A 72,089-nucleotide genomic window follows, 5' to 3' on the forward strand; every position below is an offset into this window, starting at 1 on the left:
TTTTGGCGAACTTTTATTTTTTATTATTCAAATTCTTAACGTTCTTTCTGGATTTTTCAATCTGTTCTGCGATAAATATTTTCAAGAAAATTTATTTGCATACTTTCTATTTCAGTAGGATACTGTAGTAACAAAGGTTATTTAAATCATTTATGTGGAATTAGGTTAAGGAAAAGTGTCCAGTCAATGTTGTTAAGTTCGTTTTTTTTTTCTTCATCGAATTGAAAAACTGATATTTATTCAAATTCACTCAGAACAAAATAAATAAAATGTGTACTCGCAGTTTATATATGGTGGTAGTTTTCTTTTCAGTTGATTGACCATTATTTCTTTTTACTTATCGAATTCTGTAATCTTACTATCATTTTATTCCACTCATGATAAAAATTAAAAATGGTTTAACTAAAAACGCGAAATCTCGCCAAGGCTACTTTGCTCGCACATATCCAAAACTATAACCCTAAACAAATTTGGCGAAACCTTTCAGCTGAGAATAAAAGGAATAAAGTAAATTCTTTCTCGGTTAAACATTTTTCATTTTGTTCTACGATAATAAATTCAAGAAAATATTTTGCATACTGTCCATTCCAACTAAATGCTGCTGTAAAATATGATTAGTTAAATTAATTTAAGATTAAAAAAAACTCATATTCTTACAAATTCATACAAAACAATAAAAAAATTTACCTGGTATAACGTTATCCAATTTTGTTAATCCAGAGTTTTCTTGTTTACGCTTCCACCATTTAATACTTTTTTGAAAGAAATAAGGAAAACTAACATTATTTAGAGAAGCTCGAGAATACTACTAAGGGACGAATTAATTTCTGTTGTTGAAGGCGTTCTTAGACATGTTGAATGCGTTACTCAGAACAAACTGACCGCATTTACGTCAACAGATACACGTGGAGCGCAACGTGGCAATGTTTTAGTTGCATTCGCAGTTTTATAAATCACCGCAAGGTAGCGTATTCGAGCGCTGGAGTTCCGAATTTTCGCTCTTTGTTTTGTTTTTACAATAATTCAGACATTGGGATGGTCGTCAAGTTTTTGCATGTGTAATTTTGTTTTTGTTAGGAATATTGCTTCCTCGTCAAGCATGGGGAGGGATCAGAAAAAGGAAAAATATAGAAGAAAGTTTCGTGATGGCCACAACATACTAGTTTATGCTGAAGTTGGCATTTGTTTTAAATTTCTAAGTTTAATAAGAAGCGAGGTATAAGCTTTTTAGTTAAATGTTCGAAGACTTTCATCAATTCAATTCAGTTTTTTGGGTATCATCTCAACTTCCTGTCGATAACTTGAACTGCGTACATCATTTTTTTTTTTTTTCGTCTGACGGTTCAAGGCTCTTCTCCAGTCAAATCTTAAAATAACATTTTTTTTCTACGAGACTGGCAAATAATAAACGGATTTAGTTGATTATTTTCCATTTTAATTTAACTTTTATGCAATTTAATGGCTTTTTTGCTTATTTGGGCTAATTGGACACTTACTCATTATCCAATCTACAAGGAAAATCGCCAAACTTTTTACAGAACGCTTTCAATAGCAGACGCAGTTTGCAATTTTCTCACGGTTTTTCAAACCAAAGAGTATTTATGTTGAAATTATTTTTTGGCTTTCACGATGTAACAAAATATAGCCATTAAAAGATTCTTTAAAACATATTGTTAACATGTAAAATAATCTGCCAACTAAATGAGGCAAATCCTTAACCAAGAACAGCCCAAGAACTTCCAATAATTTGTCTTTTTGCACGTTTTTAAACAATTGGGTTGCTTCCCAAATTTGAAAAGTAGAGTAGAACCTCTCAATAAGGGACACTAAGGGGACCAGAGATTTTGTCCCTTAAATTGAGGTGTCCCTTATTCGGAGGCGGATGAATTGATGCTTTCCGTGTACATAGTAGTATAATATCACAATAAACATTAACTATTAGCACTTACGATTAAATACTGAAAATAATTCATACATGCTAAATAAAACTCACAATAATTTAAATTTATAAATTTATTTTATTTTATTAATTAAAATTTAATGAAAAATTTTGTAATGGCAAAGTTTTGTAGCATACAGAAATAATTTTGAAATAATTCGTTACATACCCCTCCCCCCCCCACGTTACATATACATTCGTTGAAGTAATTCGTTACATATACTTTCGTTGCATATACATACGCTTTATGTTATGTAAATTACAATGTAATATTATGTGAATTAAAATTAATGTTCAAATTTTGAGTTTTATATCCAAAGTTAATTAGTTGCTGTGAACTCTCCGTCGGCCCTGAACCTACTTAAATAAGTTGTTGAGCTGGCAAAGCATGCATGTTAATTTCAGCAATTTTTTTTTTTTTACAATACATTACTTATTTTCTTTACATACCTATGTTTAAGTCAAACTTAACTCAAATATATTTTTGGAGGAAAAGTGAAACTTGAATTCTAGTAAATTCATTATTTCTTATGCGCTTATACATTATTTTTTGCATTTTTTTTGGCTTTGTGACTGTCCCTTAAATAGCGTGTCCCTTAATTAGAGATAAATACATGGAAGTCCCTATTCAAAGGGACTGGGACCAGGAAAAATGTCCCTTAAATAGAGGTGTCCCTTATTCGGAGGTGTCCCTTAATGGAGGTTCTACTGTATTTTCTTCCGAAAGAGCATGCTTAAAAGCTTAGAATTTAACTATAAAAAAATATTTTGACATTGTTTTATGTTCTAACGTTATGTTATTTTATTCTATGCGCTGAAATAAATTCCTTTTTTACGCTTCAGCACATGACATCACAAGTGATGAAACGCCATTCATTGATGCCATTAGTACACAGCACAAATTATCATGTCCTGGCAACACGGTTGACTGCAAATCATGGATATTTACAAAGTTAATTGTTAAGCGTGCCAAAGTACATAACTTTTGACGTCATAAAGATCATGACTTATTTCCAAAATCAGATATTTAAAAAAAAAATACTTGTTGGAAAAAATACCTGTTTTCTTCTGACACCTCCCCCCCCCCCCTTTTTTTTTGCTCATTCTATCAATTTCAGTGAATAAAAGTAATAGGTTCTTTTAACAGAACCCCATTGCCAAGATTTACTATTTAGTTTGGGAATATTTCGGATGAGTATTTTTAGCTTCATTTTTTGGTCACTAAAAGTATCCGAATATGTTTTGAAAGAAGTGATTTAAATTCGTTAATATAAGTGGTTACTTTAGGAATATCCGCGGAATAATTCTACGCTCCGCATGTAAACAGCATGTATATTCAAGTTCTTCTTTATTTATTTTTTTTACATTCTTATCTTATTTTACTTTAGCTTTATAGTTTCCACTTGCTTATTTGGTTTTTGTGAAGAATAAAGCACATAAAGAACGTCGTATTCCAACATTTTATTAGGATGTTGGGGGAATCAAAACACGTTCTCAAAAATTTATTTTTGATGGTTCTGCGGTTCATCTGTCTACTGCAAAATTTTACGTAGCAAGTATACTTATTTGTAAATCTGCAGATTTTACCTATAATCCTGTCAAAAAAAACTTTTTATCCTCAATCTGTAATCTTTACATAGTATAAAAGGAAGTTCCCCAAATAGCGTCTGTGTGTTTGAACTCGCAAAATTCGAGAAATTTCCGGCCGATTTCAATGAAATTTTCACAGTTTGTTCCTTTAAGTCCTGAAAAGGTTTGCAGACCAGTTCGAAAAAAATTCGATGAATTGTTTTTTTTTTATTCCAATTTAGGCCCAATTTTCTCATACATTTCCAAATTTGGGGATGAAAAATTACTTGCATATATTAATATTATATATCAATGGAAAGAATAGAACTTTCCGCGTTCTACGCAATTTGTTTTAATGATCTAACTTATGTACGATGGGAGTTATTTGCATTTTTAGCTCGAATTTGTTTAGGCACTACTTTCTTCATTAAATCTATCAATAAAAAGTGAAGGGATTGTCCCACAGTTTTCTTTTTCACAAAACTGAAAAGAGCGGCTTTTTTTATCCAGATCTAACTCGACCTAGGGTCGAAAGTTTAACCCTCTACTCCATTAGAAAAAAAAATACAAGCGAATGAAATGAAGTTCAAAAATCCGTTCTCCATACAAGTTTTTAACCATTTTATTTTCCATTTCCACGGTAACGCTTTTTGAATCGATTGTTTATTTCCATCTTCCTCATTTTCAATTCTTAAACTTATTTTACTTTGTGTTTTCATGTTTACGCTTTTTAAATCCATCTTCCTCATTTAAATGTCTTAAAAGTATTTTAATATCTCTCATCATTGTTTGGAGGGGAAATTCTGCATGATTTTTTTTTCTTTTATTCAAGCCTGATTGTTAAATATATGTCGCTTGAAATATGTTTTTTTTTCAAAGTAGACCGAGCAAAGTCGGGCAACGCAGCTAGTTAGTCTCATAAATGCTTGTGTTGTTGAGTTTTTACTGGGGAATATAAGCTAACTGCTAATCTATTCCATCATGGATGATTGATGTGCTATTTCTCGTGATTTTAAGAAAAAAAACATGTTTGATTTTTTTTTAAACTTTAATTAAATTTATTATGATTTAGATAAACAACCATACTTGAAACTATTCTTAACCTTCTTCATCTGCAGAACTTATATTAAAAAAAAAAACAAACAAACTAGTGTGTTAAAGTTATGAAAGTTTTTTTCAAACTATTATTAATCTACTCAAGCTAAAGATTTTCTTAAATATTATGTAAAATATTCATCTTGTCCATTTGAAAATGTATTCATCTTAGGATTTTAGATTTTAACTTGAATAGAAAAAGGTTTTTTAAAACTCGAACCGAGTGCAATCAAAAAGCAATCATGTGTAAATTTTCTTAGAAATGCGAAAAAAGCCTGGAAAACGAAAATATTCTTCTGAATCCACTCGTTGCTAATTACAAGCATCTTTATTCTAATTTTAATTACGAAGAACTCATCCCATTCTTTTATTCAAAATTAAAGTCTGAACAATGCTGGAATAGCTTATTTAAGGAAAAGGATTTGCAGCATTACAGAGCACTTTCTAAAACCCTCTAAACTTGAAGTGTGAGAAATATTTAATCTCATTTCTACTTTGCTTAAACTCAGAAATAATTCCGTGACATTGGGAAGTCCTGTAATAGGCTCTGCAGTGAATTTTATAATTTGATGGGAAAGTGTTTTGTAATTACTGATGAAAATTCTCATTTTAACCTATCTCAAATAAATATGATTCCCTCTGGGAGCTTGAATTCTATTTTTCTCAGTATATTTTTCCGTGTTATGGTATAAAAATGCAGATCAGTCATATTTTAGCATTATTTGTTAACACTGAAAGGGATAACATATTTATAATTAAATTAATCTTTATAAATGCAACAAAGAATATACGTGTATGTAGGTATATATGTATGGTATACATATACAGGGTGTTCCGTTTTAACCTGCAAGACTTTTATTTTCGCAGCCGTTAGTCCTAGATGTACACTTCCATTTGCAAAAATCTTCAAAATCAGATGCTGGGTTAAGATATTGAAAGTTTGAAGTAAAAATTTAAAAAAAAAATAATTTGAATTTTGACATCTTGAATTCAAATTATATTTTTCCCAATAACGTGTATTTTTTGCGTGTGTGCAGGCATGTGTCTGTGTGTGTTGGTCTGTGTGTGTTTGTGTGGATATGTGTGTGAGCGTGTGTGTGTGTAGGTGTGTGTTTGTGTCTGTGTGCAGGCGTGTGTGTATGTGTGTGTGTAGGCGTGTGTGTAGGCGTGTGTTTGTGTCTGTGGTCAGGCATGAGTGTGTGGGTCTGTGTGTGAGTGGGTATGTGTGTATGTGTGTGTGTGTGCAAGCATGCATGTGTGTATATATGCGTGTAGGATATGGGCGCAACCTGGAGGTGGTTTTCGCTAGAGGAGCAGCATCATGAGACCGGTCGACGGCGGTGCTGGCAGAGGGTGCTGGCGGGAAAATAAAATCATAGCACGAAAAAAACAGTCAAGCGAGAACAATAAGCAATCGTGATTGCTCAATAAGTCAAATAGTACAATATTTAACTTTTTATACGGGCCCCAGGTCCCCTAACTGATATTAAATGAAATAATATCCATTGAAAAATAATTCCAACACAAAAAGTTTGATATTAGTACGACCAATATTCACCGAGATATGAAACGCAGAGTTTTGTGATTTAGACCACTTTTCTCTCGCCGTCAATAGCACCTTTCGGGGGGGGGGGGGGGAAATATAGCAGTTAACAAGTGTTTAAAATGATATGTGTAAATAGAGTGTATTTTTGCAAATTGTTCGAGGTTTTGTTGTGTGCTTTTACGTATCACGGCATAACTTGTGCATTTATTTTTATTTTTAATAGCAACGAAAAATATAAATACCTTGTTTTTTTTTTTTTTTTTTTTTACTTAGACGACCTGTCATTCTTCTGAAAGGGCGATAAGTTCCAAACTCATCTTCTGTATAGTCCCTTAAAACTTTGAAATGGAATATCTCCTTGAGTTTTGGTCGCACAAATGTCAAGTTTTTTTTTTTTTTTTTGTCAGTAATAGTTTTCAATGGAAAATATTTCTGTGAATATTAGTAAGAGGACCTAAGGCCCGCAAAAAAAGTTTTTTTTTTCATTTATGGACTCATTGTTATTTTTGCTTCCAACTTTCAATATCTTAACTGTGCATCTGATTTTGAACATTTTTTCAATTGGTAGTATACGTCAGACTAACGGTCGGAAAATAAAGGTCTTGCAGGTTAAAACGGAATATCCGTATATTATACAGGGCATATCAGTACAGCTTTTACAGACTTTTAGGGCAGATACCAATGCATGGTCGGAAACGCTTTCCTGAAGCAATAGTGATAACACCAAGCACAAGAAAGACAAGACACGAATAAGAGGAGAAAACATGTTTATTATTTTTAATACAGCAAAAATACTGGTTAGTGTTTGTCTGGTGTACACGATAGATGTTGCTACGTAAACCGAAGCATTAGATGACAGTGCATGCGCACACGCGGTTTTTGTTACATCGGAAAGTCCTGGACACACACGCCCCGTATTTTCGCTAACGTTCCGTCTTCAATGCGGCGGAGATGTGTGGCATGGTAGTTATTTCAAACTCTTACTTTGATGACGATCATTGGCTCCTTAATGTTCTTTTTTCTTAGTTTTTGCTGTACTTAGGATAAACACAGGTTTTCTTCTAGTATTCGGTTGTCTTTTTGATGATTTGTGTCGCCAGGAAAGCGTTTCCGACAATGCATTGCTATGTGGTTTACCATCGTCTAAGTGTACTCTATCTGCCCTGAAAATATGTAAACGCTGTACTGATACACCCTGTATTTATGCGTGTTTATGTTCCATATACAAATCCACAGTTTATGTCGGATCTCTACTAAATTTGGCAGGGATGTGCTTGGGCACCCGAAAAGGAACGCAGGAGGGTTTTCAAACGCCAAAAAAGTACCGAACCGTTCGAATTTTAATGTTAGGATCCGAAAGTGGCATTAAATGGCTCTTTCTCAGTTCAAAATTAGCACCATTCGAATTCCCGCGAAAAATGCCATGAAATTAAACTAATTTCTTCTTAATTTCAAAAAAAAAAAAAAAACAAGGCTATAAAATTTAAAGTATTTTTAATCCTAATGGAACAGAATTTCATATCAGAAAATAATCGTTTGCGCGATCTCATTTTAAATCAGCGTGAAAAAAACCATTCAGAAGGTTGCCATTTTTTTCCTCGACTGTGACTAAATAAAACTTCGTTTTTGCTTCGAGGTAAAATTTCCCGTTTTGATTATTATTTGGCAAACTATCTCTTTTTATTATTTGTGAATTTTTGATTTGCAGTTTTCTTTCTTTGAGATTGATTATTTTGACCGTAAATTTTACAGTATTTTTTTTCTCTATTTAAAGTCTGATTGTTGAACACGCGTCACTTAACATAACTTTTTTTTTTCGAGGTAGACCGCGCAAAGTCGGGCAATGCAGCTAGTTTATTTAATAAAATATTCGTTTTTTTAATAAACCTTAAGCAAACATGTGTTTATAATAACAAGAAAAGAGATAAAAATTAAATTTAATTATGTGTGTAAAGGCTTACACATTTAGGATTTGTTTCTTTTTATTTTGTACTAGCTGTTCCCGCACGGTTTTGCCCGTAGTAGAAAATTAAAAGGTCATTTGGTTCGCCTGTATATTTACAAATAATGGATGATAAATTTCTCGCCAATTTACGATGTTCATTTGCTCGCCCATGTTATAGTTCAAGGTTATGATAATTTGATAATTAACTCGTCCACGTTATGATAATTTGCTGGGTAAAATATTCTTAATAATGGAATAGAATAGGAACAAAATCCAATTTTTTAAAAATCGCTTTGAGGTGCTCCCCCCTGTTCTAAGAACTCATTTTGTGAAAAATTTCATAAAAATTGGCCAAACGATCTAGGCGGTATGCATGTAACAGATATCCAGACATAAAGACTCTCAGCTTTATTATTAGTAAAGATTATTCAACTAAAAATTAGCGCATGATTGGGAGTAATCACTTGAATTAATGATTGAAATAAAGTGGTTAATTTTTATCAACAAGTTATTTCTAAATCAGAAAGTATTTTATGACACTTTGTTATGACGCTATTTTGTTGATTTTCTATCAAGTTTAAAGCACATATTCAATGTTTTTCAAAATAATTCTCATTGTGAACTTCTCTTTTGAGATAATAGAAAAGGTAAATGAACCGACCCTAGAGTGAATCACTTCGCAATTTATCAGTGCACTTAATCTTGTTGCATAACATATCCGTTAATTAGCACTGAATCTTACATGGGATTACCTCCGTAGTACAGAGTTACTGTTAAGTGCATAGAATTGTTCTTGAACAGTACCCCGGATTTTGCAGCTTATTAATCTAGAAATGAGTCATTATAATTAATTTCAACTTCAATATTGGTATTAAATGAAGCACATTATGTGATGTAACAATCACATCCCCACAATGCATAATCAACGTAAGAACCCTTGACAGCGTCGCAATGAGAGTGTATGTTAACCCTAAGGCCCCTATAGTTGAGGAGTCGACGCATCCGCCATTTTCGAGCAAACTTGATCCAGTGCTTTGTAGCGATAGCATTGCTGCTGATGTTTACATTTCTGTAGCATGTGTTAAATTGAGTCGAATGGGTGGTTGTTCGGCTGTTAATTGTGTAAACAGCTCCAAAAAAGGATTTCAGCCCTTCAGATTTCCAGTAGATGCAGAAAGAAAAAATAAATGGATAAATTATAGCCCGCGAAGTGACTGACAGCCTGGAAACCACGCCAACTGTTTCCAAAATTTCGCCAATGTTTACCTTCACTCTCCGACTCTCTCGTTCCCTATTTGGCGAAGGATTGCCAATAAAGGTAGCTTTCCCTGTTGTACGCTTGCTCCAAAATGGCGGATGCGTCGGCCTCTCCAGTTATAGGGGTTCTAGTTAACTCATGTGAATTTTATGGCAACCCTTGAGAATATTTGGTTTTAAGTGACATTACTTATCCTTGTGTAGTAATATTTATGCATGCAATTAGTTTTGTGAAGTAAAACCCTCCACATCAGAACATTGTGGCAATCCTTATGAATATCGTTAGAATCAAAACAATTTCAAAATTTGAATTATTTTGGGCTCTTTATTTAGATCATCGTTTTTCAAACTTTTGGGAACCACGGATTGGCAAATGCTGCTGAAAAAAATTCGCGGACCGGTAAGATTTTTTTTTCTTTTCTGTTTTCCTTTTTGTTTTTGCAACAAAAGAAACCTTTCATTTGCTGACAGTTAAAAAACATGAAAAAATTTGTTCGGTGAATTTGTTTCTCATTAAAAAATTCGACATGGGGTCAACAAATAAACTTGTAAAAAATGCGGGATGCTGAAGGTTTTTTTTTCTTTTTTACAAAGCAATAATAATAAAAAATGAAATATTAACAGCAGAAAGAAACTATTACTCAATATTGAACACATGTCAAGAAAATAATTAAAAGTTAACATGAGTTGAAATCTTACTATTCATTCCTGAGTAGTTAATATTTGTGAAAAAGCAAAGAATACGATGAAAACTAATCACAAACTTCGCGTAAAAAATGTCGTAAATTATATTATTATTACTGGTTTTCTTTATCTTACTTTTTTTCCCTTTAGAGTAATGACATATTTTTAACATGGGCGAGCCAAAAATGTGAGGACCCGTTAGGGCTCGACCGATGGCATTTTTTGGCCGATGGGCCGATGCCGATTGTTGGCCGATTGTTCAAAGATGGCCGATGGCCGATGGCCGATTGTTTTCCTCCAAATGGCCGATTGCCGATGGCCGATGGCCGATGCCGTTGGCCGATGGCAAAAAAAAAAAATCTAACAGAAATAAATTCATAAGATTGTCAGGGATTTAAAGGATCATTGATTCATTTCACTTTACTTCCTTTCTACGAATAAGGAATTGAAATCACAAAAAAAAAAAAAAAAAAAATCAGATTTCGACATAAATTTTAGTTTTACGATCACCCAATTTAAACTTCACAAGTTTTTTTCGGCACACCTGTACATGCATATGTACCTAAGAACATATAGATGACCGAAATATCTATTTTGAACGCCTCCTTAGTTAATTATCGCAAATTCTCTTGTGATGGCTTCATGAGCGTAAACTTGCGTCACTCAAAAACGTTATGAAATGGTAAGTTGAAAATTCATACGTACGTAGTATCATCTAAAAGTTCGAGGACAAGTTGTTTAAAACCTTACCCTGAATAGTTCACATTGCCGAAGTACATCTATCTACAAAATACTCACTTTGAACGACTATGCACTTCTGCCAATGTTGATGTGACAAACAAATAATATAACGTTTCGTCGGACTTAGCTCCGTGTGACTTTTACCTGTTCCCAGCAAAAAAAAAAAAAAAAAACATTTGCATGGACGCCGCTTTCTTCCGTCAGGAGAAGATGAAGCTGCACCACAGAAGGTAGCGAAAAATGGCTTCCAGGAGTGTTTCCAAGAGTTATATGAAAACTGGCAGAAGTACATAGTCTCTCAAGGTGCCCTTTTGAAGGTGGATGTGCTTAGGTAATGTGAACTATTTTGGGTAAGGTTTTATACAGCTTGCCCCCCGAACTTTTGGATCGTACTACGTACAATCTGTATAGGGTGTAGTTATGCTTCTCCTTTTTTGACTGCTGTATGATTTAAGAGAAAGAACAACAGCAAAAAAAAAAAAAAAAAATGAAATAAAATAAAAATAAAGGAAGAAAAACAAAGAGACTGTTTAATAACCAATTGACTTTATTTTTAATTGAACATATAACTAAGATTTCAGTATTATTGTAATAATGTATGGATTTAGGTACACTAAACATCGTTAAAAAACATTAAATTATGTTGTTTAATCATTTAAAAAAAATTAAGAATTAAACTATAAAACCGTCAACAAATTACGCAATTGAAGTGGAAAGATTGCACGTAGATATTTTTTAGTCATCAAATTAAACAAAAAAGGGAACAGATAAATTACAATATTAAATCATAATAGGAATATTTTTATACTTATTTAAAATTTATGAAAGGAAAAGTTTGCATTTTTCATAAAAGTTATAACCGTGACATAAATTTTGCGAAAAAAAAGAAATAGCCATGAAAAAAGCGAGTTTCTTAAAACGCAGCCACAAAAAACAAATTCAATATTTACATCAAGTTAATAACTGAATACATATACTACTTGATCTGATGTTTTCACACGTAATATTGGACAATTTGATTGTTTAATCTTTTATGAAGCATTACAAACAAGTTCAAATTAAATTTTGAAATTTAACAATAATTTTCCGAAATTTAAAAAATTGCATAACAGAAAATCCTTGAAACTTTTCTATAACATATTATTAAAAATATGATGAAAACGAAAATAACTTATTCATTTATTTATATATATATATATATATATATATATATATATATATATATATATATATATATATATATATATATATATATATATATATATATATATATATATATATATATATATATATATATATATATATATATATATATATATATATATATATATATATATATATATATATATATATATATATATATATATATATATATATATATATATATATATATATATATATATATATATATAAATATATAAAATAGTTACTTACAACAGGGTCATTCCATGCGAAATGAGCAAATCAGCTGTGGCTGACATGTCACAGATTTCAATGAAAATTTTTATTTAGGTAAACTATGCATATCTATGAGGAAATGCAAAGTATGAAAGTTTAAAAACTGTAGGTTGCTTTGTTATTGAAATTAGAAGTTGATTCTTACGCTAAGCCTGAATTTTCAGAGTTCATTGCTGCCAGTTTGTGACTCAATAACTCCATAAGTTATAAACGTACACTTAAAAAATAAATATTTCCGTATTCTATAAAAAAAATTCTATTGAGAAAGAACAAAGTAAAATTTCTTCGGGTCTTTTTTTGAATTTGAGATATTGACAAAGATTGAAATTTTGCGAATTTACTTCAGATTTTAAATCACTCTTCTAGCTCTTTTAATGAAAAAATAACAGTAAAAATGATTCAGATTGAAAAACTATCTATAACAAACTATCTGCTCTAATTTAGTAACTGATTATGAATTTCTTGATGACGAAATTGTACTTAAAAAAATCGAAAATTTCCAAAAATTTCATTTTTTCCTCTATTTTAGATGTTTTTTTGAAAATGAGTGAATGCTCTAAATTTACTCAATTTTTTTTACATAATATATTGAAGTGTCTTTTAGATGCTACTAAATTTTAATCTTTGTATCAGCGCATTTTTGTTACTAGAGTAACTTGAACTGAGATAAAATTTCATTAGTTACTTCTTTTTATTTTGTAAGTTTAGCAAAACTAACCATTTCTTTCATGTTTCTTTTTCTCAAAAGCATGTTTATGAAGGACATGCTGAAATGTACATTTTTTCAAATTGAAATAAATGTCAATTTTACTTGCTTTTGTATCATTTAGTCGTTTATCTAGTTCTTTGAATTCTCATAATTTCACATAAGGGTCAATCCATGCAGGTTCCACACAGTATAAACTATTCATTCACGTCCAAATATTTCTAAGTTATCAAATTAAAATAATTATTTTGAAAATTACAATATGTTTTTTCAGTATAATGTATTATATAGGGCACAATATACGTAATTTAAGAAGGTGCCATGAAGTTTTTACACTTTTTATTTCTGTTTTGTGTGTGAATTGACTAGCGAAATTGATTAATTTCAAAGACCTGTATCTTTTTTACAAACCAAATACAAAAAGCAATATGTATAACATGTATAGTACTTGAGTGGAATATTCAATTGGCCAGGAAATTTTATTTTTAATTCAATCCCCTTTTGGTTTATAGGGGTCTAAAAATGTCATTTTTGTCATTTTTCCGAATTTTGAGGGGCTGTAATCTATAAAGGCTACACAAACACACAGCAACAGTTACATATTCTTTTTAGCATGGTTCCAGTGATTAGTTTTTGCCGTATTTCATTTTGTGTTTCCGTCCCCTACGTGAGTAATCCCCCCTTTGAAATGAGTAAAATTTTTACATTTGGTCTTGAACTTTAACCTGTTGCCATTATTTTAATTATTAATGTACAGCTACGTAACTCAGCATGTAAGACTATCAACTTATGCACTTTAACATCAAAACGTTAAATTAACTGTCATAAATGCAATTTAAATACATTTTGGCCAAAATGCAAAGGTCTCATTTTTGACTACGAAAATCACTTTTGATGACCTCTAAAAAATCAAAAGTTCAGTTGAAAGAAAAAATAAAAGTGGTTTTAAACATCTTTTATGTGCAGCTTTTAGGAATAGGAATTTCAAAAAATAATTAAAAATGGTCGAGCGCACCCATCCGTCGAACCTGGATGGAATGACCCATTAAAAAAAAAAAAAAAAAAATACTATTTTTCTGAATTTTATTTTACGTTTGGAAATCAAAAACCAATTTCGAGTTTCTTCAAGCAAATAGTAGAAACACAGCTCTATATTCTTGTAAAATTTTAAAGTTGTCCGAATTTTCCTTCATTTGAATTTTTGTGTGTATGTGAAGGGGAAAATCATCATTTTACAAAATGTCACTAAGTTTAAAACTGATTTTGAAGACAAAGGAGTTAAAATACAACTTCAAAAGTAAGATATTTCTTTTATGATACTTAGCACATTATTGATAATAATTTCCTCAAAGCTAATGCATTCTTTAAAGTTTGAGATTAAAAAATAAAATGCTTAATTATGAAAAAATTGAAATATTTTCAGTTTTTGAAACTCGGTTAAAAGTTAACTATAATAACTTTGAAAAATTTACTGATATCAGATTAATTACCCTACTCCATAGACTGCAACAACATATAACTTTTATGTTTTCATTAAATAGTTAATAAGATACAAGCCTTCAAAAGTGCAACATTTAGCATTTATGAGAATGCTGTTCAATTTGACAAATTTTCAATCGCATGTTACTATTCAAATAAAAAATTTTAAACAAAAAAATTTTAGATATTTTTATATAGACATAAAAGGATCCTGTATACCAAATTTCATAAAAATCTGTTACCATGCGGCCACCACTTTTTTGCGAATTTTGCTCATTTCGCATGGAATGACCCAACAGAAAAAAAAATCGATCGCTATTAATGATGCAAAAAAGATGGCGCATTACGAAATATAGGTGAAACAAGTATAAGAAAAGCGCAAAATGATATTTCTTGACCAAAATAAATAATCGCTAAATATTTAAGAAGTGCTTGAAACGACGAGGGTGAGTTAGGGGGGTCACCCACTGATTTTGGAGTGACTCACAACATTAAACTTCGGCCTCATTTTTTTAGTACAGAACCGCTACCACCAACGCCTCGGAAGAGTTTCTGAATCTACTTCAGCACTTTCGAAGAAAAAATTCAAAAGTCCCTTTGGTTTCCGAATTATGTTCCCATTCAAAACGTCTTAAATCAATTTCTGACAACAATAGATTAAGCTTGAAAAAAAAACCTCTAATTTTATGAATGGTGTTAGTTTTAAACAACTCAGAAGTACAACTAGAGTTTAATTTCAGAAATTGTTCGATTTGGAGGAGGGGCACGCAAGTGTTCTCGGAAATACAAAAAATAATCGTAAAAAAATATAGTTCAAAATAATAATAAACATTGATCAGAAAAACCCTTTTAAAACTTGCACCCGAGTTTGTTTTTATGTGCAATGGTAGATTTAAAATATAGCAAATGTTGCAATTGTGCGAGAGGCCCCATAACCATAGGGGAACCGTAGGAGTTACGAAAGTGCTTATGATAAATGTTTTGCAACTTCTGTGCTACAGAAATAGGGCCCCAAAATGTATTTCGACAGGCCTCAAACGTATAGCTCCGCCGAAGCAACACAGAAAAAACTGCATTACTGTGATTCATATTACAAATAAAGAAAAATTAAAAATTACCGACGTTTCAACTGGAATCTAACAAAATGAAACAAAACCGGTTTCGCCATCTCATATTTGTTTCCATGGTCTCCAATTCGGCAATATATCACGGAATGATCGTCAGTCTGAGACGCTATATTAGTTTTGCATTGAAATAAGTCTATAATAGTCACAAAAAATGAGTTAATAGGCTTTTTAGAACACCCGATCGAAAACAAAAAGTGAAGTGCACAACTGGAACTTACGCACACCCCACATGCGAAAATTTAGCCTTCTACAGTTTACCATTTTTGAGTTATGAATTATGAGAGATACATACGTACATCCAGCCGCAAGAAACAACGCAACAATTAACTTAATTGGTACCTGAGTGCTGTATAAAAAACTCTTTCAGGGGTGACTAAAATAGAAATTCATACTGAATTTAAGTAAACAATTTTATATGAAAACAATAACTCCCTTTACTTTGTATTAAAAAGTAAAACAACAAAAGTCCCTTTTTTTTTCAAAAACATCGGCCAATTCCATCGGCTTTTCGATGTTTTTTAAGGCCGATGGGCCGATGTTTCCTGCAAGTTAGCATCGGCCGCCGATGCCGATGCCGATGGCTAAATTTTTGAACCATCGGCCTGGCCGATGCATCGGTCGAGTCCTAGGACCCGTCAACTATTTTTGCGATCATTTATGGTACCAGTTTAATGACTCAAGTTTAGTACCCGTAAACAGTTTAATAAAGCATTGAAAAAAAAGCTGCAGACAAAATTATTTTACAAAAATTTTATTTTGAAAATCTGTGAGACTGAAAGTTTAGATTTTTAAGGTACGTCTAGATAGAGAACGTCAATGCAATATTAAATTAGCTGAATTGTTTAAATGTCATTTGGGGCACATCATATTGTTTCAAATTCTGTAAATAATAATTATTTTTATAATTAATTTGTTTTAAGCTAGTTAAATTTGGCGTTTATTCCATTATCTTTCATCTAAAATTGTCTTAGTAACGTAACCTGTAAATAGTTTCTTGCAATGAATGTAAAACCCCCTTACATTTGAATGAAGTATATGGTTCCTCCATTTCTGAATGATAAGATTTGTGAATGAAAAAAAAAGAAAATGAAATAAATTTTTGGGGATCACCTGGAATATTTGAGAGCTTTCTTTCGAGGTTTATAAATAGCCATGCCGTGTGTTCAAAATCAGACTGGTCTGAGTCGTGGGCTGGAAAGTATTGATTTGCCTTTGCGATGTGTTTTTGCGTGTTTCGATGTAAATACGTGTGTGACCGTTGAGTTTACGGTGTTAAAAGATGTTTGCCTAATTGCTATGGTTAATTTAGCAGTTGCTAACGATATTTCTTGTACATAGTTGTAAATAAATCTCAATAGTTGTAAATAAATCTCATAGTTGTAAATAATTTTTCAAAAACTCTGTAGTCATTTAAAGCATTTTTTGAAGTGGTTGGACTCGTAACAAATTTGCGCCCCGCGTGGGGCGCCATTATTATTTTATTATATTGAATAGCTTAATAAATTTTTTCGGTATTATATTTATTAGTTTGATACATTATTTTAAAGTTTATGGCTTTTATTGCTTTCAAAATGATTATTGCAATGTGATTATCAGAGGTATAAATATCGCAAAAAAAGAAAAAAAGCCATCAATAAACAAAATGTACGTTTTGATTTTTTGCAGCAAAATCCTGCTTTGCTATACAGTAAAATCACATAGGGGAAAAATTTACTATATTGAACACCTGCAATTTTATGAAGTGTTTTGTAATTGAGTGCTAATGGAAATAAGAGGTTTTTTTTTTTTCAACTAAGACACAAATTTTCGGATGGAAATATGTGTTTTTTTTTTTTTTTTTTCAACTTTTCCACACTCATAACTTTTAATGAGTATTAGTTATGATACTCGAAATAAACTACATATTTTAACCAGCTTAATCAGACATAGAAAAAAACCCACTCAACTTGATTTGAATTATTTAATTCTGAAGTGGAAAAACGTCTGCTGAGCCCATTACAAGATCTTTCCTTGTCTGGAATCATTTCAACAACTAACGGGGAAAGTGGATTAAGCATTTCTCAAGCTTAAATATTAAAAGGCTTACGAACATTTCTGTAGCATTTACTTTCCCGTAAATGAGAGTTTTCACATTTGCTTAAAATTTAAGTGAAGAGGGTAAAGAGAGACGTTCTCTCTGCAATTTAAATTATGACTAGGACGCTGTTCTTTCGCGCAGACTGAATTTAATGAACTGATTACAGTCAGGGACGAAAAAAAATCTTATGTTGTAACATCTATTTCGGTTTCTTTACATTTTTTATAGCAGCCTTTGTCGTAAACAAAAAGAAATATTAATAAAAAAAGAGTAAAAGGCACAAAGTCATTAAAGTAAGAACGTAGAACATAACGAGCATAAATGCATAAATATTTAATAAAAAATAATATAACATAAAAACTTGAAAATCGGGTGTTAAGGTGGGAACATTCATGACTGCCGTTCTGTGCCTTCCAATTAACTTTTGAGAAAAACATCTGTTGGTAATCGAAAAAGAGATAGTGAAGGAAGAGCTGCTGACAGAAAATCAATGTTGAAAGTGGGTTCGTCAACCTAAAGACGAACATATTTTAGTAACTATAAAGTATATTATTTACAAAATAAAAAGCTGTATGTCTATCGCTATTAGTGAAAATGAATTTCTATAGATATTTATCACACATTTTACGTGCTTGAATTTTGAATTTTGCTGCAAAACAATCGTAAATTTACAAATATGATTATAAAAAATTTGCTTCTTAAGCCAATTTTAAGTGACAATGAAAAACGCATGGTGGAGCAAATGTACCATTGCGAGTTTTTTTTTTTTTTTCTTTTGACTTTTGTTTCTTATTTTAGAAAATTAACTAAAAATCTTAATATTATTTGGACAATCAGACGTAACTTTTTCTGTTGATTCGCTCGAAGCTTCCCATTTTATTTCGTAGAAAGAGAAGAAAAAGTAAAGAAAACTGAGTTTGAAGCATTTCGGAGTCACTTTTAAACATAACGCATATGTTTTCCGTTGTGCATCAAGTTCAATGTCCACTGTGTTACATATTGTTGCCAGTTCCGTGCTACTTCAAACTTTCTTTAAATGACGACACAGTACTTGAGAAAACACAGGAGATTTATTTACAATTATGTACAAGAAATATCGTTAACAACTGCTAAATTAACCATAGCAATTATGAAAATATCAACTAACACCGTAAACTCAACGGTAAAACACGTATTTACATAAAATTACTCAATAACACAGCGCGAAGCGCAAAGAGAAACGAAACTCAACTGTTAGAAAGTAAACCAACTCCCCCATTCACAAGACGCTAGGCGTTTTATACCGAGCAAAGAAATATTTAGAAAATATCCTACAACGTTCTACAAATTTCTCATATCTTTTTTTTATTCCATTCGCAAATCTTAGCGTGCAGAAATAGAGGGACCATATACTTCATTCGAATGTTAGGGGGTTGCATGTACATAACAAGAAACTATTTACAGGTTACGTTAGTAAGATAGTTTTAGATGAAAGATAATGGAATAAACGCTAAATTTAGCTAGATTACAATAAATTAATCATAACAATAATTACTATTTACAGAACTTGTAACAATATTTTTTTAAGTACAATTATAAAGCATGGTAAGGGACCCAAATGTGTCTTGTTTAAACTTTGATGTGTTTTCATAATTTTCTGGTATGTGTATATTTGGCTGAAAGTTTTTATGTTTTACTTACACTTATCTGTACACTTATCTTTTACGTTTTACACTTATCTGTACAGATATCAAATCCATTTCTTTTTTTGTGAAATAATATTTCTATACTTTTAACATACAAAACAATTATCGGGGCACATTTGAACCTTAGTGTTCAAAAGGTGGCAAAATTATCAGCATTTTCAAAAATTTTTAGCTCCATTCGACAAATTGAGTATTTCTGCAGTCCCAAATATTTAAGTTTACGGCACTACACTATAAAACAATTTCGAGACATCACTGAATATTTCCGTGGAACGTCTAGGGATTTCACATGTTTTTATCTATTTCCTGTGAAAATTTTCCTGAATTGCTACAAGTTGTAAAAATGAAGGATTCTCACTGATGTGAAAAATATTTTTAGATATCAGTTTAAAGATTAACTGAGCGTATTTATTAAGTGTATCAGATTCTTTGAGATTACGGATATTCCAAAATGACTCTCGCTCTCAATGGGCACGAATAAGTCTCTCGGTTCCATAGCTTTACAGGTAAGGGAGATTCTTGGTTCTTACATGCACTTCTGTCTGAGTTTTGGCCATGGTTGTCAAACTGTTTTTGGAGCTTTCTTGGTAAATCAGGAAGGTGCCGCCCTGTTACTTGAAACCTTCCTCAGTTCTCTCTGATATTATCAGAGACCCAAGAAGTGGATACTTTTCAATTTTTCAGAAAAACCCAAAGATAATGTCTGAAAGGTTAGTGTATTTGATATCAAAACGCTCCTGGTGCTTGCAAGATATAGGTAGTTATCAAAATAATGGAAACACTCTGCGACAAGTGAGTTGGGAATCGCTACTCTGCCGTAAATGTTCTGTTAATAAAGGTCCCTTCGGACTTTTATCCCTCACACTGGTAAATCCAGATGTTGATTGAGTCTGTGGTCACTTTTGCTGCTGTTCACTTTTTGAACCTTACAATCCGCTTCAATATCCGTCGGTCTCTTTCACTGAGCTTCTCATTCGCCCATTATTTTGCTTTGCCGAACTTGTCTTACCGCGCTCTATGTATGCAGCCATACCTTTAGATAATGTACATCTAGAAACGCAAAAAAGTTCAGATGTTTCAGTTACACTTGCTCCAACTAGACGCGCTCCAACAATTTGGCCTCTTTTAAAATTTGAGAGGTCCGACATTTCACGCGCTTGAAAAAAACTGAAGAGTTCCAGAACTTTAATTGAACCATCCTGTACTACCAGAATATGTATATTCCTATTCATGAAACAAAAACAGATATCTAGTTTCATTCTTTATTACTTACGAAGCACATTAAAAATTGTCACTTTTACTCACAGGTGTTTCCATTATTTTGATAACTACCTGTATGTTACTGACAGACATTGGGAGCATCAACTGCCCATTATATCCCAGGAACGTTTCTGATTTTTTTTTTTTTTTTTTTACAGTGTACTTCTCGCTAAAAGTGACATCTCTAATGCCAATAGTCAATAACGATCGCGTTACTTCAAACTTTTTAAGGCGTCTACCCAAGGAACATTGACCACCTTTGGCTCATCTGCCTTATCTAAGATTTAAATTTGCAAATCACGTTTTAGTCCTGATGAGCTAAATTTATTAACTATGATCTAAATATTATGCCTATATAGAATAAATGGAATGAGCAATTACAGTGTGAAGAGTATATGTTCGTTTATGCTACCTTAGTTTCGTAACCAAGTATGTTCATATTAATAAATAGTTTGGATAATTTTATTCGTTTAATGATTATTGAACATTTAGTAGCAATTATAAGAAATTGGGTGTAAAAATTTTACTTGAAATACATAAAAATGTACAGTCTGAGTAAAAACTTTAAGTCCAGTGCACTTTTTTGAGAAATTGGACACACCTTAATCTTAGGATCAAAAAGTCATATGAGTGATAATTATTAACCTTAATAGCAATTAAAAAAGACAAAAAAAATTAATTGTAAGTGTTTCATTATCAGAAAATATTACAGATCAATATTTGAACCTGAGTAAAATCTTTAAGGCCAACATAGAAAAAAGCATATGAGGACAAAAATTCAAATATTTATATAAGCTTGTGTGGGAGCCATTCCTTCAAATTACTTCAAATATTCTTGTTTTCACGAATGAAACTAGTTTTTGACAAAATTCGGGATGTATTTTTTACCATTCATCTTCGATGGTAGATTTCAGCTCTATTGATGAAGAAAAATGTCTCTCCTTTGCATAAACTTTTCTTGCTAAGTCACCCAATAAGTTCTTTAGTGGGTTAAGATCTGGAGACTTAGTTGGTCCTTTCAAAGTTTCAACATTGTTTACTTGGAGCCTATTTTTTGCACTGTTACTTGGATGGATAGATGCATTGTTTTGCTGATTTTTTCAATTTTCTCCATCAATAAATTCAGCATTTGGTAAAAGATGACTTGGGAAGACATTTTGATATGCTTGTGAGTTCATTTTACCTGAAACAAACGTAACTGAGCACACACCATTGTAAGCAAAGCATTCTCAAGCTCTGACAGAGCCTCCATCTAATTGGTGCTTGTAGAATATTTCTTTTTCTTTTCGTAAATCATGCCAATAGTACTTCTTTCCGTTTGGTCCATCCAAACTCCACTTCCATTCGTTAGAAAAAATTATTTTTATTCATTGGTTATCCCAGGTCATGATTTCCTAGCTAAAATTGAAACGCTCTTTATTGTGCATTTTCAATAAATGAGATTTAAGCAATTTTGCAGCATTAATAAAATGTCCACACCTTCTAATTGTGTTATATATCGTTTTTGACGAACATTTAAACCTATCATCTGAATGAGTTTCCTGGTTGAGTACTTTTCAGGCAATGTAATAATTTCCAAACTCTTTTTCCATGACACAAGGACAAAGCTTTGAGTTTTCCCGGGTTTTTTTTTTTTACCCTAATTGTGTTTAAATCAAACAAAAATGTTGACTTCAGTCTTCGATCTTCCTATTTTTTCGCAATAGTACGCCTACTTATCGTTGTTGAAGAAAAAGCTTCAATCTGCCCTCTTTCTTGAACAGTTAACTTTTCACCTTACGATATTGTCACAAGTAGGACAAAAACTTTGAAGAAATTAATCACAAAACTGCAAGTTGAAAGGTTTTCACAATCTTGTTAACTGAGGTGAGATTTATTACAGTATAAGTACTTGCAGTTTTTTAAAAATACTAGTGGCCTTAAAGTTTTTACTCAAGCTGAAATGCTAACTTTGAATAAATCACTGCTTTTCTGGTTATTTTATGCTTTACAAATCCTGTCTGTTGCGTTATTTCTTACCAATCAACATTAATAATTAATAATACAATAATATTAAAATCCCTTTAATTTCATTTTCCTTTTTTCAAAGAAAATTATACTGGCCTTAAAGTGTTTACTCAGGCTGTATGTAGAGGTAGTGGTACCAATTTTGATTTCGCAATTTTTAAAAACCAATAAGTTCAATTGTTGGATTAAGCGGGATATTCTTTAAACTGATATTCCAAAAAGCTTGTTCGACTTTATGTTAGAAAAAAAATGTACTAACTAAAAGTAAAGATAATTAACACAGATAATTTATATATGTGTGTGCGTAGGTATGTATATGTTCCCTGTACTAATTCAGTTTACGTCGGATCTCGACCGAACTTGGCAGGGAAGTTTTTGTTCACCCGAGAAGGCACGTAGGGTGATTTTTAAACTCCAAAAAAGAGCCGAATCGTTAGAATTTTATTTTAGGACCTAAAAATGGCATTAAATGACTCATTATAATGACTCCAAAATAATAAGTCGATTCTCTTCATTTAGGTCTCATTTGAAAGCTCGTGAAAAATATCATTGAAATACTCATGAAATGTATTTACTTTCTTTAAATTTCAAAAAAAAAAAAGTCTGTAAAATGACCAGGAAAAAGTCATAAGCATTTTTAAATCAAATAACCTCCGTATTAAATCCGAATTCATCTGCCTGCACTGTTAAAAATTCAGGAAGATTTTCTGGTAATTGTTACTGTAAAATGACGGACTAACGCATAGCTGATTTTTACGGTAATTTATACCGGAGAAATAAGCGATCCCAGCGCCAATTGGTTGCTGCGGCCTACCGAGGATACCGTAAAATTTTACAGTAACATTTGATTTTTACGGTAATAGTTACTAGCAACATGGATGCCAGTAACAATTACCGTAACTTTTCCGGAAAATTTTTAAGTGTGGCGCTCAATTTTAATTGTCATTGCATAGAATCATTGAAACGAAAGATCTGTTGACATTTTGTTTATCGACTGTGAACAAATCAAATTTTTGCTTTTGTTTTGAGGCTTCTCCTGAAATCGGTTGATTTAAACTTTTTTCTTTTTCTGGATTTTTTTTCCGCGATTTGAAAGGAAATTTCGAAGTTGTTTTTTTTTTTTTTTGTTCAAGCCTGCCTTGAACACTCGTCGTTTCACATTACTTTAATTTGCGACGTACACCGTGCAAAGCAGGGCGACGCAGTTGGTAAATAAAAGAAAACAGTATTAAAACGCACATTTGTAAAACTATTTCCATTCACGTTCTTTGTATGTATTGTTTTCTTCCTGCTCAAACGCAAACTTTTTATGACTATATGCGTAAAGTGGCAATGTGATGGAAAAGAAAACATGACGTACTTATGTGAATGAATTTCTAACAATGCATAATACGATAAATGAAGAAGCATACAGACACATAACACAACTCTCTTTTTTTCCGGAAGTTAAAATCATTCCCCAAAGAAAATTCCCCGCTTCGACGCAACTTAAGGTCTTTTATTCACCTTTCAGCTCAAAGTAGTTAGCCTCTGGGATCGTGATTCGTAATAAACTTCGAAGGAAGCTGCATTTGTTCCATGGCCTACAGCCAAATGAAGTTAAATCCGAGATATTTATTCGGTTACTCTTATCCAGAAACAGTAGTTCCATCACGTCAGCAGTCATCTTAGTGCTCCGATTCTTTCGTAAGCCCTTTGACTATTTTGTTAATTCTAAGATTAAGTGGAACACGGAAACAAGATGAACATAGGATTATCATTCTCAACTCTTTGGTATTCAAGTAAAGGAAATAAATGAATATTGGCGCGAAATCACTGTTAAAGTTTTGCAAAAAATAGTTTTACAAAATTTTACTTAATAATTAAAACAAGGTAGGTTGCTTCAATTTCTAGAGTTGAGGCAAATATACCCTGTCACCGTCGTAATGGTGTGATTTGGATTTTCGTAGCCTTCACAATGCCGCCAGATTAGGTTTGCCCCAACTATAGTCATCTTCTTTTACAATTGCTATAGAAGTAACTTACTGTTACAATTTTTAATAAAGAAAACCAATAAAAACGTACAATCAAAAATATATGAATCTAAGTTTTGACGTCTTGAATTCAAATAATGTTTTAAGCAATGTGGGAGTGTGTGTAACGGACATGGAATCTCGTCCTGGAGGAGCGAAAGCTGGTGGACATTGCTGCTGGTGGAGACTCTAAGAACCAGAGGATTGGTTCTGCTACTGCAGGGGCAGACGGACAGTGGTGCTCGCGGAGACCCGGATCCAAAAATTAAAGAAACATCAAGTGAGGTCAAGTAAGAGTAGTTAGTAGATTGCTTTAAAAATGAAAAATAAGTAAAAAAAGCAATGAAATTTTAATTCTCTGAAGTGTGTCCACGTGCCACGTGCGTGTGTCAAAGTGTCCAAGTGCCAACTCTGCAATCATATTTGCGCAGATAAATTAAATTGGGCATTTGTGGCAGCAAACGTGTTTCAAAGAATAAAGTTCAGTTTATTCTTACTTTCAGATTTTGCTGTTGATTTCCTAATTCTTATGAAATTGGCGGAAAGTGCAACGTGATTTGTTTTGATCGTTTCTCGAAAAAAAAAAAAAAAATTAATGTGAGCAAAATATTGTTCGGCATTAAATGAAAAAAAATTTCAGTTAAAAATGTTTTAATTGTTAATTTAAAAGCAGCTATTATACTTAGATGGGATGATAGACTCTAAGCAGTGCCAGATATTTACTGTTAATACAATTAAACCCATAACAAATTGTAGGAGGATGCTTTAGGTTTAGTTATTCCTTAAAAACTGTTCACTTTTTTGTGTGATAAAAACAATTTTAACTTATTTTGGTAGTTTTGTAAGGTAGGGTTGCTTAAAAAGCACCTACTCCTTACTTTCTGTGAGGAATTTGGATCGCCATCAACTATTTGTTTGTTGTAAAATGATTTCCACCAGGGATTTTATTATGATAGCATGAGCGCAACTTTAAATACACTATTCTTTCTTTAAAGCTTTATTTATTTATTAATTGCAGCGTTGCCCGGTTTTGCACAATCTTACTCAAAATAATAATAAAAAAAATCTGTCAAGTGACGTGTGTTAAACAATCAGACTTAAATCAAAAAATAAAATAAAATAAAATAAGTAAAAAAAAAAAAACTGAAATTTCCCTACAGATCGCGGGAAAATAAATAAAAAGAATGAATTCCACTCGCCCTTTGATCAAAGAGAAAGCCTTAAAACAAAAGCAATAATTTTATGTGCCCACAGTCGAGAAAAAATGGTACACGATTTTTCTTGTCGATAATTTTTTCATGCTAATTAAAACTGAGCTCGCAGTGGACAGTAAATTTCCGATTTAATATTGAACGTGTTTAAAACTTTTCTCCTGGTGATTTTACAGCCCTGGTGGTCTTGAAATCTGAAAGAAGTAAATCCACTTTAGGGGTATTTTTCGCGGACTTGCAAATGATACTTAAATCTGAACTATCGGATAACTCTTTCAGGTAGAAAGATCCATTTAATGCCATTTTCTTGTCCTAAAATTGAAATTCGTTCGGTTCGGTTCTTTTTTGGTGTTTAAAACCCCCGTGTGTTCCTTCCCTAGTGCCCAAGTGCCTCCCTGCCAAATTTGATCGATATCCGACGTAAACTGTGGATTTGATATACATACACATAAATATATATTTTCTGTTTTATTTATAGAGATGAAGCTTTTTCGCGATCACGTTTTATTCAAAAACCACACATATTTGAAAAAGTAAGCAGTCGACCCTTTCTTTGATAAGAAATGAACTGAAAAATTTAATTAAATTTTTTGAAGATCTTGCAAAGAATTCTTTCTAGTTTTGCAATGAAACGTGCCTTTTTATAGTAATAAATGGCAACTCAGCCACATTGATTTGCTTTGCTTATTATCCTTATTAGTCGGATTATAAAGATATTCATATTATCCTTATTACCTTTGGTGTCAGATAGGCCGGATTAATGACGTTGTACTGTAATGATAAGCTAAAAAACAAAGGGTTAAAAACAAATGGTATTCCAGTATCAGGTACGAGTTAAGGGCATAAAAAGCATTTACAAGCCTCTAAATTACTTAAAATGGTATTTTTGCGAACAAGTGTATTTAACAAAGATAATCACCATATCAATTTTTTCAGCTTAATTTAATAAGTAGAGTCCTGAAGTAAGGACAGAAAATAAAGTGTTGTCGTAAATTGAATGAATTATTTGCAGTTCTGTCCATTAATATTTTTATAATTCTTAAAATATTCATAGCATTCAACCCAATCCAGGTAACGAATTTCATTTTTTTTTAAACATCAAGATATATCACTGAAAATATAATAAATACTATGGTACTTTTTCAAGTATCTTTCAGTCACCGAAATTTAGATGAAATAATTTAATATGTTATTACTTTATTTCAGCTTTTTATAAGCAAAAATATATAATAAGTCTTTGTTTTACTTCAAAAAGCATTTGTAAAAAATGTGTCCCATTTTAGATTTATCGAAAATACTATTTTGTGTCGTTAAATAATGAATTTTCCTAGTACTAGTTCTTTAAACGTCTTAATATGAAGGACATGACCATTACAAATGTCTACAAGATAATAAAAATTTTAATTACAAGTTTCTTAAAAAGGACAATATAACAAATGATTTTCCAAAAAGAAAAAAAAAATAATTTGCCGATTTAAAGAAAGGTGATCGCATTTGAACACAACATTTTATACATGCGAAATCATGCTTAAAAGATCTTAATTAATGAAAGAGTGGAACCTTTAAATAATTTTTCCCCTGATTAGAACCATTTTTGTTCCTTCATCGGTTATTCTTAACGGAAAATTTGAAAAAAAAAATATATTATAATAATACCGAGATTTACAGTAAAAATAATCATTGTTTAATTAGTCATCGCTGCTGGTATAATTTTTTCAAGTACTATTCTTCTGTAGTCTTAATTGTTGATTTACACCGTAATAAAGCAGATGTTATTCTTTTATTTTTTGGTACATTTTAAAAATGTTTCTGTACTGCTTTCGAAACTTTTCAATTTAAAGATTAGAAAATTTACTTTTCATTGTGTATCTTGATGTTACACTGCACCGCATAAAAATTTTAAATCATATTTTTTAAGCTTTAATTTGTATTATTAAAAAAATGTAACAATGCATTCATTAGATTAATTAGTCAAACGGAAGAAAATTACTTTCTTATTTCTCCCTTTGAGAGCTATTTGCCTATAATTAAGTAAAGTGTAACTTCCCATTTAACTAAGTTGTTAAGCTGTTGAACGCTCTCCACGGAGTCATATTCATGACTCTTTTTTTTCGTTGCATATGCTTCTTGAAAACAACAGCTGTTAAGAGCAGAAAATTATTATCTTGATGCTTATATAATTGCGTTTTCACGTATTGTTTCTTCGTTTTTTTTTGTGGTTACGCAGAAAATGATTAGTTGTTATGTTTCGAAGAAACTTTTGTTTTCTTTATCTTCAAAAAATCTTGGCATGATTAATGTTTTATTCAAATTAGCTTAATTAAATATCATTGTTTATTTCGTAGCATCTAAATGGCGAAAGAACATTAATGGCAAATCGAAATTCAGGGGTTTGGTAACTTAAATGCACCAAATAAAGGATATGTCTAGTTTTTCTCTCATTTATGATTTTATTGGTTCTACCCTCAAAAAATTGGGAAACTATCTTGTGTGAAAAATTATGTTCTAATTGCAATTTTCGCAAAGAAAGGCTATTTGGCGAAATTAGGAACAAAGATTCCCGTCAAGTCTAACTCTCACTGTAAAAAGAATCAAAAACGCTATTGGTTATTTCCATTGAACGTTTCAGGATTTCACAGGCTTTCATCTAATTTACCGTAAGATCACGTATCTTCGCGAAAAAGTTTCATGAATCGCTACAAGCATTACGAAAGCAGAATTTTCACTTTTGTGAAAAATATATTTAGCTTTAGAGATGGAATGAGCGTGTTTATGAAGTGTATCGGCTTAAACTCAATTACGTTCCGTCAAGGTTGACTATGCCCCCAATGAGAGCAAATAAGTCACTGGATAGCGTTCTTGGTAAATTAGGAACGCTCTAACCAATTGCATTAAACCTACTTAATTTTTCTAGAAGATTTCTGAGATATATGACTGGGCTTTAACGGGGGAATTCTTCAGAAATTTTCAGATATATTATTGACTTTTAGCGGAAAACGTTCCTGGTTTTGCACGCTATGTTACTGGCAGAATTTGGTCACATAAGCAGCCTACTATTTTTCCAGGGACGTTTAGTGTTGAAAAAACGTCAAAGGTACAAAAAAAAAGCTGAAACATTCTTTATTGGCGTAATAAAAACATAGTGAAGCAACTTTAATAAACTCAGAAACATTATTAAAAACTCAGTATTCACTTTAATACAAAGGAGAACAAATAAGTCGTGATTTTCTGTTTTTTTTCCCTTGTGGTAACTCCTGCTAACAGTTCACGCATCTTTGTGCAGCAGATGTACCACAAAAAGTTTACTCCACCATATATTTATAAGACCACCGGTGTCCTAATAAGGCCAATCAAAGCCTTATTGTGATGGCCTAATGATTGGATAGGCCTAATGATATACTTCATTAGGCCTATCAAATCACAGGATAAATTGACAGCACACAATGCCATTTTCTTTTTGAACTCGTCAACAACATAAATCAGGCTTTCTAAACAATCATCTTTTTTTTTTCACTATTATACAGCAATTTACATTTTAGAAAACACGATTTCCTCCAAAATAAGGACAGGAAATTTCGACAACAAGTTCCTGTAAAAACATTTCCTACACTTTTGTCTGTTGATAGCAATTTATAATCAGGTTTTCTGCGACGACGAAACCACGATTTTGGCTGGGTAATGGTGTTATTAGACAGCATTACGGTTTTTGAGGGACCCATCTAACATTGTAAAAACACGCTACACAATATTTCTATATAACGCTTTGAGATTTCACAGGTATCCAACAGTTTCCTGTGTCAAACACGTATATTTACCAAAACGTTTGCTAAATTGCTGGAATTTACACGAATGCAGATTTTTTAGTGATGTGAAAAGTATGCTTAGCTGCCAGTTTTGAGATATACTCAGCGTTTTTATTTAGTGTTTCACTATCAACTCCATTAACGGCTTACCAGCATGACTAATCCCCAAACGTGGCCGAAATGCAGTCTCTGGATACTGTAGCTTTGCTAAAAGTGCAAGAAATGAGCTCCTAGATGTGTGTTTGCAGCTCTGAAATAGTTCTGACCACATTTGCTAAAATGCCTTAGGAGCTTTCCTAACAAAACAGGATATTGCCAAACTATTTCTAAAAACATACAAGTGTTCTTGAAAGGTTCCTGTTTCACTTCAAAAAAGGTAACAGGATTATTTTGAGAAGGTATTTGGATTTTTTAGAGATTCCAGGTTAATTTCTGGAAGGGATTGACTTTTGTCTGAAAATTACCTGTTTGTGTTGTATGTTACTCGCATAACTTAGGCACATTATCTTCCTATTGTTTTCCTGGAACGTCTCTGAATTTTCTAGGGTAGATTATTTCTGTACGTTAGACCACTTTCAGAAGTTAGTAAATTTCAAAACTGCTTTAAACTGTGTTTTCCTTTTTCTACTTAACGGCACCTCTGAATTTGTTCACAAGTATCCATATCGGGAATTTGTCCTTTTTAGTCTTGTCTTTTGTATTTTTCGTGTGCATTCGCACTGTTAAACTATTCCGAAAAGTACCTGATTATTTCCATGGAACGTTCTGGGATTTCACACAGTTGCACCAATTTCCAGGTAAAATTAAGTGTCTTTGTCGAGCAGGTTTTTCAATTACTACAAGTTGCACGAATGCAGACATCTCTCTGTTACGAAAAATATATTTCGCTAGCAGTTTAAAGATTAACTGAGCGTAATTATTAAGTTTATTGGCATCAGCACGATTACGGCTCGTCCAGACTAACCAAGCTCCCAAAAGGAGCGAGGACATGTTTGGATTCCGCAGCTTCGCTGGACTTGCAGGCAAGTGTGACTCTTGGTACATACTTGAAATTTGCTTTGGCCATGATTCATTGTAAACAAAAATGTGTTAGGTTACCAGTATTAATGGGTGTAACGTTATACGAATTATGAAGTGTGTAGCATTATTGTTTTAAAAACTCAAATCGTTGGAGGAACTTTGCTCTATGGTTAAGTATAAGTCAAAGCGCATGCTTTGACTTCTACTGAAAGCTTATTTTTAGCTTACTTGCGCATGCTAAAAATCAGAGCAGAGCAGGTAAACTTTTATTAGCGGGACGTTTGGTAAACCTACCTCGGTAGCCGAGGGGCAAAAGCTCTTGCTTTGCGAGTCTGTAAAATTCGAGATCTGGGTTCGGTCCTGACTAAGGTTATTTGCTCTCTTAGTCCAATAAAAATGTCTTGTTTGAATATTAAAATAAACAAATGTTGTATGTTAAAATAATTGGTGAATATTGGTTGTTAAAAAGCATGAACTTGATAAACCTTTCAAGAAAATCAGATAAAAGCTTCATATTTGGTAATGTGTAACCTTTCAAGCAATTTATCTGTAAGCATACAGAAAATTCTAGCGTAAATATACACAGAAATGTGTGAAACGTTACACTATGGTTCAATTTCCATGGTGTAACCTTCCACAAGCTATGTTTACCTTAACATCAGTTATATCAGTTAAGTTACTCCAGAGCAGTGGATGCGGCTAAGTTGCTACCGATTTTATGGAGTAAGGTTACATAAAATTTTTTACATAGTTGCAACAATACGAAGTAGTTGTGACTCACAAGAACCATTGCGAAATAATTGTAAGAATTTAATTTAAAGCGTGATTAAAGCATCTGAAGATGGAGCTGGCATCTCTAGAAGCTTATAAATGCATCCGCTTCTCCTAAAAGCTGGCTATTGTCTTGTGTATCCGATGAATGATAAAATAGCCTAACCTTAGAAGTATATGGTTCTCAACTTCAGCTGTCTATCTAAATATTATCAAAAAAAAAAAAAAAAGCTTGTATTAATATTAATGTTTTTCTTTAATTTAGTTTATCTGATAAGCATGCCTAGTATTACTGAAAGCCTGAATTTATTTATTAGGGTATCCTTTGGCTGATTTTTATACGTTTCAAAAGTACAATTTTGATCACCTCTAACTTGATTAAAACTCAAAGCCCCACTAATTTTATTCATATGTTTGTACCATTTTTTAATATAGCTTTTGGGAATATATTGGGCTTTGGAAGTTTTGGAGGGCTAAAAAAGCTACTTATCACTTTCTAAGCACAAGTCAATGTCTGAAATTGAACTCAATTTTGTGGTTCAAAACTGTTTTAGCTATTTTAATTTATTTAAATCGTAAATCTAATTATAAATTTGACTGTACAATACAATGCCATTCAAAATGGAAAAAAAATCAACTCTCTATCTCAAAAACAAATATTTTATTGTAAAAACTGTATATGTACGATTGCTGGATTTGAGGTTTTTGCTAAATGGCAAGTTTTAGGGAAGCGCTGCTATTAAAAAACTTCCGAAAAAGTATTCGAAAAATGATATTTCTTGAAATTTTGTTTCAAACGCAATAAAATGTTTACATCATTTATTAATTTATTTTTGGACTCAAAACGGAACGTATTTGGTTCATTCTCACAGAAGGAAAATTTTCATGTCCTCATTATAATTAACAATTTTAATGATTGATACATACGTTAAGAGTTTGAATACATTTCCAATATGCTTTAACACTATAATAAATGTAACATTTTTATAGTTTATTTTAAAATATATTTATGTAAGTCCTATGTAGCAAAATATCAGTCCTTCAGGTGCTCTCACTGTTAGTGAAGAAACTATTTTTTTTTTTTTTTTTTTGGTAACCAAATTATAAGTTCATGTTTCAATGCTTTTCATTTCAAAACAAATAATAATATAATACGTAAAAAAAGTTTTAGGCTATTTTTACTAATTTTCAACACCACACAAATTTGTTTCCTCTGCCACAGTGACTTTCGTTGGTCTCCTAGAAAACGAACCCCTCAGAAGAGCAATGCAATTAATAAAAAGTAACATATATATATTTTTTTTAAATCTAAAATGTAAGTTAATTCTTACTTAGATCAACAAAGAAACAATTTATTTTAGTTACTTTTGAATAAGTAATTACAATTACAATTAATATAAACGTATATTTGTGTACGTTTTGTTCTTAAAGGAGTTATTTTTTTATGAGGCTCCATCTCGTTTTGTTCCTTTGAATGAAAAAAAAACATATCATAAAAATAATAAAAACTTTTTAACAAAAAAATTGAACCGCCGAAAAAACTGAAAAGCAAAAAATAATAAACCATTTTTATTAAACCTTAATAACTAAGTTCTTAAACTGACGTAAGTATACCTAAGTATATATTTTTGTAATAATTTAGAGTTTTTAATTAACCTTAATAACTCAGTTCTTAAATTAATGTAAGTATACCTAAGTAATTTTGAGTCGGTGCCAAACAAGCAAATGAATTATTTTTGTAAAGCGTGAGGCGCAGCGGTAGCGTATGGCGACACGCCCCTTCGCCGGAAAATGCCGAGCGTTCACGAAGTTAAACCCGAACGTCGTCGAGTGCTCTCGAAGAAGCACGTGTCGAGTATTTGGCTGCTACTGAGCTTTTGCCTCATATACAACAGTCAAAATGTTTATATCATTGTTCATCATACTGAAAAAGGATTTCTCATCTTGTTAAAAGCTCAAATAAATGGTTTTGTGGGTCAGAGTATTATTCAGCGTAAGTATGGCATAACAACTGTAGCCGTTAATTGCATACATGATCCTGAATATTTTTCTCACTGGTTGTTTGCCTCTCTCATGCGAGGTCCCAAAGATTTCAAAGCTCCAACGAGAGGTACTTTTTGTTGTATACGATCTACTAGTATTCATGATTTAATGATGGCGTGTGGAGGGAGCATTTTTTGAAACATTTATGTTTATCGCCGGACATTTCACATTACATTGCTAATTTTATTTGGTTATTTCTTTAAATTTAGGTAATTTAGGGATCTTTGTTTATTTATTGTTTGGCACCGACTCAAAACTACTTAGGTATACTTACATCAGTTTAAGAACTTAGTTATTAAGGTTTAATTAAAATGGTTTATTAATTTTTGCTTTTCAGTTTTTTTGGCGGTTCAATTTTTTTGTTAAAAAGTTTTTATTTTATAATTTTTTGTGGCTATAAGCTACTAATGTGGCTATAATCTGTATGCTTATATTTTTGATTACTTTTAAAATAGCTACCTACCTTACTTTAGCTATTAACATATATATATATATATATATATATATATATATATATATATATATATATATATATATATATATATATATATATATATATATATATATATATATATATATATATATATATATATATATATATATATATGTATATATATATATATAATCGTATTTTAATAATTATCTGTTGTGTTACATAAATAATTTTAAAAAAGTAGGCTTTATATACTAACATGGTTAGGCCTACAAAAAATGCTGCTCGGATGAGGAAAAGATGTTTAGAAGAATCTATTAATGAGAAATAAAAAAGGTTGGAAGCAAACAGAAAGAGAATTACATTAACACGTTCACAGGAGAGTTTAGGTCAGCGCGAGGAAACTGTCGAGAATGAGAAGCTACAATACGATAGGTTATTGCAAGAAGGTGATAAGCAGCGCGCTCGTCGTTACTGTTTATGCTGACTTGTCGTGTTCAATATGCAAAAAAAAATTGTAGTCTCAGCAACGTAGGAAATTGCAAACTAAAAATTTAGGCTCTATTTTGCCTAACGAACTGGTAGCTTTAGGTAATATAATTACTTGTTCACGATGCTCAAACAGTATTAAAAAACATAAAACTCCACCCCAGGCCTATTGGAACAAAATGTCGGTAGCTGCAATACCTACAGAAATTGATGAGTTATCGGAAATTGAGAAACGTTTTATTTGCAGAGTAGTGCCATTTCTCTTAAAATAATAAAAGTTCAAAATCGTTTGAGCCAAGACTGGTGCAAAGGGCAGGCAATCCTTTTTGCTCAGAATTCGAGCTGGCGGAACAACTTCCGCTTGAACCTAATCAAACTGGATTAGTGCTTGTAGTAGAAAGTCGTGAAAATTTAGAACATTCTAGGGAGTTTCAAATTGATATAGGTAAACTTCAAGTGGCATTGCAGTGGCTCCTAAAGAATAATGCACTGTATAAAGATGTTCGTGTGCATTTTCCTACTGTGATCGATATTTCTACGATAACACAAATTGCTGACGAACCCGCACATGTTCATGACAGTGAAGAACCAATTGTTGAACGGTCAACTGTTAATAAAAATAACTATACTGTCTTGCAAAACAATGTATCTATACTACATGGGTCGTTTCATCAGGGCAATGAACGATTTAGTCCACAGTCACGTGGTCGACAATGCACAGGGATTGCAACTGTTGCTATTGTGGCATTTTCTTTGATCAATCCTAATGATTGGTGCAAAAGTGACATAGATTATATGTTACTGGTAGGAGATAAGTATTATAGAGACTGTATTGCGGCTCGGGTTAACCCCAATCCTGAAGAAGCACACATAGATTCTTTGGCTGCAACAATTACAAATACCAGAGATTGAGAGGTCTACACTGCCGTGGGCAGGTCAGAGGCAGTAACTGCATTTTTTTTTTTTTGCATTTCTTTCTTTTTTTTTTTTCATTTTGTCATCTATTGTACGTTAGCTTTGTTGTACAAACTAACTTATTTGGTTTCCGCTGAAAAAAATATATAACTCCAACATTTTCTTATTGTTAGTACTACTGAATCCAACACACATTTCCTCAAATATCTCGAAAACTCATTTCTGCAGATACTGCCGCTTACCTGCCCACGGCAGTACACACGAGAGACATACAGGTCTGAAGCTCATTCATTGTGAGCTTTTTTTTTTTGTAATACCCAACTCAGAATCAAAAAATCTTGGAGTGAACAACTAATAACCCCCTCTCCCCCTCTTAGGGTAGGAATTTTTCCCTCAAATTTATAGGGGAATTACTTCAGGCTATACCCTTTCTAATAAAAAAAGAATATTCAAAATCGGACTATTCTGTAAAAAGTTATGTGTGGTCATACATTAAAAAAAATATATATATATGTATACGTGTCGACTTGAGAACCTCCTCTGTTTTTTCGTCGGTTAAAACTAGTATGTCACCATCACTAAACTTCGCCCTATTTTTTCATACAAATCCTGAATATAAAAAATGTTTGACGACTGGCACTGAAAACTAACCCTAATCACGAGTACCAGAGATTGAGAGGTCTACACTGCCGTGTGCAGGTAAAGGGCTATAACTGCAATTTTATCCTTTTTTTTTTTGCATTTTGTCATCATTGTTTGTACATTAGCTTTGTTGTACAAACTATCTTAATTGGTTTCCGCTAAAAAAAAATATAATTCCAACATTTCCCAGTTGATAGTACTGAAACCAGCGCACAATTCTTCAAATATCTCGAAAACTCATTTCTGCAGATACTGTCGTTTACGTGCTCAAGACAGTACACACGAGAGACATACAAGTCTGCATCCCATTCATCGTGAGGTTTTTTTTTTTTTTTTTTTTTTTTTGTTATACCCAATTCAGCATCAAAAATCTTAGAGTGAACTACTAATCGCCCCCCTTTCCCCACCCTTAGGGTAGGATTTTTTCCCAAATTTATATAGGAACAACTTCAGGCTATATCCTTTCCAATAAAAAAAAGAATATTCTAAATCGGACTATACTGTAAAAAGTTGTGTGTGGTCATATATAAAAAAATCTGTGAGTGAACAACAAATCTCCCCCTTTTCCCACCCTTAGGGTAGGAATTTTTTCTCCAAATTTATATGAGATCAACTTCAGGGTATAACCTTTCCAATAAAAAAAGAATTATCAAAATCGGACTATTTTGTAAAAAGTTATGTGTGGTCATACATTAAAAATCTGTGAGTGAACAACAAATCAACCCCCTTTTCCCACCCTTAGGGTAGAAATTTTTTTTCAAAATTTTTATGGGACCACCTTCGGGGTATACCCTTTCCAATAAAAAAAGAATTATCAAAATCAGACTGTTCTGTAAAAAGTTATGCGTGGTCATACATTAAAAAAAATATATATATATATATATACGTGTCGAATTGAGAACCTCCTCCGTTTTTTCGTCGGTTAAAATGTGAATAATATTTAGAGATTGCTACCATTGCTCCAAAATTTGAAAGTTTACTTATTTTTTATGCAACGATTGTTATGATATTTATTTGTGCAACATTTTTTGTCCTTAATTTTAATTACTGATAAAATAGATTGTTATTGACCTTGTATTTATTTTATACTAAAATAAATTATGTTAATTCACTATAGCTACAATCAACTCTCAACCTTTTAACAAACTATTAGTTAGTAACTCAAAGAAACACAAGTTGTTAGTTAAAGACTCAAAAAGAAACAAAAGAATTCTATTTTAGTAATTAGAAAAAAATTAATGGTAACTATAATTATATTATTTGTTTAACATTGCTCTTGCTGGTGATACTTTACGCGAGATTTCAATTATAGAAGAGAAATTATTTCTGATAGAACGAAAACCAAATTTGAAAAGGCAAAACCGATAAATAATAAATATATCTGTATTTAAAAAGGAAACAGAACGAAAAGAAAAAAAAATGAAAGAAAGAAATTAATAAAGAATATGAATCAACTTTTGTTAATGTGCAGTTGCTTTACTCTGTATTGTAACTAAATGATCTTCGACTTGTCCTGCAGAACAAGAATTTAGATTAAAATTTGTATCAAGATTTGGTCTTATACTGTTGAAAACCATTTTTGCTTACGAGAAGGAAAATGTCAAAATGTCAACTGTTTCTTTAAGTTATTTTATTTGGCATCTTCTTGTCAAAAGATGATGTTGCTCTTATTTGCTTTGAAGGCTACATTTCTGAAGAGACAAACTTCAAAATGGTCTTATTCTTAAAGCAACCTAAAAGAACAAACCCTGCAATGAAACACTGTGCAGCCGATATTGTAGAACTATAACGAGAGAGAAAAAAATAAGAGGAAATATCACTAACCTTCAGATATTTTCCAAAAACAAATTTTAATGCATCCTCATAGGGGGGTATGGGAAATATCTTCTTTACTACAGGGAAAAATATTCTTAAATCCCAGAAAGATAGAGCAAATGTTATCTTTTTTAAGATAAAATATTATTTGTATCGTTAATATATAAATATATATATATATATATATATATATATATATATATATATATATATGTATATATATATATATATATATATATATATATATATATATATATATATATATATATATATATATATATATATATATATATATATATATATATATATATATATATATATATATATATATATATATATATATATATATATATATATATTATATATATATATATATATATATATATATATATATATATATATATATATATATATATATATATATATATATATATATATATATATATATATATATATATATATATATATATATATATATATATATATATATATATATATATATCCACAAGAAATATTTAACTGTAAATAAAGCAAAATATTTTCTCCCTACCGTGACAGGGTGCTCTAAATTTATTTTTCTGATAGTCTTTAATAATTATTTCTCTCATCTTTAAAAATATAATCTGAGCTGCAAATATCTTTTTTTTAAACTCAAAAATCATAGATTGAAAATCTTTTCATTTTTAATACTCAAAGCACAGTAAGTATTCCCGATGTTTTTTTTATTAGTCATGGAAGAAACGTTTTATGGAACATAATGTTTTTTCCTCTTACGTCATACGTTTGGGCAAAAAACATGAAGAGCAACTTAAAAGTAATGGACACGAATTTTAATTTTCTTCTAAAAAAGCTTTCTTTGAAGTAACATATTTCTAAAAGTCGAATTAAACATGCAGGGAAAAAAATTTAAAAAAATCAAATCACACACTCACTGATTTTCGTAAAGAACTAACGGTAATGGTAATGCAATCAGATGTCTTTTCTTTAAAGTAATCGGAAATTTAAGGCTATGAAAAAGTAGCTTATTTCAGGGCATTAGATATACTTCATTTTCGGATTTAAATGCCAGCAACTATATCTACTACTAAAATGTTATCAGGAGGAAACTTAACAAAGAACCCAATAATTAAGTTTAAAGAAAGTGGAACGGAATAATTAAAGATTAAAAACTTTTTCGTTTCCTAATGACCATCCATTTCAAGCAGATATTACGATGATTTAATCTCATTTCACCACAAGTGAAATAATTACATGAACATTTAGAGTAATGATATACTGTAAATGAAAATAAATCTTGTTACGTTGATTTCAAACTGCATAATAGACATAAGTGGAAAACTATAGAATCAGCACATCTTTGTGTAACAATGGCTCTCTTTTATTATAGACTAGTGGTACCCGCACGGTTTTGTCCATAATAGAAAAATTAAAAGGTCTTTTGCTTCTCTTGTCTATTTACAAATAATGTATGGTGAATTTTCTCGCAATTTGCTTGTACCCATGTTACGGTTCCACTTTATGATAATTTCGTATCTCGCCAATTGGCTTGTGCCCATGTTCGGTTCCTAACGGTTCCACGTTATGATAATTTCGTAATTTACTCGTTCATCTTATGAAAAAAATTTTCTTAAAATTGGAATAGAAAAAGAACCACATCGAATTTTCGAAAAATCGCTTCGAGGTCCACATCCCCGCGCTACAAACTAACTTTGTACCAAATTTCATGAAAATCAGGCGAACGGTCTAGGCGCTATGTGCGTCAAAGGGATCCTGACAGACAGAGGGACATTCATCTTTATTATTACTAAAGATTACGTGGAATATATTGAATTTTCCGCGCAGGCTGCAGAGTCAGAGACAAAATGACCGACTCCGATTCTTGAAAGTTTTAACCTTAGACACGAAACTCTGACTTCAACTCCTTTACCCCAAAAATAATCCGACTTGGACCCCTTTACCCCAAAATAGCCAGCCTTTGCTAACAGTACACTGCACTGCAAGTTTAAGAACTAAATTAGCTCCTAAAAGATTTAGGTCACAAAGCTGCTGAGCACTTTCTCAATGTGTAAAAGTATCGTTTTTAAAAATAAGAATTTCAAATTTTATTATTCGCAACTCCAACAAACTATAGGGGGCGCTGAGGTCACTGTCTAATGGCGGATGAAAAAACTAAAACAAACTCACGCTGTAACGTATAAATTGCTTCTAAACTTAACGTATAAATTGCTTCTAAAATGACAGAAATTTTTATTCACATGTATGATTTTTTATTCTTTATTCATTTGAAAAGATTTTTCAAAGTCGTTTGGTTATTCTGACACATGTAGAAAGAGATTAGAAATCAAGAAGTATTACGAAAGTAAAAAATTAATGCAGAACACACAGTAAGTTGTTTTGAAATAGCCATTTTCACGATGTTAAATTCGGAATTCATAAATTTTTGGTTTGCTTCGAATAGCATTTTCATTTTGTACCGTTTTCTCTATACATTAGTACATATTATGTCCAGTTTCGTGACATTTCCGGCATTTGTCGACATTTGTGTCACATAGTGCACATGCGTGGCAGACTGTCAAGAGTAACATTTAACACTAGATAATTTATTTCTATGACTATATGATTGGATATCAAAAGAAATCATCATGCATTCAATTCATTCGTCATGGAAATGATTTAACTGATATGCGAAATCTTATCAAGATACATTATTCTTTCACACAATTTTAAAACCATATCCCTATAAACAGATTTTTGGCGAAACTCTTCCACCGATAATGACAGCTTTTGCAGAGCAATAAAGTAAAGTTGGCGCGATATTTTAGCGATAAAAATTCCAAACTTTTATTTTTTATTGTTCAAATTCTTAACGTTCTTTCTGGATTTTTCAGTCTGTTCTGCGATAAATATTTTCAAGAAAATTTATTTGCATACTGTCCATTCCAGTTGGATGCTGTAGTAACAAAGGTTATTTAAATCATTTATGTGGAATTAGGTTAAGGAAAAGAGTAATTTTCAGCATGACCCTAGTGTTCAGTCAATGCTGTTAAGTCCGCTTTTTTTCATCGAATTGGAAAACTGATATTTATTCAAATTCACTCAGAACAAGATAAATTAAATGTGTACTCACAGTTTATATCAGATATTTTTGATGTTGCGGATGACGATTCCAAATGATGAATTACGCAAATAAAAAAAATACACATGACAAACTGTTTGTTTTGCCCAAAATGAACACGTGGAACGCAATGTTTTAGTTTTTTCTGCAGTTTTGTAAATATCCGCAAAGTAGCGTAATCGAGCGGATTTAATTGCAGCAATTTAATACACTATTGCTGCAATTAAATGAGAAACGATTTTTTTTTTAAGTGAAAACTTTTTTAGGTGCGTTGATCACTTTCAAGGTGGGGAAAGGAAAAACCATTAATTTTACAACACCGAAAAACCGTCACGTTACCAACACCTGGAACACAATGCATGCGCGACGTCTGTCTGCTCCTTTAAATCAAGATTCCCCCTCCCCTAGGTGTATGCAAAAAGCTTTGAAATATATTAGAGAAAGGTTTCCCTAACCAGTTTGTAACGATAAAAAAACTGCCATGTAATATTTGAAAGGTTTTAAAGAAATGAAAGATTCTTTTCATAAAATATGGAGCGGAAATATAATCTGAGATTATTTTTGAAAAGATATGCTGTTAAATTCAGCTGTCAATTTTCATGTAATATTGAAAAGAGAAAAAAAAAACATTTCATCGGCAGATCATAACGAAACTTATTAAGTAAATGGATTTTGGTGTTCTTCAGTGCCTGTGGGAAATACAATATAGAAGTGCATTAAAAGAAATGGATTTCCAAAGAGCTGTAATCTCTATAATATGAACGGGCACTTTGTCTTATGGGAAAATGACAAAAATTCAGATGGGTTTTTTGTTTTTATGTGCGTCAGTTGCCTGTTAGGCTTAGAAAGATTTAAAAAAAAAAAAAAAAAAAAAAAACTGTTAAGGCAATTCCTTCCACATTTTCCCCCAATTTAGCTTTTAGCGGGATTTATTAATGTTATAGTTTTAGATGGAAGAAAATAAATAAAAATCTTTTAACTTAAGACATGTTTTAAATATTAATAACATCTTGGTTGTGTTTGAAACATTACGAATTGGCAAGCGCTTTGAAGCTAAAAAGAAAATAAAAGTATTTATAGGGTAACGACCCCAGTAATTTTGCACTTTAAGGATTCGTCCTTAAACTTACCTTTGCTTTCATTACTTAGAAAAATGTATTCACTTGCAAATATTTTTGTATCAAAGAATGCACATCTGCGCATCAATTTAGTTCACTGAACGCAAAAATATTTGAATAAATATTTTTATAAAAATATATGTTTAAAAAGTTACCAAAATCACCAGTAATTGGCACCTGATACCCCAGTGATCCAGTAATTGGCACAGGTTGATAGAACTGGGAAATAACTTCATTTTTCACTTTTAGATTACATACACAGTTCATCATCATAGGAAACCTAATTAATATTAATTTAAAGCAGGTAATTTCACATAAATTAATGTTAAATCATACAACTTGGCGTTAAAAATGTATTTCACAGGGAATGTTACATGGAAAAAATATCGAGATTATTGCTGCTTCATCAGTCTGCATGCAGTTTTGATTTTACGAATTATAGCTGTTTTCACATTAAAAGGAACATTAACCCGATGATTCAAAGGAACCATAAAAAATGGAGTAGTTCTTCTCTACAGTCGCAATATCTGACTGTGATTGCTAAACATATTTGTTTTTTATTGTTTCTTTTAAAAATTTAACAGTAGATTCCAGAGGATTCAAATCAATAGTGGAACCAATATAATATTGTTGCTACAAAAGTATCAGAAATCAAACTAATGACACATTTCACTACACATTAGGGACTATAAGCACATGTGCCAATTACTGGGGACTAGCAATACTGGTGCACCACTTTAGGGTAAAAAGTATGTTACTCTTTTAACACTGCGTTTTTCTTTTTAGAGATCAAACAATGAATTTGTTCGTTACGTTAATGAAATTCATTGTATCGAGAAAATGAATGGTTTGTGTTCTTTATTTTAATAAGTGATCATTTTCTTCTACGGCGCTTTATTCCTCTTTCCGTAATAGATCCCATCCCCACTCACTTGCAATACATTCATTATTTTTTAATTATTATTCAAAATATTTACTAGAAATAATTTATGTGGCAGAACAAAGTTTGCCGGGTCAGCTAGTAGTATAAAAATTGTTTATTCTCATTGTCTGTTCAAGTTTGATTATTTTACTATATGTTTGCTTCTGTACAAATGAACTATGCTTTATTAAAGGTTTACCTGTCCTCTGCATAATGTTATGTAGCAAGTGTACTGATTTGTAAAATTTTGCAGTATTACTTACCAACGAAGAGATTGTTCTAAAAACCTTTTTTATCTTCAACTGTCATTAGTCCCAAAAACGCATGTGCTGTTGAGTTTTTACTGGGGAGTGTAAACTAACTGCATAACCATTATATCACGGACGATAAATCTGCTATTTCTCTTGAAATTAAAAAAAAAAAAGACCTGTGAGCTCCACTTCCCCAAGTCCACTCTAATTTGAATTCTGAAACTTTGAATTCAAATTATGTTTTTCGCAATCACGAGTTGCGACAAGACTCTACTGATTTGAGTAATTGTTTCTAGAAATGGCTCCCCCCCCCAAGCATGTCCCTCCTCCTGGATGGTTACGTGTGTGTGTGTAGGCTGACGTGTGTGGACGTAGACGCGTGCATGTGTGTAACGGCGCGCACGTAGGCGAGTGTGTATGAGCATGCGTGTGTAGGACATAGACGCCACCACCCAGCAGAAGTGTATTCGGGAGAACAGTGTTCAGGACCAGAGGAACCGCTCCGCCGCCGGTGGGCGGTGGTGCTGCAGAGGCCCCTGGTCCAAGCTGAAAAAGGAGCCACAACTTCAAGGACTGTCAAGTGAGAACAATAAGCAAACGTGATTGCTTAAAAAAATGCTTGAATTTTGAGACCTTTAATTCAAATAAGTTTTTTAGGAATCACAAATTGCAATAGGACTTAACAAATTGGATTTCTTGTTTCTACTAATAACTTCTTCCGCAACCATTATGTGAATTCAAGACGTCAAAATTCAAATGAATGCTAGGGGCTGGATACTGGATGTTACGTGCTGGATGTTGTGTGCTGGACACCGTTTTCGCTTAAAAAGGATTGTGTAAAGTCGAAAAGGTCGTTTATAATTAATTCAATTTCAAGATACATGGACGCCTGCATTATAAGCATAGTATTTTAAAACCAAAAGACGCGGCAGTCGTTCAACGGTCAAGTGAAATCAATAAGCAATTAGTGATTTCATAAAACATTTTTTAATCCGCCAGATATTTTGTGAAGTTAAGATTCATTAGTTTAGAATCATTAAAATACATTAAACATTAAATTTTATCGTGAAGATAAAATACTTTCCCGGCAAAAACTTTATTCACTCTACTTTTTATTTAATAAAGTTTTAAACAGCTTGTTTGCACTGAAAACACTCCTCAGCATTACTTCGATTTAAATAATTCAATGACTCAATAAATTTTGAGTAGGAATCAAATTTCAAAAGTATCAAGAATATCCTTAGGACACTATCATATCAATTAATTAAATTTCAGATTCCAAGCGGGAGCTGACGTAATTACTTGTCTTGAGTTTCAGTTTGCCTTTTGTATTACATTGGCAGAGAAAATGATTACTTTGGGATTTTGAACTGCTTACAGAGGTAAATCAAACAAAAGTTTAAGCAATGGCATATGCCTATAAGACAGTATAAAACTTGATAGCTTTGTTTGTTTGGAAATACTGCCACTTCTATCTCAATTTGGAAAGGAACTTTTGTGGATTTTAAGAAGCGCATTTTGTTTGGATGGGGTTTTAAGAAAACTCTTAATATTATTTTTATTATGTTACTTTGAAACTACAATTTTGTGAAATTTTATTGCATGTCTGATGCAACCCCTAACTGGCAAAGTGGGATGTCTTACAGCACATGCAAATTTAAATTATAAAATGGTTTTTAACCTTTCCACGTTCCACTAAGGGTCCACCTTCATTTTTTTAAGCACAATACCAAGTGTCGAATATTAAAGTATGAAAGCACATGAGCGATTAAAGCAGTTAGCTATTGTTGGAAAAATGAAGTGAAGATATAAAGTGTTCAGATGCTCGAGAAATCTTCTGAACACTTTTCAAAATTTAAAGAAAATTAGTGTTTATTTGAAAAAAAAGTTGTATTGTGAAGATATTTTGGCTCTGTAAGTGTTCGTGTAGTTCTTATTAAAAATGTATTTTTGTGAAAGAATTGAGTTCTTATTGATTGTATCACACTGCGTTGCCTAATACGGTCATGCTGAAGTAATCTTATGAATTTTGGTTTTTATTTAACAGTTATTTTATGGTTTTAGGTGTAATAAATCTTAACTCACCAAAGTAAAAAAATGTTTCACCATTTAAAACTTTTTCCTTAAAGCTCAATATCTACAAATATTTTTTTTTTTTTGTTTTAACCTGCATGAATTTATGAATCTATGTTTATACATTTGCGGTGCTGTTTTAATCGTATTTGTATAAATAAATAATGAAAACTGCATAGGAAATTTTCCATACTTTCTTATGCAGATTTTGAAGTGTAAAATAAACATAATGTTCGGAGTGATATAAATAAACCCCATTTAAACAAAAAAAACCCATCCTACTTGTGATATGGTTCACGGTTGGTAAAGTAATGAAATAGACTTGTATTTTTAAAAAGATCTTTCTAGTGCTTGTTTCTTAATTACGAATGTAATTTTAAAATAATAAATACTGCACTGCATAAACTTAGATAAAAACATCGCTTTTTTAATATTTTTACGAAACTGTACTGCTCTTACTCAAACGAAAATCCGTAAGGGAATGTAAATATTTTTAAAGATGTATGAAATGAAAGTTAAAAGGAATCATTTCTATAAGAAGTTGTTTTGCAAAAATATCCTATTTACCTCTCACCCTACTTTCATCAAAATACAACAATTAAAAATATTTGAATATTTTAATTTATTCTAGCTAAAAGGGGAAAATAGAGTAATTAAAAATATATTCCCTGAAAAACCTCCTTTTTCCTCCTCGGTCTTGATAATCTTCGCAAAATTAGAAAACTAATTAGACACAACAAAGAATGTAAGCAAAGCGGTTTCAGTAGTGTTGATAATAATTGTTATAAGAAACAGATTGAAATCTACGATTATGGAAAATGGCTTTTAGTTTTTGACTTGATTACTTTTAAACAGCGATTAACGTCGTTAAAGTTTCCAAATTTTACATAATAGGGCTACTTATGGGGTAAAATGCATTATTATGCAAATCTTTTAAAACATTCCTGATCTCATTTCTAGCGCAAAGTTTGACTTAAAACTTCTTTTTAAAGTTATCAGTAATATTTTTCTTCGTTTAGAGGAAATCTGGATTGTAGCTTACAAATAACGTTTTAAAAACTGCTTAAGAGACGATAATTAAACGGAGAAGGAAGTAATAGATATTTCATTCCTCGCTTTAAAATGAGAGGGTAATTCATCCTCTTGTTTTTTTTTTTTTTAACTTCTTAACTACTGAGCCTCCTTTAAAAACTACTTATTGTTTATTTACAGCCAAATTATGCAGCACGGAAAAAAATTCTGTCTTCATTTAATTACATTTTGGGATATTTTAATGACTAATAATATATCATCTAAATTCATTGCTTTAGTTGAATATCAAAATACTCAGAAAAAACTCAGCTAAAAAGAAACATAGGTCCTCATTAATGACGGCTTGTGAAGTTATTTAGTCTGTACTATTGGTAAATCATGCATCAAAAAATAATTATAAAAAAATATGCTTCATATTATACTTCAGGTACTGTTTTAAATAGTTATAACTTTGCTTAAACGATTCACTCAGGTTCTAAAGAAGTAATTAGAATATCTAGACTTCAAAACTGAAGTAGTATAATAACATAATCTGAAAAAGTACACAAAACCAAATACTTCCAATAAAAGAAAATAATTAAAAATTTGATTAAAATTTAAAGTACAAAAATTTAAAAGGGAAAGAAGATACTGATTTTACACTATTTCTTTATATACGAGTAGGATGCATTCAAATGAAACCCGATCAGTGTGACTAACTTTACGTAGAACGTTAGAGGGTATCACCTAACTGCGCGTATGGAGACAGACTGACGCATGCACAACGTTTGACGTTGCACAGCGACAGTGCGGTTTCACAACGAAGAGAAGATGGTCACACAAGTTATCGTCCACTACGGAACATGTCGTTGTTTGATTACGGAACACGACATTGTTTGAACTTGTCCACAAGGGCCCACTGCTTGTCGAGTTCCTACAACGGGGAATTACCATCAGTGTCTTCTGTTATCAAGCTACTTTACAGAACCTTAGACATGCCGTTAAGGCAAAAAAGCCTGGTATGTTGTCCAAAGGTGCCAATGCACCCACATGGACAAACCGGTTGAGACGACATTGCATCAGTTTCGGTGGGAAACGATGGATCATAAACAGTACAGTACATATATTTTACTGATAAGTCAAACATTCTGTGATAAATTCCCAATGATGTTATAAAGATCTAAAAAAATGAAGAAGAAGAAATGAAGAAAAGCACAGTGTTTGAATATGCTATATAATACTAATCTGTTGCCATATGCTTTGTCAAAACAATTATTTGATATAAGTACAATTTATGGTATTACTGATATTTTACAGTGGTGCCCAAATTATTAGACTAAATAGTTTTTTTTTTGTTTTTTTGTACACTATTTGTACTAAAATACAATTTATTTTACTATTAAAGTACAGTACATACTGTACACTTATTATTACGTTATTTTAGCATAGTTTAATATTTGCAGGTGGCAGCACTGTCTGCTTTGTTTATGTTCTTTGTTTATCTACCTACCAGGAACATAACCACAATCAGCTTAAACAGTTCACTAGTTGTTTTATTAGTGAGTTCTGTTATATTTAAAGTTAGTTTTAGGTAATTAGTGAGTATTTGTATTTGAGTATATATAATAGTGAGTATAAGCAATTTTGTACCTCCTTCTTTAAAAAGTTAAGAAATGGTGTAAACCTTGTGAAAAGTATGCCAAAAAAAGACTTAAAATGCTCATCAAGAACAAGGGGAATGCATACTAAATATTAGATAATTATTTCACAGTTCGTTAATGTGTCTATAGTTAAGTAATTAATAAAGAATTTGCTTTTAAAAGTCTTAGTCTAATAATTTGGCCAGCACTGTATACTCACAATTATCAAAACTAGTATCGCTTGTAGTCAAACCTCGAACACTAACTGTACTAAGTTTATCTCCCTATTTCTTTGTTTTTTAACTTATCTCAAAAACGTTCTTCATGAAGCCAAAACACTACTATATATTTAAGCTTATTTTAAACAAAATGCATCTCTTTACTTTTAATCTTGTCATTTGACACTGACGAAAATCATTATGACCTTCAAGTTTTAATCATTTTAAAAATTCAGAACACATTTCTATTTATGAAAAAAAAATCCGTGCTTATAAATAGTGCAAAAACTAAAATTGTAAAAAACAATGAGTCTCATAACAAACATTAATATGCTCATACGTAATTTAATTAACTATGTTAAACTTAAAAGTTACTTTAAAAATAGAAAAGCTACTTATGATTGATTAATTTTACGATTTGAGCAATTTAGTCCATCGTATATAACTCTAGCGTATATTGTACTAGAGTCAGTGACTTGCGCGAAAAAACCGCCAACTCTTAAACACGCATGCGTATGATTCCTTTCAGTTACAGTACGGGTTTCGTTACAATTTCACGTTGCGAAAAAACATGAACTTATCAGTTAGAACTTATTTGTCTAAATCTAGGATGAAAAGAAAAACTTAAAAAGATAAATAAATAAATAACGATAACAATATTTTTCTTGTTTTTAGTTCGTCGTACTGTAAAATTAAGCAGTTTCAAAACATATTATTAAACTAGAAAATCGCCCGTCAAGGTATGAAGGGTAAAAATTGCTTATACATTTGAACAAAAAAACTGCCTGCTTGGTGATATTGTGATAGTAAAAATTTCAGGTCTAACTCCAGTGGATTAACCCTAAACTCCAGCAGACAGCGTTCATTGCCGACCACTTTTTCTTCTCTTTACTCTCCTAGAATGACAGTCTTACCAGTAAAACAGTTGTGGGATCCAGTTCAGCCTTGTCAAAATATAGCATTTCCCTGCATGTCAAGCATTTTCAAAAAATATTATTATATCAACTTATTTACTGAATAACAACTAATTTACTGGCGGGAGTTGAAGACCTCAGGAGTGTTACTTGTTTAGTGAATTCGCTATTATCTATGTGAGGATAAGGTTGGAAAAAAAAATCGGCCAAAAAACTCGAGTTGGCGACAAAACTTGGCGACCAAAAGATATATCGCCATGTGTCCGCCAAATTATAACACCACTTGAGTTTACATCAAAATAAACAATGATTTCCCCCCAAAAAGGGGCAAAAGACCCCTTTAGAGACATCCGAATGCAACCAAAAGGATAGGTGCACAACTAGACCCGACTAGGAGTCTACGTACCAAATTTCAACTTTTTAGGACATTCTATTATTGCGTTATGCGACATACATACACACATACGCACATACATACGTACATTCCGACGTCACGGGAAAACTCCTTGTAATTATCTCGAAGATCGTCGAAATGGATATTTCGGGTATCTGTACGTTCCTAGGCATATATCCACGTGTGGTCGTGTTGAAAAATAATCTCAACATTCATTCAAGGGTGAGCAAAATGGAAATTAAGTCCGATTTTTGAGTGAAATTTTTTTCGCGAATACAATACTTCCTTTTTTATAAAAGGAAGTCAAAAAGAGAAACAAGTTTTAAAAATAAAACTTTCATACATATACTATGACACTTACTATTGCAACGCGTTTACTATATTTAGTTGAAGAAAGAAATAAACAGTCCAAATAAACTTTAACATAAAGTATACACCAATAAAACGCATCTGAGTTATATACATACAAACTGTGTTTTCTAAAACTCCAAGGTCCATTAACTAATGTTTGTTTCTGAAATATTAGTTTGAAAAATACCCTTTTAAAAGACAAAATACGTGTAACAGGACTTCCATATACATTGAATTTTACAAGATTGAAGGAGTTTTGGAGATAAACAGATTCTGATGAATTGATTAGTATAGTGACATAAAACACATTTCATACATCAATTCCGTCCGAAAAAGAAGAGAAAATTACATATGTTTCGGGAAAAAAATATCTTTACGCATCGCAATCTTACTTTTTTACGTGCAGTGCGAAAAAATAAAGATGAGTTTATAAAATGCTTATGCCGTCAAAAACACGCTAAATAATGGGCTATTTTATATTCCTTCCTGGAAAAATGGCTTTTTATAAATTCTTTTTGTTTTTTTTCTTGAAAATTTCAGTAGCATATTCGGTGTACTTATTTTCCAAAAAATAAAGAAATAAAACCCTTACACAAATGAAATTGCTTTTAGCGTTGAGTTCCTATGAATATACGGAAAATCTGTATAATGCTTTCTGTGGCAATACATCAAAATAAAACATTTTATAGAGACTCTTAACAACTTGCAAACCTTTATCTTAAAGATTTTTTGCTTTATATATATATATATATATATATATATATATATATATATACATGCGTGTTTGTGTGATATAAAATATATGTTATTAGTACACACACACTGCAATTTTAATTGTTAATAAAGGACATCAATTTTCAAACGAATTGACCATTTGTGCGAAAATTAAGGTCTTTTTGATAATGCGATGAATTAAAATTTCAACTCCTAAATATTTCTCTTTACTTCTGAACAGTGTTTATTTGTTTCTGTTCAAAAATTTAAAATAGTCGTGTTAATAACAGGTTGTCCATTTTACAAAGTTGTCAGGTAGTACCTAAACTAATGTAGCCATAGGTTTTAAGTCAACACTATATCACTTCTATTCTGCGTATCCTTACTTTTACTTCCTTTTACAAAAAAGGAAGTATTGTATTTGCGACAAAAATTTTCACTCAAAAATCGACTTTAATTTCCTTTTTACTCACCTCTGAATGAATGTTGATTTTTTTTTTTTTTTTGACTCAAACACACGTGGAAAAATGCCTAAGAACGTATAGACAAGCGAAATATTTATTTTGACGATTCCCGAGTTAATTACAACGAGTTTTCTCGCGACGGCTGTATGTACGTATGTGTGTATGTCGCATAACTCAGGAACAGTACGTCCTAGAGAGTTGAAATTTGGTACGTAGACTCCTAGTAGGATCTAGTTGTGCACCTTCCCTTTTGGTTGCATTCGGGTGTTTCGAAAGGGGTCTTTTGCCACTTTTTTGGGGAAAATCATTGTTAATTTCGATGCAAACAAAAGTGGTGTTATAATTTGACGGACACTTGGCGATATATCGCCAGTCTTTTGTTCGCCGTTTTGTCGCCAATTTTGCGACAAATTTGACGATTTTTTAAAAAAAAAAATCTGATTTCAATTTGGCCACTGTTAGTGATATTTAGAGAGCAAACTATTGAATCACATTAAAATTGCCAGTAATGGGGAAATGACATTAAATTGGAGTAAAAGAAGTCATGTGTTGAACACATCAGCTCATTGTATTTGAAAAAGCACACGACTTCTATTTTTGATACTTTAACCTCCGTTTGTTCAGAAAAATTATATGCGCATTGACATCGCTTGCATGAACTTAATAGTGCCTTTTTAGTCTCTTAGTCTCTTAGTTTCAACTGTAGCAATAGTTCAATTAATTTTTACTTACCATAAATTCAATATGAAAGTCATACGAGAATTCTAAACTAATTGTAAAAAACATATATGTGTTAGGTATAGCTATGTGCACCATGAACCAATCGTTGAAAGATATGTTTCAAAGCGTTTAGCATGTGTATACGCAAATAAATCCAGGATTGGAAACAAATGGCACATAAGCGACACTTTTTTTGCTTTAAGTAAGTAGATATTGGAATTCACAGATTTTAAAGCATCCAACCCCTACAAAGAAGAATGCTAGAAGGAGAAATTTGTGTTTTTCAAGGTGTTCATTACCAAAATACAACTATCTCAATATTTTTGAAACAGTTGATGTCAAACAATATACAGTTGAGTCTGATAGCTATAAAAAAGGATGTTATTTATTGAAATTGTTCCCAAAACCCTGACAACATCTGAATCAAATTTGAATTCAGGTGTTTTGAGTTTGAATTAATAAATGACTAAAGCCGAAGAGCAGATAAAGAATTTCAACTTTTTTGTTAACTTGTCAAAATTAGCTTTAACTATTATTTACTTATTTATTTTTTGTAAAAGCATATTCACTTCATGAAGCGACAAAACTATTGATTAAATAGTTCTGTTGTTTCAGCAGAATATTTGTTCTAGCGGAAGATAATGCCACTTTTGAATGTGCGCCTATCATGAAAAGTATTTTTAAAAGAACAAGTAAAACAAAAATTGAGATAAAAATTAAAAAATTAATTTGAATTTCGACATCTGGAATTCAAATTATGTTTTCGCAATCACAAGTGTGTGTGTATGTAGGCGTGTGTTTTTGTGTCTGTGTGCAGGTATGAGTGTGTGGGTAGTTGTGTGTATGAGTGTTTGTGGTAGGGGGGGAATGTGTATGTGTGTGTAGGCATATGTGTTTGTGTCTGTGTGCAGGCATGAGTGTGTGGGTAGTTGTGTGTGTGTATGTGTGTTTGTAGGCGTATGTGTGTGTATGTGTTTGTGTGTGTGTGTGTGTATGCATGTATGTATGCGTGTAAGTGTAGAATATTGAGGCAACCTGGAGATGGCTTTCGCTAGAGAAGCAGCATCGTGAGGAGCCGCACAGTGTGGCATAGTGGGCAAAAATCCACCGAACTCGCGGGTTTTGAGCTAGGATCTTCTATTATGGCTCAAAATGCGGCAAAATTCTTCGACTATTTCGTAGTGGTGCTACAATTTTGAATTTCTTAACTCCCTAAGCCCCGCAGAGCTCAGAGTGGAGTCAAGTCGCGATTTTGAAAACTAAAAAGTATGACCATATTTTTTCCCTGATAGGTGGCTCAATGCTTAGTATAAATCGAGGAATTGGATGATAAAACACAACTTTTGATCGCTGCCGGGTGTTTAGAAATGCTTTTTTCCACCGTATAAGTCATTAAAAACATGATTTTTCAGGTTTTTCCGTTGCAAAAATTGGTTTTTAACGGTTCTCACACATCTCCCCGCGCAAGAACAAATATATATTTGATTCTAAACTACAACTTTTTAATCATTTCCCAAAGTTAAAAAGGTAAAAACCTCCCTGAAACACCGAAAAAATCGCTCAAAGTCCGAATTTCAGCTCGAGATCCTACTATTGTTCGCGAGAATACATCTATGCAATAGCGTCAAACAGCTTGTTTTATACGTATACATTTATGTGTTTACATTTTGAGAATAAATCGTCTGCGTTCGAATAAAGACCTTTACATTTAGAATTTCCTACTGCTTTTGATGTTTTTAAGAAAATTTAATATAATAAAGTAACAGTTGAGCAAACGTGTAGACGCAAAATTAGTATGTTTGTCTGTTTCCTCGGAATAATCGTAATATCTGAATTGTAAGAGGTATGTTCACTCTTTTACATAAGTATACAAAATAGAAAACTTTATCCTCTGTTACATAAATAAGTATTTAAACAAATTATGTGAATTACATTTTTTGAAATTAGTTTCTACGTGCAAGACCAACAAAACAACATAAATTTTAATATAAATTCAATAAAACTTTATAATAAAGTAAAAAAAGATGTCTTTACTGTTTTTCATACTTCTAAAGTGAAAGCTAATGGACATATATTTGTAAATATTCGTTCTTAAATTAGAGTGAAGTAAAATCATAATTTCATTAATTCTTTCAGTCCTACCTTTAATTTAGCTGTAATTTAACCTATAAATGATGTTGCTAGAAACAACACTGGGGCTAAAAGGGTCCATCTGAGCATCAATTATTTAGTTTAAAACCGTTAAAATTTTAACGTGTTTTTACATTTTAAGTTAAAATTCAACCAAAAACACTTATGTAAAATAGTGAACATGCCTTGTTACAATTCGAATATTACGATTATTTCGAGGAAACAGACAAACATACTAATTTTGCGTCTACACATTTGCTCAACTGTTACTTTAATACATTAAATTTTCTTAAAAACATCAAAAACATTAGGAAATTTTAAATGTAAAGGTCTTTATTCGAACGCAGACGATTTATTCTCGAAATGTAACCATATAAATGTATACGTATAAAATAAGCTGTTTGCCGCTATTGCAGATGTATTCTCGTGGACAATAGTAGGATCTCGAGCTGAAATTCGGACTTAGAGCGATTTTTCGGTGTTTCAGGGAGGTTTTTACCTTTTTAACTTTGGGAAATGATTGAAAAGTTGTAGTTTAGAATCAAAATATATATTTGTTCTTGCGCGGGAGATGTGTGAGGACCGTTAAAACCAATTTTTTCAACGGAAAAAACCTGAAAAATCATGTTTTTAATGACTTATACAGTGGAAAAAAGCATTTCTAAACACCCGGCAGCGATCAAAAGTTGTGTTTTATCATCCAATTCCTCGATTTATACTAAGCATTGAGCCACCTATCAGGGAAAAAATATGGTCATACTTTTTAGTTTTCAAAATCGCGACTTGACTCCATTCTGAGCTCTGCGGGGCTTAGGAGGTTAAGAAATTCAAAATTGTAGCACCACTACGAAATAGTCGAAGAATTTTGCCGCATTTTGAGCCATAATAGAAGATCCTAGCTCATAACCAGCGAGTTCGGTGGATTTTTGCCCACTATGCCACACTGTGAGCCGGTCGACGGTGATGCTGCAGAGCAGAGGGTGCTGGCGGGAAAATAAAATGATAGCACACCAAAACAGTCAAGTGAGAACAATAAGCAGTCGTGATTGCTCAAAAAAGACACACACACACACACACACACACACACACACATATATATATATATATATATATATATATATATATATATATATATATATATATATATTATCTTTTCCCAATACACTGGCAACTTTTTAACCAGTTTTCTGCATCTTTGAAAAACTACTATTAAAATTATAAAATGATACATATAACATCGATATTGATTTTGAAGTCTTGGCCTACAGATTGACATTTTCATTTAAAGAAAAATAAAGGAATTTCCTTAATATTGGCAAATATTACTTCCATATAAAACTTGAAAATATTATATGCAGTAGAAAATACTTGCACTTTTTAATAGTATTTCTGAGAAATTTTACCTTTTCTTAAGATTTTAGAGGAAAAACTTATCCTGGTGCAAAACAATCATATTTACGTCGAAAAACTCAAGTCTGCATAAATTTTTAGTAGAAAAAAACAGGGGGACGACGACTTTATGGTTATACATTTTTTATTTCTTTAAATTAGATTAAAAAGTTATAGTCTTACATACTTCAGTTAATTGAAACGTTTTCAGCTAAAACCGAACATACTCGACTAAAATTTTCTTCTGATGTGTTGCATTCACGTGAAATTACTTTTCTTTTCGAATAAATCCATTTGACATAAAGCGAAATATCTTTCAGATGGATATGGAAGTAGCTGTTAGGAAATAATAGAAATAAAGAGCATTTCTACTGAGTAACTTCTGTTTTACAGCAGTTGAAATAATTTCAAAGCGTATTTTGGATTGATAACTGAAGTAAAAAGTGAAACATTTATAAATGCTTTGAGAGAAATACTTTCAGTTAAAGTGATTTGCTTATAGGAACAAAATATATCAATCTTTGCTATTTCTTCCCACTGTATTTTATTCAAGGTAAGTTTTTTTTTAATTCAGGTATTTAAAAATTTGAATTTATTGTTCGTACATTGCATCTCCTTTTATCCAGACTATTTGGGATCAAATTTTTTTTTTAAGAATCGAAAATCCGGACGTTTTGGATAATCTGGAGTAAAACGAGAAATTTCCTCTCAATTTTTTTAAAAAGTTAATTTAACATTTTTTTTAATTAAGGGATTAAGGGTTAGAATTTATTATAAGTACATTACATCCTCGTTTCCCATTATCGTTCCCTCCTAACTAGGATCAAAAGCGTTTTTAAGAATAAAAAATCGGAATATTTCAGAAGATTCTCATTTTTTTTAATGGTTAACTTTGTTTTAATTTAGGGATTCAAGAAGTTGACGTTTTTCCAAGTACGCCTCTTTTATTCGGATTAAAACGTTTTGAAGCACATAAAATCCGGATAGTTCTGGTAATCCGCAGCAAAACGAATAATTTTAAATAAAGAGCATTTTTCAAAAATCAGAATTTTATTTGAGTATTGAATGAAAGTTGATGTAAACAGTTAAACAATAAGCAACTAATAAAAGAGTAACTCAAAACTTGTAAACGAAATGCAATGACGATAAACAAATCGCGTCTCAAACTGATTTATTGTTTGAGACACGTAATTTTACGACAAGATTTTATCGCCTGTCAGCTAAACTATTGTAGTAATTAGAAGAACCTTATTTTTACACAATAGTAATGTAGGTCCTTTGATTAAAAAAAGCAATCAGATCGATTGTAAAGCTGCTGTTAAAACAAGGAATCGTGATTGTAGTTCAAGGGAGTCCCATAATTTCCCAAGCACTGTAAGTGTATTTCCAATGACGTGTGAAAGTTTAGTTATATATTTTTCTTTAAGAAATGGGTATAATCCTCTTGCATTTCAAACCATACCTGACTATGGGAAAAAAAAAGAACATTTATTTCATGCATTATTCCAAGTGGGCCTCCCCCCCCCCCCACCGAGTGGTTCGTCCCTTCCTACTCTCCCTTTGAACAAAGAGGGACCATTTTAAATAAAAATAATATGAAGAAAAAAACGTTTTCATCGTAAATAAGTGCTAGATGTGCAGTACATCCCAAGGAAATTTGAATTGAACGTTCCTTGGGATATGGTCCCTGAAAATTCAAAAGGAAGTCAACAAATCTCTCAACGGATCTCATGCATTTTGAAATATATTCTGTCAGTTTCTCCCATCTAGATTTGGACGGACTTTCCATTATTTGCCTAACTTAAATTAAGGAACCTATAAGTCATGCGCGAAGCAAAGTCGATACCAATAATTTATTTAAACTGCATACTTACCTACTAATGTATTTTACGCAGCTTACTTGAAAACTTTTTTACTTACGCATTGCCCCTGTAGTATTTGATTTTTACAGTTCTTACGTGTATTTAATATATTTTTTACTATTCGTTCTTGTAGCATCAAAAGCACATCAAATGGCAATTTTAAATCAAATTGTCCTCAAATTTGGTGAATAATAAACTTTGTAACTAATACATATTTGTATTATACTAAACATCAGAAAAAAATGATTCACAGTTTTAGACACGTAATTTCACCACAGGATTATATCGTCGGTCTCCTAAACTATTCTATTTATAAGAAGCACCTTATTTCTCCTAAATAGTAACGTAGTTTGTAAAAACGACCAGGGTCATTAAAGTCCTTTCTTTCGTGATTGATACTATTGCTACGTGGACAGCTGGTCGTACATATCAAGTAACTTCTTTTGACTGCACATTTCATGTTATTTGTAGTCTACATCTCTCAACGAAAAACTGATAAGAAAAATAGCTATGTTATTAGCGGGATTTTTTTCCACTGTTTGTATTAAAGCATTAAAAAGGCAACAATGGCAAAAAAAAATAAATAAATAAACAAATAAATAGATAAATAAATTTTAAAAAAAGAAACTGAGTAATGTGGAAATAACCAAGGTGAAAGGTTTAACAACATTTTTTATGCAAGGACGAAAATTGAGAAAAAATATGATGAGGAATTTAACTTTTTACTCTTATATGTAACTCTTCCTAAAAAATATTCCTCACAAATAAATGCATTATCAATTTAAAATATATATATTAAAATATATATTTAAAATATATACATTTCTACAGAAAATCTAGTATCTGTTCAAAGTAGTTATGTTTTTTAATGTATCCAATACATATGCTCAAAGTCATCATTTGGTGGGTGTACTTGAAATAAAATAATCGGAATTTTTTTCAAAAGTGTTAGGCATTTTAATGGACAATTTTTATTTCACTTTTTCTTGCTCTGCATTTAACTAGGTATACTTATTAAATATACCATTCGTTCTGCATGGGAAGCTTTGGAAAAGTCTTTAATGTGCTTATTAAAAAATATAATATACATTTTGTTTTAACCGATCTTTATGCTCAAATTTTATTCGATTGATGTAGGGAATTTTCGTTTTTTCTTCTGTGAATAAAACTTTTGAAATTATTAATAATTTATTTTGCTTGAAAGATAAATATTTTGTAGGTTTCAATGGTATTAGTATACTTCTGTTTTCAAGTGTGACTTTGTATCGTACGACATTAATTGATCCTCGGCAACTACTAGACAAAGGAGTATGTTTTATTATATTTAACACTAGAAACACGAAAGGAACGGTGTGCTTTTAAAGTAGTTTACTGTTCAATATGAAATTATATCTACTGGAAGTTAATGAAACTGTCAAACTTTTTTTATTACATTTTTGCTCTTTTGCGTGCTTTGTTAATAATCCAGTCTTTCAATGCATAGTACTGTGAGTATTAATCCTTAGACCATGAAAGATGGAATGGGCCATAGTAGCCCCCAAGCTATTTCACAATTTAAAAAAAGATAAATTTTTCCTGTCTCTGAATTTTAGCAACATAAAAAAAAGCTCTTTGCTGTAGTTCACTTGTAATTTACTCCTTTTTCAGATAGTTGGAATTAAAATGCCACAAATAATGATGACTTACCAGCCAAACAGTCGCCATTTCTCTCGAAAGAAAAACTAATTCTACCTTTTGCATATAAATATAGAAACACTGAAAAAAATTATAAACTGAATTTTCATTTAGTCATAAAATAAGATACATCGGGCAGGCGGACTCACTCAAGAAAGTTTTAAAAAATAATTATTCCTAAAAACATGCAGTGGACCACACTGGTCCCTTAAGTCTTTCTAGGTACAGTAAAACCTGTCTACAACGATACTGTTGGGACCTAAAAAAATATCGTAATAGACGATATTATAGAGGTTATCGTTATAGACAGTGTGATTATTCATGCTGATATTTTACTGGGGCCAACAAAAAAATATCGTTATAGACAGGTTATCGTTATAGACAGTATCGTTATACACAGGTTTCACTGTATATGGGCATTTTTTACTGCTAATTATCGTTGTTACCCTCAGTTCACTCTTGTTTAGTGTACCCGTATATGCGGAATTTTAAAGATTAAATTTCATTACTGTTCAAGAACGCAAGCGCATTTCGTTGCTGCAGAACCCCTTGAGACATAGCGGCCGGTATAGCGGACATACTCTTTAAACAGCTGCGAATCAATTAACAGTTTTTTAATGTTTATAATGAGATTTGTTTGGTTTTTTATCATATTTTATTTTAAGAAATATGAATTGCAAAAAATTAAAACCCTAATATTGGACGTGCCACAACGTGCCATATTTTTCTCCAACAAATTTCAAATTCTGTGTATATAGTACCCTTTACCATTGGACACTGTGCACTAGATATAGACTTTTTTGGTCAAGTATTTCATAGTTCCGACTGAAGGGGTGAATTTTAACATTTTCATTAAAAACAAAAACATGCATGTTAAGAAACTCCCACGTACCACCTGAACTGAAAGTAAAGAAACTTCTTCGCTCTCAAATTCTACCAAAATCATCTGATGTCGTAATCAGGCAACAATCGCATGCAAGTCACATAATTTAGCAATGTCCTATTATTTTGCAATAAAAAACATACAACTTCCCTTCCCGCATTTAAAAACTCTCTCGAGAATCGCTTCGGTGTCAGTTAACTGCTGAAAAAAGATGTTCCGTTGTCTGGCCCTTCGCATCGAGAGAACACTGTAAGAATACCTAATAGAGAAAAATTCCTAACTTTGCGCACATTTAAAAAGTTATTAATGTTGCCAATTGATTTCAATAAACTGATCAGAGAATTACAAAAATAAATATAGATTAAATCTTTTTAATGTTATAGTGTTGTGTAAGAAAAAAACGTGTTTATAGTACTAAACATGTGTGTAAGCTTGTTAACAGAAATTAATAACGGATTTCTACAATTTTGTTTATTACGTATAATAGTCAGCATCAGTGTTCTTAAGTCGTGAAGAAAGACGAATCAGAGTGGTAAGCCACCCATTAACGTTTAAAAAATATTTCTTCTGACACTTTTTGGTGCATTATTTGTAATTTTTTTCGCTCATGGCTACCACTGAAAAAAAAAAAAACTTGTGTCCATACAGAAACAGGAGATACAGTTTAACCATTCCTTTGTTAAGCACTTATTATCAAGAAATATCGAAACTAAAAGACTCTCAAGAACTAAAGAAGCTTAGCTTCCAGCATGCCAAAATCACTTTTTAATGAACACCATAGATTGTAATTTGCATCGGCTCAGAATTAAAATAATATGTTCTATGTAATTTGTTTTAAAATTTAAACGCATTATTTAGAATATCTCAAGCATCTCATTTTTACATAAAGATAAATAGTAGTGAGAAAAAACATAAAATTTATTACGTAATTTATTGTTTTTAACGGATTCTTAATATTACCCTTTAAGGAATATATTTAACTAAAATTTATCATTAAAAATATAAAATAGCGAAAAAGTACAGAAGAAAGCATCTTTCGAACTGAACTATAATAGTATTTTTCTTTAATGTAGAATGAACAGTCTTAACTTCATTTTTTTCACTTAGGATACATGAAATACAACGCCACCTCAGTCAATTCTATCTTTCAATTACGCTTCAACATTTTCTCCCACTTTCTTAAAATTTAGGCTTAAAACAGTAAGAATAAAGATATCATTTGCAACAAGTATTTAATTACCTAACATAAATAAGCTAAATTTCTCTTTTACTTAAAAAGAAAGTTTGAGATACTAGCAAGAACCATGGTTCATTTTTTTGAAGTAACAATCTTTCTGTTTTAAGATGTTTCACATTGTTCAATGCGTCGAGTTCTGCTAGTGAAGCCTAAACATATAAGAGTTAAAAACAATAAATATGGAAACAGTTAAAGTTGGAAATACGTTAGTTTATAGAATACCTAGTTATTTTATTGAATAACTGATCGTGTCTGTTAAAGTGTCAGATTAATAACATATTACACACTTTTTTAACACACACACACACACACACACACACACATATATATATATATATATATATATATATATATATATATATATATATATATATATATATATATATATATATATATATATATATATATATATATATATATATATATATATATATATATATATATATATATATATATATATATATACATATATATATATATATATATATACATATATATATATATATATATATATATATATATATATATATATATATATATATATATATATATATATATATATATATATATATATATATATATAAACATCAATAGAACAATAAACTGACAAGGTAACGCACAAGGTAAATGACAGAGATGAAGCCAGTATTCTTCAGCAGTGGAAACTTCATCCTATGGTCGAAATACCCAAAATTTAACACTAAAACTAAGAATGAGATGTCCAGTTCCGAAAAAGTCAGCATTCAGGATTACGAGGATTACATTGGGTAAAAACACCACATGTAAAAAATGAATGCAGATTTTTAGAGCAAAGACCTAAAATGTGTGTGGTGCTTATGCCCAATGAAATCCTGAATGTTGACTTTTTTTGAACTGCACATCCTATTCCTTGTTTTAGTATGAAATTTTTGGTCTTAAAACCATAGGATGAAACTTCCACTGCCGAAGAGTACTGGCTTCATCTCTGTCATTTATCTGTGATGTAACCTTGTCTGTTTATTGTTCTATTGATGTTTATATTAACTTGGTTTATTTGTTTTGCTGCTTTGAGCATCTTTGAGCTTCTGTTTTATGGTATTGTAATATTATCCTCTTTAATATATGTATATATATATGTATATATATATATATATATATATATATATATATATATATATATATATATATATATATATATATATATATATATATATATATATATATAAGTCGTTTTATATAACCGTATAAGACGCATTTGACAACCAGCTAGTTCTCTCCTCCTCCTCTATTTTTGCTTTTGGTTTTAATCACTAAACATTGTTTCACCAACATTTCTTTTCTTTTTTTTTGACTTAAAATAAAATACAATAATACACTAAAATACGTGCTGATCATTTTTAATTTTTTTTTGCGGAAAATCACCATGAACTTTAGTGCATTAATGAATTTCAGGGAAGATAGTTAATAGAATGAAGTTTACATAATTTATATATTAAGCATTCTGTCTAGATATGTAAAAATGTTCCCACAGAAACATGGTTACTTAAAACATTTGCTTATAAATTTTAGAGTGAATTTAAAAGTGTACACAATAACACTCATAACAGTTTTTTTTTTTTTTTTTGTTTGCATTTTATTTTTGCTTAAAATGTTTATAAACATTTTTTAGTTTTCAAATGAGCATCTCAACCAAATAGAAAGAAATTTATTATTTTTTTCAGCGTAAGTAAAGATATAGCTAGTGTTATAAAATTAGCTAGATCCAAACACTTACCAAAAAATGTTGAAAAACTAACTACCTACTTAATAAGTAAAATAAGAAATAACAATGCTTAGTTGCACAAAATTCCAGATTACAGTCACATTTTTCGGCGTTACAAGGAACGTGTTTTTTAATGCAGAACAGTAAGCTAATGGATGAAAAGCCACCCGACAAAAGATTTCTTATCCGCAAACACATTTTTTGCATTGAAAAATCAGCCTTTTTAACGCCAAAAAGCGTGTTTGCAGTAATCTTCTCTTTTATGCTTGGAACTAAAGTTTTTAATTACTGAATTCAGCATTAAATCTTATTGACTGAAAATATAATATTTGTTATTTCCTTTTGATATCTAATATTCTTATTGTTATAACTAGTTGTCAAAATGTCAAAATGAAGAATTAAAAAAGGTAATATTTATTATTTTTAATCCATTGTAAACGTCTCCCTACATGTTGCCAATTTCGTTCAAAATTATAATTGATATTGATGTGTTTGTGATCAATTTGAACACATGCTGCTTGTATAAGTTGGTAATTTTGAGTTAAATTTTTTTAAAAAAATGTGCGATTTTTATATACCCTAAAATATGAATTCGAAAATAGTAATCATAATGCATTTATTTTCATTGAAGTTATCTAACTTTGAAATGAATGCAAATTGTTCATCGGTGGGTAAAATTTTTGTTCTCACAATTGTATTATTCTTACTGTTCTTAATGTGTGCCTGTTTGTCCTATTTCCGAAACATTTAGTTTCCTGATTCGAATGAAGGGTGAAAGAGAAACAAATTCAAAATTCAAAGAATTTGAAAAGAATCCAAGAATTGAGTCGAGCATCTATTTGAAAACAGTTCTATTGCATTTTGAATCAAAAAAACGTTTTTCAGACCAATGTAAAATAATAGTTTTTGCTTTACATTGATATAATATTTAAGCAAATAAGTGTTAAATATGTAAGCAGCACTCCTTTGAAAATCCCTTTAAATAAACTCATTTTTAATTTAAATTTAATTCGACCTATTAGTCTAAGATCCAACTTAAGTGGATTGGGGAAAAATTAATATTCTTTTTAAGGCCTAAAAATATAATTAAAAGTAACTAAAGAACGATAAACTGTTCACCAAATAATAAAATGAGCACTTATAAAAGTATACTGCGGCTAAGTAACTATTAATGAGGTCTTTTTACTTTAACACATACAGCTTTGGAATGGTAGCGAAACCATGAAAATTGTGTAATGAAAATCAGATATTTGTGAACATAGAACTATTAGTCTCTGAGTTTACTAAATACGTATACCGATTGAGGCAGTGAGAAGCAAAGGAATGTAAATGACACAAAAGAAAAAAAATGGAGATAACCAGTACAAATAGTAGAGGAACCTCTCCTCTGTCTTGGGGTAAATTATATAGTTAGTAGTCCTGGTAGGTGCTGCCGTACAGCATGATTTATGAAAAAAATGTAATGAAAGACTACCTAGAAGGCTATCTTTAAACTCATTTTAGTTCAATCTTGAAAATGTCCACTTACATCCCTTTGCTTCTCAATGCCTCTATCGCTGTTTCAAACAACTGTTTTCATTAATAAAATATAAACCATTGTTGATTAAGAACGTAAATGAAAGTTTCCTCTTTTAACAAAATTAAGCTCACCGATATATTCTTTAAATCGAAGGCAATTAGGATGGTGTATTAACGCAAATGCTATTTCTCCATTATTTTCCCGAGATATACAGTATAATTGAGCATATTATGAACTTTCATTAAAGAGATAGTTTAAGCTTCTGATTGTCTTGCATTCAGTAAAAGAAAATTGGTTATTTTTATCTCTTATAATTAACAACATTTTTCACACTAAGCTATTACGATCGTTGATGAAACCAATCATTAATTTAACGGGCTAATTTTTACTTTAATTTCGAGAACATGGTGTTAACGTATTAACAAGAATAATAAGTTTTTCTGTGCTTTTTTTTATTGTGTTGTGGATTTTTTTAAAATTCTCTATACAAGAGTTTTTTAGCTCTTCATTTTTTTTATTTGCTTATTTATTATTTTGACAGAAGAAAAAGCAGATAAAAGTAATGTATTGCTTGCAGTTTCGGATAGCGTGTACTTAGAACACTGGCGATATAATGGGTTTACTGCTATGAGAAACTTACGGTTTTATGGGTTAAAGGTGTTCTACATCGGGGTTATATCTCTAGAATTTGTCGACGTGTTCCCACAATTACGTATGGGGATGTAACCTTAGTGCAGAAATGAAAATACAGGGAGCAAGTCCAATCATTTGCTTAGCAAAATCTGACTCACAGAGCCCAAGACACGTGGCTCAAAAACGACGAATGGTTGTCAAGTTTTACCTGAAACAAGCGAAAGAAACCTGACTACTTCCAATGCTTTGTTTTATTACGGGTTCTTGGTTTTATAAATGAATGTCTTCCCTCCCTCCATTTTTTTTTCTTTTCTCAATGGATGTAACTATACGTTTTTGTCTCTTTAACCCTAGAAACTGGGATACATTTACTTCAGGTAAAATGGATTTTCAGCACTTTTAACCAGGTTTAAAAAAAAAAACTATAAGCTATTCGAATCACATATTCTCAAACTAAACTTTGATAAAATAAAATTTTCTCGTCACCAATTTCCTAGGCATGAAAAAACAAAAAAAACTAATGTAGTATGAATCAGATTGCAGTTTGCAAACGATTTTAAGAGAAAAAATTCCATGGGGTAAATATGTACCCAGTTTTTTTAGTTTATAGGTTGAAAAAATAAGTTTAGTTCTAGCTTTAATAGACTTTTAGTATTTTTTGAATTAGGGAATTTTTCTCAACTCCTTCAGACCTGGCAACCTGTATATCGGACACAAACTTTAAACAGCTGTCATTAAATAACTGATTAAATTACTTGACTTTTTCAATTGATTCTTTATTTTCTGCTTATTAGTATCTGTGTAAAGATTTTTAAATTTTGGTATTGACAACACTAAGATATAGGGATTGGGAGATAGAGGGTGGTACGTTTTTGGAGCCATGGATTTTCGTTTCGTACTCGTACTGTACTCGTATAAAAATCTCTGTGAGAGACTTTTTTCCAGACGTACTACACTCCTGTTTGAAAATTGCAACACCACGAAGGACTTACGCGATTGATCTGAAAATTGCAGGAAATGGAAAGTAGGGCATGATATGCAAATGATTAGAATTGCAGACCGGTAATTCATGCGTATGCCCTCCAAAACGGCGGATTAAACCGAATATAAATAGACGGCTGTAGTGAGGCGTGTATGATTATCGGTGGTTATATGCTAGAGTAAACGTTAACTGAATCTCTACTATGCCTCTTCGACGAAAGAAAGCGAAATTTGATCAAATTTCAGAGTTTGAACGGGGTAGAATCGTCGGCCTTCGTGAAGCTGAATTTTCTTATCGTGCAGTAACCGCTCGAGTGCAGCATAACAGCAGCACAATCATGCGTGTACGGAAGCAGTGGACGGACGAGGGTCGGACAGCTCGGAAATCCGGGAGTGGCCCCCGAAATGTGATGTGAGCTCGCGATGACAGATACCTGGTGCATATGGCGCTGACGGACCGCACGGCTTCTTCTGGACAATTGGCAGCACAGTGGTCCACATCTACAGGTGTTTCATTATATGCTTCATCAATTAGGAGACGTCTGCTGCAGCGTGGGCTGCGCGCAAGGATTCCTGTATACAGGATTCCTCTCACGCAAAACCATTTCCACCAGCGGCTACAATGGGCAAATGTGCATAGGAGCTTGCGTGCTGATTGGCAGCAGGTCGTCTTTTCTGACGAATCCCATTTCAATTGGTGGCACCATGATGGCCGAATTCCGTAGGCGCTATGCCGGTGAACGGCACATTCCGGAGTGCATTATCGAACGCCACAGTGGACGAACACCCTGAGTTATGGTCTGTGGTACCATAGTATATCATGGACGATCACAATTGATACGAATTGGGGGCAATTTGAACAGTACCCGATACATAAACGAAGTTTTACTGCCCCAAGCTATTTCTTTCCTGCAAGGATTGCCAGGGGATGTATTCCAGCAGGATAATGCCCGTCCGCATGTCGCCAGGACTGTCAAATCCTACCTTGATTCGCAGCAGGTACAGCTTCTTCCTTGGCCTGCATATTCCCCGGATATGTCACCAATTGAACATGTGTGGGATTTCGTTGGGCGGCGTCTCGCTCGTGATTCTTTTCCTGTTGCTTCGACTGACGAACTTTAGTTGCGCATACAAACAATATAGCATACTCTTCCGCAGGCAGATATTCAAAATTTGTTTCACTCCATGCCGAGTTGTGTAGCAGCTGTTATTGCGACACGTGGTGGTCTCACAAAATACTAATTTCTATCTCTTTTTATTGTTTGTTTGGTTTGAAACTGTAGTCACTTATTTGTACCAATACCACTCAACTGTGTATTAAATTTCATTCAACTATGACGTTTCGTTCTTTATGTTGCAGTTTTCACAAACAGGAGTATATTTAATTAACACGTTTAAATAAAAACTAAAAAAATTCTTTAAATTGTTTTAAACAATGGAGTAAAGTTCGCATATTTAACCGATTTTAGATATAGGGGAAGTTGGTCCAAAGCGGGTAGGTTTTCAAAAAACGCTCGTTTTTGGATTTTATCACAACAATTTCAGTTTTATTTCCTAACAGGGTTCTTGAACTTAAAAATAAAAAGTGACTTTTGTATTATTCCAAGCCCAATATTTATTTTATCAAACTTTACAAACATTTGAAAAACCTGCTTTGCCCAACCAAGGGAGTCAAAAGCGAGTAAGCTTAACATGCATGAAAGAAAATCATTAAGATAGATCTAATATTGGAAGTTGATGGAACAAATTCAAAAATACTGTTGAATTTGAAAGAATGCTTTTTATTGACATAGTGCAGCTAACGTTGGAATAAATACTGAGGATGATATGTCATTCATACGAAATGAGCAAAATTCACAAAACAATGGTAGCCGCATGGTAACAAATTTTTGTAAAAATTGGTATACAGGTTCCTTTTATGCCTGCATTAAAATATCTAAAATTCGGATTTCCAGCGCTCGAATACGCTACCTTGCGGTGATTTACAAAACTGCCGATGGAACTAAAACATTGCCACGTTGCGTAACAACGTGTGTCTGTTGACGTAAACACAGGCAGTTTGTTCTGAGTATTTATTAACGCAATCGATGTGTCTTAGTTTGCTTTCAGCTACAGAAATTAATTCGTCCCTTAGTAGTATTTTCGAGCTTCTCAAAATAATGTTAGTTTTCATTATTTCCTTAATAATTGGTGAAAGCGAAAATACTGGATTAACAAACTTGGATAACGTTATACAAGGTAAAAAAATTTATTGTTTTGTATGAATTTGTAAGAATATGGGGTTTTTTTTAATCTTAAATTAATTAAACTTACCATATTTTACGGCAGCATTTAGTTGGAATGTACAGTATGCAAAATATTTTCTTGAATATATTATCGTAGAACAAAATGAAAAACCGAGAAAGAATTTACTTTATTCCTTTTATTCTCAGCTGAAAGGTTTCGCCAAATTTGTTTAGGGTTATAGTTTTTGTATAGTGCGAGCAAAGTAGCCTTGGCGAAATTTCGCGTTTTTAGTTAAACCATTTTTAATTTTTATCATGAGTGGAATAAAATGGTAGTAAGATTACAGAATTCGATAAGTGAAAGGAAATAATGGTCAATCAACTAAAAAGAAAACTACCACCATATATCCGTGAGAATTTTGTTGATGATTTGCATAACATGACACAATTAAATCGTAACTCAGAAATTAGAAAAATCGAAACAGAAAATTTTTAAATGAACCGATTCGGGAATTCGAGAGAAATAACTCAGCTACAAATGGAAAAAAAAAAAAAAAATAAGCGCTAGCCAAGCAAGGCAAAAAAGTATTATATTCTTTCGATAACAATTTGTAATGTCACATTGAATTTTCTAGCATTAATTGTTATTCTTGTCAGGCCACAATTATTATTTAGTTTTATCAAGAATTGATAAATATCGAATTCAACATCGTGGAAATAGCTGCTTAGAACTACGAACTACGTAGTTTGCATTAATCTTTGACGTTTAGTAATGCTTCTTGAATTCTCATTTCTTTCTACGTGGGCCAGAATATCCACAAGAAAATTAATTTAAAAAGAATAAAGCGAAAAAATCATACGTACGAACAAAAATCACAACACTTTTAGCATTTTCTTCGTTACCATGTGCGTTTGTTTTAGTTTTCAATTCCGCCATTAGACAGTGACTTCAGTGCCCCCTATAGTTCGTTGGAGTTGCGAATATTTTGGCTTAATATTTTTTATTTCAATAGTTATATGCGATTAAAAATTGGTCAAATTTAACAGCATTCTCATAAATGCTAAATAATGCATTTTTGAAGGCTTGTATTTTATTAACTATTTAAACAAAACATAAAAGTTATATATTGTTGCAATCTATGTAACAGGGCAATTATTTTAATATGAGTAAAATTTTCAAAATCATCATAGTTAACTTATAACCGAGTTTTAAAAAATGAAAATGTTTCAGTTTCCTTATAATTAAGAATTTTATTTTTTAATCTCATTCTTTAAGGAGCTTTGCTGAAATTATTACCCCATAACATTTTAAGTATCATAAAGAAAATTCCTTCCTTTTGAAGTTGTATTTTAAATAATTTGTCTTCAAAATCAGTTTTAATCTTAGTGACATTTTGTAAAATGATTATTTTCCCCTTCACATAGACACAAAAATTTAAATGAGGGAAAATTCAGAATATAGAGCACTATTGGCACTATTTGCTCGAAGAAAATCGAAATTGGTTTTCGATTTCTAAGCTTAAAATACAATTCGGAACAATAGTAATTTCTTTGTGTTTTATGTGAAATTACGAGAATTCAAAGATATAGATAAACGACTAAATGATGCAAAAGCAAGTACATCTAACATTTATATCAATTTTGAATATATGTACTGGAATAATGTGAATTTTATTTTAAAAAAATTGGGATAAAATTTATATCCCACAAGTAATACTAATAATAATAACTTCAACAAATGCATCAAAATAAGTGTTGGTTCTTTTTTCTTTCTTTGCTCTGTACGAAAAAAAAAATCTTTCAATCTGGTTAAAATTTGTAGCTCGTTTTTTGTAGGAAAATCCAGTTCAAAACATTAATAGTAATTTCATAAAAAAGTTTCAAGTAGTTTCTGACAAATATCATCTTTAATAAATCATGTGTACTACGGTGACAATCAATGGGGATTCAGTTGATGAGAAGATCACTTATTTGAAAAGATATCGATGCATAAAATCAACGTCTAGAAAACATAACCTAACCACAAATAGTTGTCATATATATGTAAGAAACACATAAAATTATTGATGTTTGTTTTAAGCCTGATTTCTAAACTCTTTCTCTTCAGTTATATGCTACTTTCACTGATGATTGATGAAAATCTGAGACAAGGAATTTATGTGTTCAATTGTTAATTGAGTTGAAAGGATGATAATTTCATATCTCTAAGGCAGCTATGGGTACTTCAACAAATTGTTATTGAGCCTAACTTTCAAGATTGATAAATTTTACTCATGAGACAAAAAAAAAAAAAAAAAAAACTATTTGTGATTGTAGCAGGCACAAGGAGAAAACATCTTGCAGTCATAAGTGGATTATTGTATGTCTTATGCATACTTGTTCTGACGGATAAGAGTTTGATAGTTTTATAAATATGCCATAATATACATTTTTGCCACTGATAGTAGAAAGAAAAGTGATCGGCTTTCTATTGAAAATTAGATTCAGTGTGTGGCAAATGTTGTTTAATTGGCATGTTTTATTCTGGAAAGAAAAGCTATAACTAAAATAGACGAGTTTCGCTGCCAAAGGAATCTTTTTGTTTCAAAGAACGTCGCAGCAGGACGGTTGAAATAAATGTGTGTATTTCGTCAAATACTCCCTCATGGATAAAACAAACTCATAGCCCAATCTCAAACTCAAATGCTATTGGGGATTAGACGAGATGGTCCTCTCTGTTAATCTTTAAACTCAGTATGATCTTCTAGTCATGCTGACAAGACAGTTTTTCTAGAAACTTTAGAGTTATGTTTTCCTATCCTAATGGTGGAGAGGATAACTCAACTTTCAGTGGCCCCATTATAAATAGTTACTCATGGTGGATTATAATATACTTTACAATAATTAGGCAAACATTTCAGCAAGTACTTTATAAACATACTTTTGGGAACATGAAACATGAAAAAAATAGTTAAGTCTTGCTAAACTTACGATAAATAGCCGTAACTAATGAAATTTTACCTCAGTTCAAGATACTCCAGTAGCAAAAATACGCTAGTTCCAATGATTAAAATTTAGTATTATCAAAAAAGCACTTCAATATGTTACGAAAAAAAGGGAGCCCCACTTTCCCCAACCACCCTATGTTACTTTGAACTTTAATCTTTTTTTTTTTTTTTTTCATGCTAAACACAAAGGAATTTAACTTAGTTTCAACGTTGGATAATATTTATAACTAAAATTGTTTTAGAAATTATTTTCTTAATGCGGACCAACGTACAATACTTTACAGAGTTTAGTTTAAAATTAACATAAAAAAGTTTGCAGCGACCAACCGCCGGACGCAGCGAGAAGAAGCCAAGTCCAGCGAACTGCTACCATTCGGCCGCCAGTTGGCGACGGGGAAAATAAGGCAAACCCAAGTTTAAACACGGGTGAAAAACGATTTCCAAGAGACCTCTGGCCGAGAGGTGATAGTTATCAGCTGCGATGAAATTGTGAAGCTGTGACTCGCTTTTAGATTTTACAAGTTTCAATTTTAACCTTTTATCAGTGTTTAGCAATTTAGAATGTTTGAATAAAATGTTTTATTTTTACACTGTTATTTTATATTCGGAGTGCTACAAACTGGTGACCCGGACAGAAGCTAATTGAGAGATATGATATAAATTTGGAATTTTTCTTAAAGAGGTACGTATGCGGTTGAGATTCTTTTTTGTTCGATTCTCTGTGATTGGTCAACCTGTTTGGTACAATTAGAGGAAATGCAGGAGTTAAGCAAATGTTGTTTTAAGTTCTGGTGCTGTTTGTTTTGTGTTGTTGTAGGATATTCCTCAGGCCCCAAAACCTTTTTCAATTGTATTTAGTTAAGATAGAGTTCGGTCGCACAAATTGGTTAACATGAGTGTTGAAGACAACAATAGTGTCGGCGTGACGACGCAAATATCACATTTAGCAGTGAAGATTCCACCAATATGGAAAACTGGAATTAAGTTGTGGTTTATTCCGGTCGAAAGTAATTTTGAACTCGCGAAAATCACGAATGACACAACTAAATATAACTACATTGTTGCGGCTATTGATCCAGAAACTTTATCAGTCGTATCAGGTATTTTGTTCGCACCGCCGGCAGCAGATAAATACGCTGCATTAAAATCTCGGTTAATAGCGGAATATTCCGAGTCCGAGGGGGAACAGATTCG

The sequence above is a fragment of the Uloborus diversus genome, chromosome 6, assembly GCF_026930045.1.
Source record: "Uloborus diversus isolate 005 chromosome 6, Udiv.v.3.1, whole genome shotgun sequence".
Taxonomy (NCBI): Eukaryota; Metazoa; Arthropoda; class Arachnida; order Araneae; family Uloboridae; genus Uloborus; species Uloborus diversus.